General features: G+C 62.2%; 2 protein-coding genes across 8 annotated transcripts; one reads left to right on the forward strand and one right to left on the reverse strand.

The window, feature by feature from the left end:
- The first annotated feature begins 2582 nt into the window (after positions 1-2582).
- On the forward strand, positions 2583-18798 carry KIAA0513. 5 transcript variants are annotated; one of them, XM_080552198.1, is made up of 13 exons: positions 2583-2724; positions 9937-10377; positions 10764-10863; positions 10962-11035; positions 11166-11236; positions 11535-11742; positions 12158-12198; positions 12670-12748; positions 13037-13114; positions 13985-14014; positions 16233-16313; positions 16630-16724; positions 16816-18798. In XM_080552198.1, exons 2-13 carry the CDS (start codon positions 10049-10051, stop codon positions 16863-16865), a joined length of 1236 nt encoding a protein of 411 aa, XP_080408324.1. In that variant the 5' UTR covers positions 2583-2724; positions 9937-10048; the 3' UTR covers positions 16866-18798. The 5 variants fall into 5 exon arrangements, with proteins under 5 accessions (XP_080408324.1, XP_080408321.1, XP_080408322.1 ...); XM_080552195.1 differs by lacking the exon at positions 2583-2724 and adding an exon at positions 4066-4312; XM_080552197.1 differs by lacking the exon at positions 2583-2724 and adding an exon at positions 5723-5946.
- Positions 18799-22426: 3628 nt separating this feature from the next.
- Positions 22427-35593, reverse strand: LOC308176472 (uncharacterized protein). Of its 3 annotated transcripts, none has more exons than XM_080552216.1 (2): positions 32638-35593; positions 22427-32565 (listed from the first exon to the last, which is right to left on the reverse strand). In XM_080552216.1, the coding sequence occupies exon 2, from the start codon at positions 26787-26789 to the stop codon at positions 25617-25619; it is 1173 nt and encodes a 390-aa protein (XP_080408342.1). In that variant the 5' UTR covers positions 26790-32565; positions 32638-35593; the 3' UTR covers positions 22427-25616. The 3 variants fall into 2 exon arrangements, with proteins under 3 accessions (XP_080408343.1, XP_080408342.1, XP_080408344.1); XM_080552217.1 differs by having other exon boundaries at positions 22427-32619; positions 32656-35593.
- Positions 35594-55124: the final 19531 nt, after the last annotated feature.

A 55124-nucleotide genomic window follows, 5' to 3' on the forward strand; every position in this document is an offset into this window, starting at 1 on the left:
CAAATCCCTTCCTTTGCCTTGCCAGTGCCCTGCTGCGCTGCTGACAACACCAGGCTCTCAGCAGCTCCTCCGGAACGGCATTGAACTGAAACCAAATCGCGTTGCATGTTAGAGTGCGGATGCTCGGCTGCGTTTTCTTTTCCTAACGATGGAGGCGGTGGGAATTGCAGCACCTTTAATTCCCCCTTTTGCCTCCCGTGAACTGTCCCGGGCTCTCCCCTCGCCGCGTGCAGCGGGTCGGAGGCTGCTGCAGCCCCGTCCCCTTTTTGTACGGGCTCGGTGCTCGCAGCCAGGCTGGGAACGAGCCGGAGCAGCCCGTGACCAGGCTCTCAGGATGGGAAACTGCTGCTGAGCGGGCAATAAAGCTTATTAAATGTCAGGGAGATATAAAGCCGCCTTTTTTATTATTCTCCCCCCCCCCCCGAAATGGTTTGGAAGCGCTTTGTGCTGTAGAGGGAGATGAGGACCGGGGCGCCGCACGGCGATGAGGCAGAGACGCAGCAGAGCCGTGGGAGGGCTGGGGCGTCACGCCTGGGGCTGGTGGGGGGAAGGCAGCACCGTGGGGCCCGGCCATGACCCAGGGACCTGCAAACAGAGGGTGAAACAGTCGTGGTGCCCTCCAAGCGGGCAGCTGGCTTGGGGATGTGGCTGTGAGCTGCTGGAGGTCACCTCCTCGCTGGCACAGGGCTGGTTCCTGGCGTTAGCAGGGCGCAGGGGTGCTGGTGATGGCACGCAGCCCTTTTGGGAACTTCCAGCCGCGGCACACGGTGCCTTGCATTGGGGCTGGCACCTGCGGAGATGGAAAAGCGCCGACGGGGGCTTCGTCACCAGCTCACCTTGTTGGTTTTTTTCTTTTTCTGCTTTAACAGACGTAGCTTTAATCACTTGTTATGGCTGTAAATGCTTGCAATCCCGTCCCTGGGATGGGAGGTTTTGTCCGCCCCAGGAGCGAGCTGGGGTGCACGGGGCATGGCTTTTTGCCACCACGCAAGGGTTAAAGGTAAAAAGCAACCCCTTGGAGCAGCCCCGGGGTCCCACCGATCCTGCCTGCTGCTGGGAGAGAACATAGGGTGCCAACCTGTGCCTCACATGGTGAGAATGGGTGCAGGGTGATGAAAACGGGCTCATTTCTTCTGTTTTGGAGCTGCTCACCTCGCCGCTCGCTCTGTCACCTGCAGCGTTTGCCCTCCGTGCCACCACCTCGTTGCCTTCCTGCAGATACTCCCTTTTGCAGCAAGTACTGCGACATTCGGGATTGCCTCGTCTGTGCAGGGACAGCCACTTGGTCACTCCCTGGTTTTGGGGTGACACGGAGCTGCCCTGGGTGCCCTGCAGGGCGGCTTTGGAGCCTGCTGTCCCCCCTCCAAGACTGATCGCGGCACCGGAGGCCTCACCGCCGCGACGCTCTCCCCGTATTCCTCCCGTATCTTAACAGATGGCTCCGGCACCGATTGCTGCCTCCAAAGGCTGTGTTTATGAGTTCCTCGCTGGGCTGTTACCCGCCGTGTGACAGAGCTCCGCGCGAGCCGCCCGGCCGCTGCTGGCTGTTGTCACTGGAGCAGAGATGAGAGCCGCCAACGGGCTTCAGGAGCGCACCAGCCAGGCGGCTTTGGGGGCGCCGTGCAAAACGACATCGGTTTGCGTCAATTTGGTGCGTGTGAAGAAATCGTCACCCTGAAAGCTGGACACGGGGCTCGAAAGGTGGCTGCTGTCCCTGTCCCCATCCCGTCCCAATGCAGAGGGCTGCAGGAGCTCGAGGCGAAGCCTCCTTTCTTGGCTCCTGGAGTTAATTTAATTGCTGTTCTCTCTTCTTGGTTATAGTGCTCGTGAGTTTGGAAGCTCTTAATGCAGAACAATTAGGGATGCAGTTCCCTGCGGATGGAGCAATTTCCTGTTTTGCTTTTTTTTTTTTTTTTTTGTTCTGTATCCAAAACCAGAGGCCTGTCTGCATCTTGCGCCGAAGCCAGGGCCTCCTGAGCTCCTCTGAGACGGGAAACGCAGACGAAAAAGCGAGCACGTTTTCGCAGAAGCGGCGCATCAGAGATCCCACGCTCGTGGGTGCTTGCACTCAGAGCTCAGCTGAGCTTTGTTTGCTGGGAAATATCAAAGTGCGATAAAAAAAAAATAAGCCTGTCAGCAGCACTCTCCACTGCGCTGCTGGCATCGAACCGCCTTGGTCACCTTCCCCTCGGTGCTGCGGCTGCCAGTGGTGTCCAGAGGGACACGCGGTGCCCGTGGCGTGCCCAAACACCCCCGGGGCTTTGCAGCCAGCTCCCGGGGAGCCACCCTGCCTCCCGCCCAGCCCCGTGACGCCGCGGCTCGGGGAGCTGAGCTGGCGCTCGCCGCCGCCGCGACCTTTGCGCTCTGCGCTCCCGCGGGGAGCAAAAGGAGCAAAAGCTTTCGCCGGGCGCGAAAGCCGTGCTCCTGCGTTTCGTGTTGGAGGCGGCCGGGCTTTACGAATCGCTCTGGCTGCTCCCCCCTGCCGTGGGGCAACTTTTCGGCGCTCTGCAGGTGACGGGGAGGCTGTGGGGTGATTGCAACGCCTCCGCCCCGCCTCGCGTGCACCTGGCGTGGCGCTGAGCCCTTCCGACCCACGTGCTGCAGCAGGTGCTCGGGAGCTGAGCGGACCCCGGGGGGGGGGCTCGTGGGGGCTTTTTCCTCTGTAAAGAAGGCAGCGGTGAGGACGGCGTGTCGCTGGCAGCCCGCTGCCGGTTCCACGTGGAGGTAAGTGGCGATGCGGTCGTGCCCCTTGCAGCCTCCGGGAGGTCTCGGGGGGGCTGAGCACCCCCGAAGCAAGCAGCGTGGAGCTCCGCTGGCTGCTGCTTTGTGCTGAACTGCAGGGGCTGCAGGCACGTTGCTGTGTTTTTGGGCTTCTTCCATATCCAGAATCCCAGCTGTGATCACCGGGCAAGTGGGAGGTCAGCGCAGGCCTTGTCCCCTCCGTCTTTCGCGCTTTGTCTAGACGAGACGGAGAAAAACCCTGTGTTTAAACGCACACAAGTGCCAGCAGAGGAAAACATGCAGCGATGAAAGAAATAAGGTCTTCCGCCCGGCAGGGACCCGCAGCACCTTCCAGCTCTCTCAGAGTTGGTACCAACCGCTGATTTCCATCCCCACGCCGGGCAGGTTCAGCAGAGGAGCAGAGCGTGCCGAGGTACCTGCATTTCCCCAGCCCCGTGCGAGCAGCAGGAAGCTGCGGTGACCTCCCCACCGGTGATTCACCCAGGAATAAGGAAACGAGAGGGATTTCCCAAGCGCTGTGCAAACAGGGGCGTTCAGCACGGGAGGGTCCGGCTTACCGCCACCCGCAGAGATTGGATTAGGAGGGATTTGCAGAGGGCCAGCCTGGCAGGATGGCTTGCTTGGGTGTTCAGCAGCCGTGTCACAACCACGCGGCGGGTTATACGACGTCTGTTGGGTTTTGTGGTGCCGGGTTCGCAGGGACCCGCAGTGACAGCACCTCCTGGAGGTGCTCCTGGGCTGGGGACAGAGGGGACGGAGCCACCGCGGTGCGGCGGGGCCTTGGGAGGGTGCCGAGGGAAAGGACACGGGTGTGTTAGAGAAACCTGGCGGCCTCCTCGCCCTGCAAATCCGAAGCAAATCCCTTAGCCCATGAAGTCTTGGGAGGTGAGCTTAAAGCGGGGCTCGGGTGGCCGCGCAGTGCTGTGGGTCATTCTCCATGCAAGCTCGTTTCTTGCCGCGCTGCGCTGTCCCGCGCCACGAGCTTTTGATGTGCTCGGCTGCAGCTGGGCACAGGCACGGCCACGTATAAGGGGCTGCCCCTCTTCTATGGGGCTCGGCTCAGAGCCTGGGGGCAGCCCTGGCTCCATGGTGTTTGCGTGCAGGGCTTTTTGGGGTTTTTGTGGAGCCCGCTGGCAGCACAGATGCTGTCGGGGCCAGCACGCAGCCCGGGGCTCGCAGCGCTCCTCCCTGCGCTTGCTCCGTCCCCGTTGTTCCCTGCGGCAGGATTTTGCATCACATCCTCCTGCCCCCGAAACCTTGGCTCCTTTCCGGAGCTGTCACCGCCTTCCCCCTGCGTTTTGTGCCATTCGCTCGAGGCCAGGCAGCGGAGATTGCCCAACGGTCCCTTCCACCAAATAAAGAGGTGCTTCCCCTTCGCTCCGCTCCGGTTCCACCTCTCTGCCCTGCTGCAGGTGCCGGGGAGCCCTGGGGTGATGCGAGCGGGGCTCTTACGCCGCCCGCCTGCTGCCGGAGCCTTGCCGTGCCGTGATCCGCTGGGGAAGGAAACTAGGGCGCTTGTGTGCGGCAGACACAGCCGCCTCCGGAGCCTTATTCTGCGAAGAAAAAGGGGGTGAGGCGACGCGCCGCCGCCTAAACCCGTGGGCAGAGCGGTGCTGGGGGCGCCGGGCTGGGGGCTGGTGTGTCCCATGGGTGCTGAGGCTGGGAGTCAAGGGCAAGGCAAGCCGAGGGCGGCAGCAGCAGCACCAGGGCTCGAAGCTGTGCTTCAGGCACCGGGCACCCACGTGGAAACCGAACCGGCGCGAGGCCGGCTGCAAACCCGACCCCCGGCGTCCCGTTCTATAAAAATTGGGGAGCCGGGACGTGTTTTTACACGTCGCTTGCGATTTCCGAAGGCAGAGTTAATTATAATCATCGCCCTCAGCGGACCGCCAATTAGCGATGCTCTCGGCTCTCCGCTGAGCTCCGGATTTTGTCACGGCCGCGTGGTTTCCGCCGCGGGCGCGCTGATCCTTATTTTCCTGCCCACGGGGGATGCTCTGGGGCAGGAATAGGAGCAGGGGCTCTGCTTTGGGGTTGGGTGGATGTGATATAGGAGCGGGGGGGACAAGCAGGACCTGGATGCCCCCCTGGTACGGGGGGGGGGGGCTTCCAGCTGCCCCTCATTGCTTGTGGGTGGGCAGTGCTGGAGGAGCTGGGGGGCCGGAGCCCCCCCAAAGCAGGGGACACTTTAAGTCTGTTCAGGCTGGTGACAGGGTCCCTGTGGGAGGGCTGAGAAGGTTCAGGGGTGTGGGGGGTCACCCCAACCCCCCCCCACGGGGTTGTTCGCATCTCTTTGCATTGAGGACTCCCCCCCCCCCCCAGCTGTGAGCACCCCAAAATTGCCACCCGGGCACGTAACGCCCACCAGGGACACCCCTCCCAAGGGTCCCACGTCACCCGTTCCCCGTCCCCCGCCTCTCACCGGGGTTTTTCCTCGCACGGTGCTTGGGGCAGGTGCCAGGAGGGGTCGGGGGCAGCGGGGCTGGGTCACTGAACGCGGGCAAGGGCAGGCGGGGGGGGGACCCCAACCCCACAGGGCTCCAGCCTCGCTGTGCACGCTGCTCTCCCCTGGTTCCTCCCCCCTCCTTTTCTCCCCCTGACTCCAATTTTTAATTTTTATTTTTTTTTTCCCAGGAGCAGCTCCTCTGGGGAGGAGCAAAACAGGCAACTCACAGTCCTCAGGGGGGGCTCGAGCGACCGGGGGGGGGGCTTAAAAAACAGCTGAAGGCGATGGAAAGGGTTGGGAAATCCCTCTTCGATGGGGAGGAATTTGTATTTATACGCTCAACATTTCGGATAGCTGCACGCATGGACAGGCTGGGGAGGGGGGGAGCAGCGTTGGGGGGGGGGGGGAGGTCCTGTTCGTAGGGTGCCCACCGCAAGGCACGGGGAGGGGGCCGGGGCGGCTCTCGGGGAGCCGTGAACCGTGGCGAAATTGCACAATGGGCTCTTCCTCCCTTCCTTCCTTCCTCTTCCTCCCAGCCGGCGCCGCAGCAGCTGCTGCGCGCTGTGTGCGTGCCTGCGTGGGCGGCCGGGGGGGGTGGCAATGGGGACGGGGACGGGGACGGGGACGAGGCGTGCGTGAGCCACGCAGGGAGGGACCACTCGGCCCCCGCGCCGTCCCCGCGTCGTGCCTGCTGCCCAACGTGCCCACCACGCCGATGGTGCTGACCCCGGGCGATGTGACGCTGCTCCTGGGCGCAGGTAAAGCGATGGAGGGGGGGGGGGGAGGCTGAGAACTGGGGGGGCAGCTCTGCCGAGACCCCCCCCTGCAAAGACAGGCCTCGGCTGGGTGGCACAGCGGGGGTTTGATCCATCCTCTTCCTCCATCGCACGCTGGGAGGTGATGGACGGGTTTCTCGCGGCCTCGCTCCGAGCTCTGCCCATCGCTCGGGTGCTGGGGGGGGGGCAGCACCAATTCGCCCCCCCCGGCTCCGTCAGCACAAGGCTTTGGCCGTGCTGCCGTGCGTCCCGCACCAAAAACCCGACGTCTCCTCGGGAATAGGGGCAGAGCGTGCTCGAGGTTGGGGGGGGGGAAACCCTCCCCTGCCTTTTGGAGGGCTCCTGGCTAAAATAGACCCCGGCCCCCCTGGGGCTCTGGGGGGGGGGGATTGTGCCGGGTGAGCGGATGAAAATGGGGGTTGTGGGGTGGATGGCTCCGTTTCGGGGCTCCCTGGGGTGTGCGCACGGAGGGGAGGGGGCGCGCTGGGTGCCCCTTTCGCAGGGCTGCTCCAGAGACCTTTAATTCTCCTCCGAAGGATCAGCTCCCCGGGGAGCTGCCGCCTGGTGCCTGGAGGCAGCGGGGGTGAGCGGGGAATTTGGGGGGGGGGTGGGGGTCCTCGCTGGGCCCCGGTGCAGCTCGGGGTCCCAGGCTGAGCGAGGAGTCTTTGGGGAGCAACCCGCAGCAGGGACCCCAGCAAAGGGGCTGGGCAAAGAGCCCGGACAGCACAGGGCGCTGAGCGAGGACACGGCAGGATTAAACCCTGATAAAACCAGCCCGTGTCCTTGCTGCCGGCGCGGGGAGCCGAGCTCGGGGTGGGAGGGTTTGGGCTCCCGTCATGCCCAGGTTTGTTTAAGCGGGGGGGGTCTGCGTGTTGAAATATTCCCGGGGACGCTTTCGGAGGAGGTGCGGGTGCGAGACCCCCCCAGATTTACGGCATTGGCAGGGCATTTGCGGTGTGCTTGGGGCTGCGGGGTGGGGGTGAGCGGGGTTGAACAGGACCGACCAGTTCCCAGGAGGAAACGGGACGTTCCCTTGCAGCGCTGGGAGTTTTCCTTGGCAGGAGCGAAGCTTTTTGGCCACCGTACCTTTGCGCAGCCCAGCTGGGACACCCGGCTCCGGGACACCCTGTCCTGGGACACCCTGGTGCAGGACATCCCCCCTGGGACACCTCCCCCTGGGACACCCCGCTCCTGGACACCCCTTTCCAGCTGCCAGCCGGGTTTGGGATGTGCTGCAGCGGGCAGGCGGGACCGGCGCGGGTCCCCGATGGGCTGCAGCGTGGAAAAGTGCCAGGGCTGAGCACTGCCAAAAAAATTTCCTCGTGTCTTTCCTCTTCCCCGGGCAGCACCCCCGGTGCGGGGTGCAGGTGGGCTGGAGGTCCCCAGGGGCTTCCCGAGCCCGGTCACTGCGCTTTTGGGAGCAGAGGACCGCAGGAATATGCACCCCCTGTAGCTCCAAGAGGACAGGCAGAGGTTTTTCATTTTAATTACAGTATTTAACTGGAAGTTTCCCACTCGGAGCACAGGCTCTTGTCCACGGGAGAGCATCGCTCCCCTGGTGTGAGCGCCGGCAGCCCTGACAGATCTGCCCCAATGGGTAACAGCTGAGCATCGCTCGGTGAGGATTTGGGGTTGGTTTTCTCTCTCCTCGTGTGTCACTTCATCAAGCTTTGCGGGGGGGGTGAAGGAATTTGGCTGCAAACCTAGGCTGGGTGGTCCCGGCCAGGAAGGATGCGCTGGGACCAGGCTGTGCGGTGGGGAGCGGGGACCCGGTGCGGTGCGAAATGTCACAAAGCTTTCGAGAGGCGTGGGCGAGAAGTCACGAGCCTTTAACCTTTTTAAAATTCAGGACAAGTTCAGCGCAGCGATGAGTTTGTTAAAGCCTCGGTTAAAGTGCCAGCAGCCCGTTCCAGCTCCAGCACCGACGATTTTCGCTGCTGCCTCCCTCCCGTTCCAGAGCCACGCATTAACCTCCCCTGCTTAAATGCTCCAACGTTTGCTCGCACTGGCAAGCCCAGATCTCTCGGGAAAGCTCCTCCTTTTCCTTCTCCTCCAGAAATCTAGCTGAGCAGATAGCGCCTTGGGATGGCTCCTGGCACCCAGATACACGTTTCTCAGATGAAGGACAACTCGTGGAGCTGCCTTTCTGCGCGTGCCTCCGGCCGACTCTCTTGGTTGCGGCGTTCTCTGGCTGCTGTGCCCTGAGGGGGGGAGATGCAGATTAAACGTGTGCCAGCTGCCCCTGGGGAATAGAGATGTGCTGGAAGATGCTTTTTGGGAGGAAGGCTGCGGTCTAACCTTGTCTGCCTGGTCGAGCTTGGTGAGCAAAGAGCCCGGGGGCTGCAGGAGCTGGGTGATGCCGAAGCTCCTTGTGTGGTAGCAATGCTCCCGAGCAGCCCCAAGGCCCCTTTTTATCCCTTCTGCTCCCAGGATCAAAGCAGCAGTGGCTTTTTAGGAGGGTGAGGCCCCGGACTGTGTGCGGGCAGTGGTGGGAGCTGGGGATTTGGTCCCTATTTCGGCTGTTCTCCTCCTGGATCTGTTGTGCGGGGCAGTGGCAGCGCTGCGCAGAGGGTACGGGGCTGCCTTTGGGCTCCTTTGGCTTCTGGAGCTCCTCTGGGCTCTGTGCTGGGGGGGCTGGGAGAAGCGGGATGGGCACCCAGCACCTTAAAGCACCTTTTGCGCCCTACGTTCGGTGGCAGTGTTTAATCACGGGCTGCTGAGTGTGTGGTTAAACCCTTTTGGATGTCCTCAAGCAGAGAGCAGCTCCCGTCCTGGGCAGGTTTCTGCTGAGCTTGTAATGCTGCAGATACCCACTGTGAGTCCTGGGGTCCTGCTCAGACTGCACCCCAAATTCTGTCTGCTGGAGGGTCACGGTCTGTGCGTGATGAGGACGTGCAGGATGCCAGAAAAAAAAAAAAAAGTCAAGGTGTTTTAGAGGAAAAGCAAGCTCCTGGGAGCTGGCGCAGGGTCCGGGCGGTGGCAGCGATGCCACCCGCCTGCTGCACACCCCCGGCAGGGCTTGGGGACATCCCTCTGCCTCTCCTGGGCACCGGCACGGCCTGGGTGGTGCCTGGGGGAAGAGCAAGGTGCAGTGACGGAAGGAGGCACGCGCAGCACCGTGGTGTCCATCCTGGTGTGCTCCCAGCCGCACCACAGCCTGGGGAGGCTGGGGATGAGCTGGTGGCTGCCAGCGCTGTGGCTCGGCACCTCTGAGCCCCAAAAGAAGGCTCTGGACGACCTCTCGAGGAGGTCTCGGCTCCATCTGTGCAGAAAGGACTTTGCGGATGCCCTGGGAGGCCGGGCTGCGGGAGGATGGATGAAGCAGGCAAGCGGCCAGCTGGGCTCTTTTGGCAGTGCCTGCTGCACCGCAGCCTCCCGGATGCTCTGCTGCCCCGGACGGACGATGCTCCCGGTGGTTTGCTGGCTGCAGCAGTGTCCTTGCAGCTCGTCCTGGGTCCTGGGGCATGGGGACACCGGTGCCAATGTCAGGGAGGGCTGGAGAGCAGGGATTTGGGTTCTCCTGGCCCCAGGGGCCGGTAGCAGAGACTGTGCCCAGCATCTCCTCGACCCAAAGGGGCTGTGAAGAGGGGGACGTTTCTGCAGGGATGAGGCTGCGGGGATGATGATGAGTGTGTTTGCTGGCTGCTGGCTTGTGCCGGCCCGGTTTCACCCATCAGGCAGGGAGATGTCACATCCCAGAAGTGACACACAGAGCTCAGGCTCACATTGCCTCTTTTCTGGGCTAAAGGATGAAAAACGCTCTTGAAGGGTGCAGAGAGCACGTGAGCACCATGCGGCCTTGCTTATTTATATGGGATGGGGAGCAGCCCCCTCTGTGCACCTGGGGTGCCCCTGTCCTGTCCCTTGCAGCTGCCGATGGGCACCCTGGGGACTTGGGGTCTCCTCTCCCTGCTCCACGGTGGTGGTTCCCTGGGGTCACCCCCTCACTCCTGTCCTTCCCCTGTCTTTCAGATGCCCTGCGGTAACCTGTCCCCACCGGCGATGGCCTCCACAACCCGGTGAGGGCCAAGAGGACGAGCACCCATCCGATCCCCCGAGCACCACGTCCCCCCCCGCGATAGCCATGGACGCCCCCCTGGACGTGCCCGTAGGGAACCTCATCGACTTGGACACCGAAACGCCCGCCCGTGCCCCCTCGGAGCCGACCCCTCCGGATGTCCCCAGCGGCAACGGGCACGTGGGGGACGTGGCCGGGGAGGAGAGCGATGCCACCGAGTCTGCGGACAGCGACAACGACACGGGCGGCTCGCCCACGCGCTGGGGCGGCCGCCGCCGCTCGTCCTCCGCCGAGTCCTTCTCCTCCAGCCAGAGCACCGAGTCGGCCAGGGACGAGGCGACGGCCGAGCGCCGGGACTTCATGCGGCATTACGTGGAGAAAATCTTCTCCGGGGGGTGAGGGAGAGGGGGAAAAAGCCCCCGGGTCCCCTCGCCGCGGCTCGGCGCGTCGGGAGGGATGGAGCCAACCGAGCGTGACGAGCAGCAGTGGTGCTTGGCTTTGCTCGGGGGCTGAGCGCCTGTCTCTGTGGCTCAGTTTCTGCTCTGGCTGCCGTCGGTTTTCCCGTCTCCCTCCCCCTTTTGGCTTGCCTCCTGCCGGGGAGGAAGAAAAGAGCAGCGTGACCGCGAGGATGGCAAAACGGATGCGCCCCGCGCCATCCCCTTGTGTCAGGACGCTGCCGAGAGGGGTGCTGGGCGGGAGCTGAGCCATCAGCTGCCGTGCAGGGGACGCCAGGCACACCCTCAGCTTTAATGGCTTTTATCCCCCCCTTTTTCTGTTTCAGGGAGGATCTGGACCAGGAGGAGAAGGCCAGGTTTGGGGAGCTGTGCAGCGGCGAGAACGGGAAGGGCAGGGAATGGTTCGCCAGATACGTGAGCGCCCAGGTAAGGGGGAGGCTTTCTGCCCACCTCCCTGCGGCGGGGGCTCGGGGGGGGGGGGCTGAAGCTGCCCGTGCCAAACCCAACCCTGCTTGTGCCTGCAGCGCTGCAACTCCAAGTGCGTGTCGGAGCAGACCTTCTACCGCCTCATGCAGTCTTTCGCCCTCGTGCTCTTTGAGTAAGTCACGGGGGGGGGGTTGGCTTCATTGTGCTCCCCCCCCCCGCACCCCGAGATCAGAGCCAGCAAGCACGAGGCTACTTTGGGTGCCATCGCTGGGCATCGTCCTTAAACCCCCCCTTCATTTCAGGTGCCACCAGATGGATGACTTTAGCCCCGCCAAGAACCTCATGACCATGTGCTTCACCTACTTCTACATCGGTAAGGGGCACCCGCGCCCACGGGTGCTGCTTGTGCAGGTGGCCAAGTGCTTTGGGTGCGGGTGCCGGGCCTGCTGTCTGCGTGGGAAGGGTGGCGGGTGGGCTCCGCGGCTTGGTTGCCCCCTGGCTGGCTCCGATCCCGATCAGAAAAGCGCCCCCGTGGCCCCAGAGCCGTGCAGACCTCGCTGGGCTGGGTTCTCGTTGCTTCTCGCCGAGGGTATTCATTTTGGGGGGGGGTCTCCAGGTGCTCCCCAAGCCTGGGGGACGTGGAGGCTGAGCCCCGGTGGCGTTGCCCCCAGGGAAGACCCACGCGCTGCCCCTGGAGGCCAAGGAGAAGCCCACGGGCAGCATCGACTCATACCTGAGGTCGGCCAACAGCTGGCTGGCCGAGAAGAAGGACATCGCCGAGAGGCTGCTGAAGAACACCTCGGCCAGGACGGAGAATGTCAAGGGCTTCTTCGGGGGCCTGGAGACCAAGCTGAAGGGTCCCGCGGCCAGGAAGAGCGAGTGGGTACCGCGAGGGCGGGCAGGGGGCCGAGGCGTGCGCCCGTGGGGCGTGGGGACACCCGAGGTGGGGTTGTAGTGGCCACGGGGAGATGGTTCGCGGCCCGGTCCCGTCGATTTGTACGGTGGTCACTGGGCACCTCGTGGCCAGGGAGTCCTGTGTCCTCGTGGGGAAGGGGGTACGTGGGTCCTGGAGGCGGTGCCACTGCTTTTGGGGTCTCCTGCATTGCCTGGGTGCGGGGTCCAGCTGGGACGGACACCACAATCTCCCTTTTCTGGCCCCAGGGATGGTGGCAGGGGTGCAGGGGTCTTCCAAACCGGGGGGCTTCCGAACCGGGGGGCTTCCCCTGCCAAGGGTCTGGGGCTCTGCTCCTCCGGCTCCTTTTCTTGGGGGTTGACGCCGGTTTCTGTGCCGCAGCGAGGGGGAGGAGAGACCGAAGGAGAGGCTGAAGAAGACGGGTGAGTGGAGCCGGAGCTGCTGAATGGTAACGGCACCCCCGGGGAAGGAGCGGGGGTCGGAAGCTGTGGGGTGGGGAGAGGCAGCAGGGAGGACGGAGCTGCCTGTCCTAGAGGAGTGCTCCAAAGGGGCCGTCTCAGCTCGTGGGTTTGGAGCAAAGACAGCTCCCGTCCCACAGGGGCGTCTGGTGGCACCTTGTGGCACCAGGTCGTGGAGGTTTGGGCACCCCTGAGCTCGCTTCTGGTGCTGCGCGCCACCGAACGGGCGGTCCTGTCCCCCGAGCGTCCTCCTGGGACAGCCGTGCCCTGCATCAGAGCTAACGCCTGCCCCCAAAGCGCGGCCGAGGGCTGAGTGCTCGGCTCACAAACCTTGCCATCGGACACCGAGGGGGGGGGACACACGAGTGTGTTTTTTTGTGTGGTGGGAAGGGGGGCATCACCCGGGCCTCGGGGTGTGACTGCGTGTCCCCACAGTTTCCGTGCAGAGCCCGGAGGAGGAGAAGAAAGGGGAGAAGATCTACCTGTACATGCACCTCAAGCAGCAGCCCATCTGGTAAAGCTGGGGCCAGCTGGCTCGTACCTGGGTTTGCCCGCTTGCCCGCACGACGCAGGGGGTGGCAGCACGGGCGGGAGATGGGGCAGCACAGCTCCCGCCTTTTGCGGCAGCAAAACGTCCCCCCTGCACCCGACGGCTTGTGAAACAGCACGGGTTTCCCCCAAAACGGGCCAAATTCGCCAGACTCATTTCATCATCTCCCAGCCCCTGGCATGGGAAGGGGCGGGGGGGAAGTGGGGGGGAGATGGGGGGTGGCCCCCACTGACGCCTCGCCCCTCCCCGCAGGCACAACCTGCGCTTCTGGAACGCCGCCTTCTTCGACGCCGTGCACTGCGAGCGCAGGAAGCGCTCCCCCACCACCAGGTAGGACCCGGCCCCTCCCCAAAAAATCTCCTAAGGATGGGGAACGGGGAGGTTTTCCTGCTCGTTTTGCATCCTTTTTCCCCAAAGGAAGCCCTAGAGGTGTGCGCAGACAGCCCAGCCAGGATGGTTCAGCCTGCCGTGGCTTGGTCTGCCAGCAGATCCTGTGCCAGGGGAGGGGACGCCCCGGTCCCCAGTGTCCCCGGGGGGGCCGTGGACGTGCTGGTGGCTGTGCGGGGGGCAGGCGTCGAGCACCCGGCGTTTTGGCAGCCCCTTTCCGAGCAGTGAAGGCAGACCACGGAGCAGCCAGCCTCCCCCCCGCATCCTGCCCCCAGCCCCGACCATGAGAACCCCTCGGGATGCTCGGCCGGCTCCGTCTCCTCTCTCTCCTTTTATTGCTTTCCTTCTCCAAGCCGACCAGAAAGAAAAAAGAAGCTGCCGAGCAGCGACGCAGCCGTAACCGCGTTTGCTCTGATTAAAGCCCCAAATTAGCGGCAGCAAACGTCTCGCGAGGACACGCGCCGCCGGCAGGACCGGGGCTGGGGGCTGAGCCCCCGGGGGGCTGGCATCCCGCAGGCTGGGTTCGAAACGCCAGGTCTGGTGCTTGGCCACGGCACGGGACCGCAGGGCGCTCGGCGGTGGCTTCGTGGCCGTGTCCTCCCCTGCAGGAGGAGTTTTCTCCCCTCGGGAGGGAGGGCAGGGGACGGGGGGAAGGCGACAGCACTAAACTCCTCTTTTTTCTCTCTCTTTTCCCTCCCTCCGCCTCTAACGACCTCTCTTCGTCTGTTCTTCTCCCCTTTTCCCTCCGCCCATCTCTCTTGCATGATCTGTAACACGCGCCTTTTGTCGGCCCCGTTTCTGCTGCCGCTCCAGAGGGGACGCTGGGGAGGAAGAGGAGAAGAGGTGCGTGCCCGCCCGCATTTCTTCCTCGTTTTGCCTTCACCCCAAACCCCCCCCCCCCAGCCTGATTGCTTTCTCCTTAACGCCGCTTTTTAAAAAGAAACCCGGCCCAATTCGAGCTGTGCCGCCGCAGCCGGTCACGGTGGCAAGGGGGTGCTGAGCTGCTGGGGACCCGGGGAGCTGCCACGGGAAGGGAGCTGTGTCCCGGGCAGGTTTGGGGCATGAAGTGGGGAAAATCATCCCCCTGTGTGGGGAAATCACCCCCCTCAGCTGCCCTTGCTGCTTGCTGCTGCCTTGTGCAGTGCCTCCATCGGAGCTGCTGCTCTGGGGAGCGGAGGTGGTGCTGCCTCCGTGTCCTGCTCCTGGGGTAGGAAGAGCATTGGAGTGGGAAGATCTGGTCTTTTTTTTTTTTTTTTTAATGCACAATTATGCTGCCATCCCTCTATAAAAAGAAAACTACAAGCGGAGTCTGCACGTTGCTATCACAAGCGCATCCTCCCGGCTGCAAAGCTCGGAACCGGTCCATGGGTGCTGGGATCGGGGTGTCTGGAGCATCTGACCCCAAAGCAAACGGCTCCGAGCCATGGCAGCACCGGGAGGGTGAGGGCGGGGAATCGTCCACGTGCCTAAGGTGTGCACCAGGAGCTGGATAACTCCGATTTTGCTTGGATGAAGTGCGGGGTGCCGCGGTGCCGCTGGGGGTGAGCGAGGCCGAGCCGTGCCAGCCCCGCTGGGTGCGAGCCCAGGGCACATCCCGAGGGTCTCCTGGCCAGGAGCTGGGAGGGGGCAGCCCCTGAGGGTGCTGAGAGGCTTCCCTGGGCCAGCACAGCAAAAAACAAAAAAACAAAAAAACCAAAAAAAACCATAAAAAGGCAGGAAAAAAAGTTACAGACCTGCTTCTTCTGTAACTGGGCTAGTGAGATCTGTGAAGTTCCGCTGCCAGATCTCAAAGCCCCTTCATTTGATTCTCCCGCTTTCTTGTCAGCCTCCAGAGCTGGATTTTATTTTTTATTCTTTATTTGCTATTGTTAGCTTTATCTCGGAGAAATTACTTTAAAAAAAAAGTCCTTTAAAACATCTCATATACGCTTCCAGAGCCGTCCCAATACACGGCTCAGCCCCCGTGACCAAAGGCTCTGCTCAGCAGCTTTCTGAGGCCGGGGCTGGGCTGGCTTCGGCGGCAGGCTCCCCTCTGGGCTCAGCCCGGTGAAGCTCTCATCCTTTTCCAGTTTCAGCAAGAAAATTTCACTTGGTCTTACCTATCCCTCTCCCCGGGGCCATTCCCACCTGGCAGCACCTCGGTCCCGCTCGGCGTGCGCTCCTGCTCGGTCCACTCCTGCTCTTCTCCTCCTCTTCCTCCTCCTCCTCCTCCTCCTCCTCCTCCTCCACATACATATATATTTCTTCTGCCTGTCCCTGTTTCTCCTTGCCTTTCCTCTTTTCCCTGGCTGTGGCCTCGCCTGACATCTCGGAAGGGGGCTGGCTTCACCCTGGAGCTGGGCTTTCCCCAGCGCGCATGCACTGAGCTGTGCCTGGCACCACCTGAGCACCGCCGCGGTGCCGCTGCTGCCCTGCTCGGCATGACTTCCTTCCCAGAGCCCCGCCAGCAGGACACCTTCCTTAAAAAAAAAAAACCTTTTCTTTAAGGAGATGATGCTCCGGGTGCGTTTGCCAGGGGGTGCAGCGGAGCTGGGGCATCCTCGAGGGCGGTGCTGCGATTCGGGGACCTGGCTTCGGCTGCTGAACGGGGATGGGATGGGGAGGGGTACGAGGGGTATGGGAACCCTCCCGCACCGCTGGAGAGGGGGGGGTATGTTTGGGGAGCAGCTTGCTGGGGGCTCTGGGAGCTGGAAACCCCACGGCACTGGGGGGAGAGGTGCTGCAGGTGGGGATGCTCCAGCAGAGCCCCACTGGGATGGCGTCCCCGAGAGCTGCAAGCCCGCTGCTCACCCTCCCTCCCCAAAATGAAGGCACCAAGGGTGCGATGTGAGCTCGGTGCTGGAGAGGCCGTGGTATTTCCTGGCTGTCCCAGGGTGTCTCTCATTTTGCCCCAAATTAACAGGTTGGATGGAGGTGTGCGCACCTGAGCCCGTACAGCACGGGGCGTGCTCCGGCAGCCAGAGGGACCAGTGGTGTCCCCCCTGTCCCCGGTGGCCCGGGGAGGGGGATGCAGGGGGGTCCGGGGGGGGTCGGTGGTGCCAAACGGGCTCGTGCCTTGCAGGGAGAAGTGGTGCCACATGACGCAGGAGGAGCGGGACGACAGCCTGCGCTTCAACGAGAACATCACCTTCGGGCAGCTGGGGTGAGCGGGGCTCGGGGACTGCTGGTCCTGCGGTGCCGTGGGTCCTTGCCGAGGGTGGTGGGACACCGTCCCCCGCCAGGGACATCCCGTGTGGTGGGGAAATGGGCAGAGCATCCCCAGTGCTCCTTCCTGGGACCTGTTCCTACCCCTTACATTGTAAATCTGAGCATCGCAGCACCCCAGCGTGCTGCCCCGGGCAGGGGTCCCGCAGCCGAGCATCATCTGGCATCTGGCACCCGGGGAGGAAGAGGAGGGTGGGGGAGGGAGGAAGGGCAGCCTGGCCCTGCCCTTGCTGAGCATCTCTGCCCTTCCTCAGCACCTTCATCCACAACATGCTGGCGTTCGGCCTCAGCAAGAAGCTCTGCAGCGACTTCCTCAAGAAGCAGGCGACGATCGGCAACTTGGATGAAGGTAGGGGTGGGATGAGGGGGGGGGGGACAGCCTTCAGCCTCGCTGGGATGCTTCAGCACCGTCCCAGCACCGCTTTCCCTCTCCTCCCCAGAGCAATACAAGCTGCTCAGCGACCACATCGAGCAGATGGCCACCGAGTAGCCGCCCGGCCGGCACGGCACAGCGGCAGCGAGACGGTGGCTGGAGCAGCTGGGGAGAGAAACGTGCCCCGAACGAAGCCGGGCTGCTCGAGGCTCGCGCACGCGCACACAGAGCTGCCCCCAACCTGCATGACCATCCGCCAAAACCTTAGAGCTGCGCCGCGGGCAGCCCGTAGAAGTAGGAGCCAAACAGCCCCCGTCCCTCGCCGGAGCCTCCCGCGTCTGTTTTCAGAGCAGGCGGACCCAGAAGTGGGTTTTGTCGGGTGAAAACAAGCGAACGAACAGAGAAACAATCAAACGAAACCTAAAAAAAAAACACACACAAAAAAAAAAAACACAAGAGAGAAAGCAAGATGAAAAAGAGAGCAACTGCCGCAGCCCCGCTGTACCTGGGGGCTTTGGGGGGGCTGTGTTGCTGCGTCCTCAGCCCCCTGCGAAACGCTGCTTGGGGGCTTCAGTGCTCGTAACAGCGGGGTCTGGAGCAAAACGCTGTGGGGTGTGGAGCTGCTGAATGCATTTGCTGCTCGATGCCTTCACGAGGCTGGCGTGGATGGCGGAAAATCCGGAGGAAACAAGGCTGCGAGCCTCCTGCATCCCCCCGCAGCGAGGCACCAGGTTGGCAGCTCTTGGTTTCAGGGGCTGTTAAAGGAAATGGGGGAAGTTTGGGCACTTGAGGGGCTGTTGTCCAGGGATTTGGGGTGCAGGGCGCCGCAGGAGGGTCTGCTGCGGGTGGGCAGCAGGTCGTGCTGCCTTGTGCAGTGGGCTGGCACCGGTGGCTTCCCTTGCTGTGTAAGGCTCCATGGGAGACGTGGGGAAACTTTTCCTGGGGAAAACCGCCCCGCAATCCCTGTACGGCTTTGTGCGTGGAGAGGAAACAGCATTTGTGCCACGCCACCAGCCTCCATCCGCAGGACACCACCATGGCCTCGGGCGGGAGCGCAGGGCGAGGGGGCAGCGGTGCTCGGTGTCGGGCTGTTTGGGAGGACGCAAGCAGCAGCTGGGGGGGTTCCCTGTAGGGTTTTTCAGCACACATTTTCTGCGTTTGCTTTTCCCTTCACCCTGCTGTGACCTCCAACATGGGGCAGCCGAGGGCTTGTGGCGTCTCCCCAAGGGCTTGAGCCAACAGCCCTGCATCGGCCGTGCCTCGCTGCTCCCCCGGCCCCTTCCCTTCCCGATCACGCCCGGAATAGCCCTTGGGACCGCCGCACCCCAAACAGCCCCGTCCAAACACGTCTCCTGCTCTGCTCCGGTGACTGCAGCTGCCTGGTATGCAGCCCGTCAGGTTCTGCCCAGCGCCTCCTTGGCACGGCTGCTGCGGGCAGGCCGGGGACGCGGCGACAGCGCCGCTTCGCTCCGGGGGTCCGGCGCTTGGGGTCGCCCCCCAAAACTGTCCTCAAACTGGGGGGGGGGGAGTCCCATGGGAACGGGTTTCAAGGGGCTGTTGGCGCAGGTTTCCCCGTGATGTGTCCTGCAGGAGCAGGGTTTTTCCCCGTAGCCCTGTGTCTCCGGTGGCGTTTCCTTGCTCTCACCCGGGCTGCAGCGAGGGGGCTGCGGTTTGATTTTCTCTGCTGGGAGTTTGGAGCTCCGGCACCCGAAATTATGGGGCTGGGCTCTGCTCCGTGCTGGGTCTAAGGCAGGATCAGTCCCAGCACCGCTTTCCCTGGCTTGCTGGCCGTCCCCAGCCCCAGGACCTGGGCAGGGCTCCCCAGAAGGGTGTATATAGGGTGTTTGCACCCCAGGGTTTGCACTTTGCGTCTGATGGAGAGGAGAGGTGGGGGCGCGGCTCCACTCGGGTCTCCCCTCAGTCCCGCTGCGTTTATTTTTTTTTTTTCCGATGTAAAAAAAAAAAAAAACAGTTCAGCAGTGGAAAATATATTATTTGCATGTGTATTTTTCTAATAAATAAATAAATAAATGAAATATCCCCCCTCCCCCCACCAAGACCATAAACCTGTCAAGATCCCCTCGTTCCGGGACGCCTGCAGGCTCTGCGTTTATTGATTTAACCGAGACATTTCAAGGCTGGGTGCGGAGTGAGGTGACGTCCTTAAACCCATCCCGACTGGGACTGCGTGAAAAACAATGGGGTGAGAGGGAAACTGGGATAAATTGCCCCAAACGACCCTTGCTCAGCCGTGTGCTTTAATCCCCCGGCTCCTCTCCCCGCTGCTTGCGCATCTGCACGGTCCCGGCTGCCTTCCCCAGCTCGGCCCCCTCCGGCTTCTCCCTTTTGATGACCCAAAAGGTCATTTTCTCTTTTTTAATAGAGAAAAATTGACGCACCTTTTCAGGCACCGTTAGCGTTTGCCCCGCAGCCAGCTAGGCGCACGGAGGAGATTGGATTTTTATTTCCTTCTCCCCTTCGCGCTCAATCTCTGCCAGTCGCCGCTGATCTGGCGCAGGAGCTGGGATCCTGCTGGGGCCTCGGGGCGTTTGATTTCGCTGTATTTAAAAATCAATTACTCAGCATTATCTCATTAAAGAAAAAAGAAGATCCCTTTGATGAACGAGCTGGGGCACCCTCCAGCCTGAGCTAGGAGCCCACGTCCCCTCGGGTCTCCGTACGGCCACGCTGACCGCTCCCAGCCCCGCGGTGCTCTTTGCTCCCTCGGTGGCCACAGCAGGGTGTCACGGGCACGTTTCTCTCCTGGGAGCACTCGTGGGGGCTCGTTTGGCCCCAGACCCTGCGGAAATGGGGCGGTCGGGTGGGCACTGAATGCAGCCCCCAGGTCACCGCGGTGTGGGGTCCCATCGCTGCTGAGCACGTGGGTTTGGGAGCAAAAGGCACAAACCCGTCTGTGCAGCAGCAGGCAATAGTTAGAAGGGAAAGAACCACAAACAGCTTTTATTTTTTGTTAAATTACCCTCCCTGGACCGTGCCACGCAGAGAGGGGAAGCCCACCAGCTCTGCAGCCCTCTCTGAGTTGTTTTATTTGCGGTTTTCCTTGGGAAAACATGGGCGCGGGCTGATTCTGGGGAAAAGCCGAGGCCGTGGCGTGGCCTGTGACAGCTTCTGCTTCTGCTCTCCCCGAAATCGCTTATCGCCTTGCCACGGCATGGGAAAGGAGGGGTTTTTCCCCCAGCCCTTGCGCTGTTTGCTCAGTGTGGGTGCACCCCAGCACCTCCCGGCTGCTGTTTTTGCTGGCTGGGTGCTGGCCGCGCTTGCACGGCGCTGTAGGGAACCGATAGGGAAAACAAGGGGCAGCTGCTGCGGGTGGGTCCCTGTGCAGGATGGCTCTTGGTTGGGCTAAAACTGCCCTCGTTTGGAACCCCTGGAGGTGGGGAAGGTCAGCCGTGAGCGGGGGGCTGCCCGGGGGGAGCAGCAGCACGGCAGGAAGGTACCAGCACCATGAGCACTGCGCGCCTCTGCACCTCCGTCCCCTGCAGCAGGTTAACTTTGGCTTTTGGAAGCTGATGCACTTCTCGAATGACAACCCCCGTCTATCAAACCCCAGAGTTTGCAGTGGGCCGGTGGCCGCTCTGCTTTGGGCCCAGCAAAGGGGGGCTCAGCCCCATCTCCTTGCCTGCGGGGATAAAAATGATGCTTGCTTCCTGGGCCCTGGGGTTTTTAGCTTTTAAAGCTACGAAAAATCTTTCTGTGATAACACCGTCTGGGAGCGATAACTACTCGTAACAGAGGGGATCTGAGATGGGGTTGGCTACGAAAACACCCCGAAGCCGGCTGGATTTATGGCTGACAAATCCCCCCCTTTTCCCCCCCATCACAGCCCTTCCAGGCGCTCATCACCGAACAGCAGCGAAGCCGCAGCCGTGATTTGCGCCACAGCACGAGGAGCTGAGGGAGGGGACCCCCTTCTTCCTATAACCCCCCCCCCCCGGGGATTTACGGACCCCCTTTTGGCTCCGAGGGGCCTTGGGGGGGGCTGCCTCTGGCCCCCCCACCTGGCCGCCAGCTGCGGGGCTGCCCGGTTTCGGAGCCCCACCAAGTGTCTGCGGGGGGGAACTGCAGCGCCGGCTGGGCGCCCAGGGGTCCCGGTGCGGGGTACTTGGGCCAAGCAGAGGGCTGACAACACCCCCGGCCCCCCCCCCAAAAAAAAAAAATCCCCGGGGGGACGTGGCCCCGTGGGCTCTCACACGGGGGAAAGTCGCAGAGGTGGGCGCGGAGCAGGAGTCCTGCACCCACGCAGCTGCAAGGGGTCCCCATCCGGAGGCAGGGACCCTGCGGTGGCTGTGCCCTGGGGGGGTCCCTTTGCTTCCCCAGGCCGGGGGTCCTTGTAGATCCAAACAGAAAAGAAGGCATCTCCAGGAGGTGGAGGCCTCTCATCCCGTGGGAGGTGTCTAAGGGCGCGTGGCACACTCGCGTCCCACCACTGGTGCACTCCCAGCACTAAAGCATTTGATTTCATCCTTCTCGAAGGGTTCGCAACCGAAACTGGAAGATTCCCATAGAGGAAGATGACTTTTTATTATTGTATATAACAATATTATTATTTTTTATTATTATTTTTTCCTCCCAGGCCCGTTTTACAGCAGCACAGGGACGCAGCTGGGAAGCATCGCAGCTCCTGCTTCGAGGGGGGGGCTCTCGCTCCGCTCTTCCAACCCACTGCTTTTGGGCAAGGTCACTGCAGCTCCTTGGCTTGGCCGACTCATTTTCACCGGGCTTGCGCCTTGCCCATCTCCCCTGGCTTCCCAAAAGCTGCCAGGCTCAGCAGGGAGCAGTCCCTGGGCTCAGCCCAAGTCATCCCCCTGGGAGCAGGGCGGGATGTGCAGCTCCCCAGGGGCCGGATAAAAAGGACAGTCCCTGCCTTCTCCTGCCAGTGACTGCGTGCTTCCCTCCCCGGCTGGAGCCGGTCGAGTGCGATGCTCCAGGAGGCTTCCTCAGCCGGGGGGGTATATCCAGGGACACGCTGCAGGGCTCTGGGGGCTTTGTCTGCGGTGGTTGCAGCGCTAGCAGGGGATGAGCCCATGGGGCACCTTGCCTCTGGGAAGCTCTCGCAAAGCCCGAAAAACTGAGGGCATGTCCTAGCTGGGAGCACAAGTGGAGATCTCCAGGTGGCTTTCCTTTATAAATAGGGCAGGGCCGTGCTCCCTCTGCTGCTAGCCAGGATCCCCAGGGGCACGTTCATGAGCTTTTCCTACAGCTGCCCGATGAAACGGGACGTTTTCAGGTGTGACCGTGAGACAGAAGCCCCAGGGAGCTGCGTGGGACACGGGGCCTCTCGTGTCACCTCCGCACCAGGGCATCATCTCCATCCTTTGGCTAAACACAGGGAAACTGTTCCTCGTCCTCCTCCTGCCCAGGGCTGGGTGCTTGACGAGCCCTGCAAATAAACCCAGGGCTGTGGCACAAGCAGGAAAGGGATGGCTGTGGGGCTGGCAGCCAGCAAAGCCTCTCCTTCACCGAAGGGAGGCAAAATTGCGCAGCTTTCCTTGGCTGGCCTCTCCTCCAGCACGCTGGCAGGGCTGTCTGTGCTCTTCTTCTATGAGCCACAGGGCGCGAGGGAACTCGAGAGGATCCGGATCCTGACGCAGGCAAGGACAAGGATGCTCGGCTGCACTAGCAGGGAACTGAGTTTCCCAAGATGACACTGTGGGTTGTTTTTTTTTTGGTTGCTTTCTTTTTTTATTTTTTTTTCCCCCTGTCTGCTGGCAGTGACAGCATATAAAAGCACCCTGAGTAACGCGTGTCTGGTGCAAGCGCGCAGGGCAAAATATTTGACGTGCTGAATAAATGAGCAGGAGGGAGATGTCGGCCACGGGGGGGCTCTGAGTCACGGCTGTACGAGCGGCGCTGACACCTTCCCTGCAGGCAGCTGCCAAATGTCCCCGTCCCCAGCACAGTGCCCCCACCTCTGCAGGGATGCTTGCACCATCCTGACCCCAGGGACATGATTAATTCCCCAGCACAGGCAGCCAGCTGGGGTGGCCTTGTGGCTGATGGAGAGGAAGGAGATCTGCGAAAATGCTCCTGGGTTGCACCCTGTGGCTTGGCCCCCACCTCCCCTTCATTTCGTGGGGATGCTCAGCCCTGCTCCGGACATCTCCCAGGATGTGCTTATTGCCCAAACAGCCCGGAGGTGCCCTGCAAAGGGCTTCACCTCCCGGCTCTGACTCAGACTTCAAGTAAAAATACCGTGCAATTCCCCCCCCCCCCCCCGACACGCAGCTGAAGCTTGTGCCGTGTTTTTCTGGCCGGTTGCTCGCGGTCGCTCGGGTGGAAAGCTCGCTCAGGCAGCAGCAGCAGAGCATTTAAGCAGAGCGCCGTGGCTTTTCCTGCCCGTCCCTTTGCAGCTGTGAGGGAAAACCAGAAGCTCCCGGCCTTTGCTGCTCCAAAGCTCTCATTTCCCGCGGGGTGTGCGGGGGGGGGGAAGACCCCCAGCTCAGCCTCCGGCACGAAAAGCCCCCGCTTTGGGCACGGCACGGCACGTGTCCCCCTGCGGAGACCGGGCTGTGTTGGGGACAGGCTGTCCCAGCCTCCTGCTGGCTCTGGTGACACCCGCTGCCTGCGGGGACAGCTTGTGCCAACGAGGACAGAAAGTATTCTGCGATGCGCTTTGCTTTTGCAGCGCGCGCGTGACTGCGAAACCTTCCTCCCCCCCTCCGCAGCCGAATGCATCCTGAGGTTTGCGGCTACGAAAGCCAACGTGCCTCTTTCTTCTTTTTAATTGCTATAATTTGTCCGGCTCTCGTACCCAGGCGGGAGCGAGGCTCGGCTTTGAGCTCCCCCGGTGGATTTATTTCGGGTTCCGTGCTGCACGGAAAAAAAGAAGCGCCGCAGCCCCACGCTGCGCCCCGTCCGCGCGCCCCGCACGTGGCTCGTTTCGGAGCCATTGCCGTGCCCCCAGTGAGACTCCTCTGGTGAATAAAGCTGTGTGGGATCAGAGGCGAAAAGCCACAGCCTGGGAAATTTATGCAGAGGAGGGAAGGAGGGAGATTGCTGCTGGCAGGCGAGCGGCAGGGCTGATTGCTCTTCTCGTGCTGGGGCTCGTTAACGGGTGGCTGGATGGAGGGCAGGGTGCGGCGGCACACGAATGGCCTTGGAGCAGGGGCTGCTGCCTCCTGCCCGGGGAGGATGCTTGGGGCTTTTGGGATGCTTGCTTGGGGCTCCTGCCCGGCCCCAGCACCCTCCCGTGGCAGCCAGGCCCTGCGATGCTTTTCTCTCTCCTGGGGAGGAAGAGGAGCGCGGCCGTGCTCCGCGTGCCGCAGGGGGATGGGGTGAGGCTGCTGCGTAGGCACGGCCTGGAGCAACGAGGTGCAAGGTCAGAGGAAGGAATAGCTGAGGAAAACACCTCTCTTTTCCGTGGGAGAGCCTGAAATCTGAAAGTGCGCAGGGCAGGAAATGCTAAAGGCTGGTCCTTGGCTCGGTACGGGGCTGGGAGCAGAGGGCACGAAGCAGCACGGATCCTGGGGTGGGATGGGGTGGGATGGGATGGGATGGGATGGGGTGGGACACATTCCCCATCCTGTTCCCCTGCTGCAAGCAATTCCCCAGCTGGGGGAATGTCCCAGGACCTGCCCCGTGTCCAGGCTCCCCACACCCACCCCGGGGTGCCCTGGGGTCCCCACAGCTCTCCAGCACAGGGGACCCCCTCTGGAGCCCCTTGGCTGTTTCTGTGGCACCCCCAAGCTGCGGCTCGCAGCTCGCTGTGTGTGTGCATCCCCGCCATCCCCGTCCCCGGGGTCCTGCCAGCAAACCCCCCCCAGGTGGCCTTGTTTTGCTCGGCAAAGGCGGATGGGAGCCACCATCTTCCGAGCGCCGAGCGTTTTTAATCTCCTGCTCCCGCTCCGTGCAATTAACTCGATTCCCTCCCCTCGTTTCCTGCAGAGGTTTAATTAAAATGCATTGTTCGCCTCGCCAATTATTTGCTCTGTCCCCCGGATAACCTCTGTGCAGCGGCTGGGTTGCTGGTGGGGTTTTTTTTTTTCCACCCCCCCTTGTTGCCAGCGAGCTTTCTCCCCGCTCCCCCCTGCAGCCTTTACCTGCCCGCGGCCGCCCCGCTCCTGCTGCGGGTGCTGAGCGGGTGCTGGGCACCCCCTCGGCACTGAAGGGGGGGTGAGGAGCAGCGTGCCCCCGAGCAGCTGAAACAACAAGCCCTTGTTGACTTTCCTTTGAGCTCCCCGGCCCTCGGCAGCTGCTGCTCCAGCAGGTGATAATTGAAACCGGGCGCCGACCTGGATGGCGGCGGGGCTGCAGATTTCGCTCGGATTTCGTCCCCCCCCCCCCCCCCCGTGATGTAAAAAAGGCACCGGGGCTCCGCTGCACCCCTTTAGCTCCGAGCCCAAAACGTGGCCGGATCGGGACCAGCAGGGTGCAGCCCCCCCGAGGTGCTGCGAGGTCACCGAGGAAAGGCAAATTATTTCCTCGAGCCCTGCCTTTTGGGGAAGGGGCGCTCAGCTTCCTAAAAACAGTGGGGCCGAAACACCGAGCCGTTCCCGGCCGCGCAGTGCTTCAATATCCAGGCCGAAACACCGAGCTGTTCCCGGCCACGCAGTGCTTGAAGCGGGGCCAAGGCAGCTGCTGCCGGGCGTCCCCCCCCGGCATGGCGCGCAGGTGGCCCCGGCGCTGGGGCTGCAGCCGAGGTTTCCAGGTTTGGGTGAATTTCCTCCTGCTCCGTGTTCCCCCCCCCCCTCCCGGGGGCTTCCTGAGCCGGGGGGCACCCGGAGCTGCCACAGGGTGAAATCCCAGGGGATGTGGTTTGCTGAGTCCCGGCAGCAATGGGGTCCTCCCCAGCCGGGAAGGGTGCGCGCACCCCTCTGCCCACAGCCCTCTCTGGCTCCCTGCGCCGTGTTATTTCTTGGCATCAGCTCCAGGCGTGAGATTAACGGGGAAAACTCTCACTGTGGGTGTCCGTCTGTCTGTCTGCCACCTGTGATCTGAAAGCCGTGCTGCTGCTGTGCCGTTTGGAGCCTTTTGGGGTCTGTCCTTTCGCTCTGCCCAGAACCACCCTCTTACACCCACTTTATTTTGTCCAAAATGATTTGCAGAGTGGCTCTGCACCACCCTGAGCTCCGCCTTGTTCCCGTCACGTCCTGGGGAGGGAAGGGCCCGGCTCCAGGTCACGGGAGGGACGTGAAGCCCCACGGTTCTCCTTGTGCTGCTCTCAGACCAAGCACGCAGGCGGTCCCCATGGCCCCACAAAACCCAGAGGGGACTCGGATGGTCCTGCTCCAGCCTGCTCCCCTGTAGGGAATTTCTCACGTGTTTCTGAGAGCCCCTGGTTTTGTTTTTTTCCAGGCTTGAGACCCACACGCCCGGTTGTTCCCGTGTCCGTGTGTGCGCTTTATAATTGGAAGCTCTCGGCTGCGCGCCTCTCCCATGCAAAGCAAAGGCTTGGACGCAGCAGGTGGAGATTGAGCCGCGGTCGCTGCTGCCAGAGTGAGAATTTGAATGAAAATTTAATTTTCCCCCCGCAAAGCGAGGAAGCGGCTTCCCGGGGACATGGCCACGAGGCCACTGTGACCTGGCCTTGCAGGGGTCAGGGGCAGAGCTGGGGGGGGCTGCAACCCCCCCCCTCCGCTCCCCGAGCCCCCTCCTGCAGCACCCGAGCCCCCTGGGGAGGATAACGGGTGGGTGCAAGGCGGGAGCCCCTGGTGCTGAGAGATGCTCTGTGCTCAGAGCCACGAACCCTGGAGGGGAAAAATTTCCAAGGAGGAGCTGTGCTGCTGGGTGTGCAGAGGGGCACTGAGCCCCAGAAGGGGCTGGGGGCTTTCGGGGACGTGTGGCCCCGTGGTGGGGGGTTCTCTCTTGCAGAGACTTCCCCCATTGGGATTGATTTTGCAGCCCGTGGATTTCTTTCTGCTGAGCGAAGCCCGCTTGGCTGCGGAGACATCGGGGTGAAGGAGCGGCACGGCTGCAGGAACCGCGTTCCTCTGGTGGATTGTTTTGGTTTGATTTTAATTGAAAGACAAAAGGTTGTGTGACGGAGGGAGCCCAGCTTCCCTGGAGCTGCGGTGCCCTCATGGGAAGCAGAGAAAGTCAGCGGGGCAGCGGCAGATCCCGACGGCCTCCTGGGCCAGCGTGCGGAGCCCTGGCATGGAGCAGAGCCCATGGACGGGCCCTGATCCTCACCACCATCCCAGCACTCTTAACCCTAATCCCAAACCTAATCCTAACCCTAAACCTAACCCCAGTCCTAACCCTAAACCCAACCCAACCCCAAACCTAACCCTAACCCTAAACCAAACCCTAACACTAACCTGAACATTAATCCTAATCCCAACCCCAAGCCCAACCCCAACCCTAACCCTAACCCCAACCCTAACCCCAACCCTAACCCTAAACCCAACCCCAACTGCAACCCCAACCGCAACCCCAACCCCAACCCCAACCCCAACCCCAACCCTAACCCTAACCCTAATCCCAACCCTTTCCTGGGGAACCCGGGGCAAATCAGGAGCTGCCCTATTTTTGTGCCCCAGCAGGGACCGCTGGCAGACTTTGGGGCGATCCCTGCCCCGTCCCATTGCGGGTTGGGTTGCTGCCCCCACGGGGACGGTTTTCCTGAGCGGCCGCCAAGCCCAGGGAGCCGGCCCACCCCGGAGCAGGGGGGCGTCTATTTATGGGCTGAAAAAGGAAAATCGTCCAACTGCCGAAATTGGCAGCGCATCCCCTGACTATAATAAACAGCTTCCCTTCCAAGGTCCCTGGCTATTTTCTCTCTGTTTTGGCTTGGATAGGAAGATTTATTTTGTTTGCTGCTGGGATTTTTTTTTTTCTTCCTTCTTTGGAGGCATTTAAAGAAGACAAAACCCCCAATCCCATGCTAGGTTTGTGTCCCCGAGTCGGTGGAGGCACCAGTGCCACCCACGCTTGCTGCACCCCTTGAAATCGGGCATTTTCAGGTGGATTCAAAGCCCACCGCAGACCTGCAGGACTCACGGTGCTGCTCAGGGCTCAGAGGACGTGTACCTCCAGGGGAGCCTCGATATTTTATAGACAATAAATCCCAAACAAAGAGAAAAAAAAACAAACAGGCCTCTGCAAAGAGTTTTTCTGGCTGTGAGGAAGGAGGGCGCGTGCTCCAGGCAGCCCTTTTCCTTCCCCACCTCCCTTGGGCAGGTACGGGCTGCAGAAACCCGTTTGGGGAGCCCCCCCCTTATGGGTACCCCTTTCCCCACCCTGAGGAAGCCCCCCCGGGAGCCCTTGTATTTTGTTCCCGTGGGACGCAAAGGGCATCAAGGCGAAGGACCGATGGCGAGGTGATGGTGCCCTCGGTGTAACCCAGGCAGGAGCGATGTGCTCGCTGGCATCAGTGCGAGCCGAAGCGGGGTTAATCTCTCCCGTCCCCTGCGTTACGTTGCAATTACCCTGCCATAAAACCAGTGACCACAGATGCCTGGGAAACGAACGGCCGATTTAATTGCAGCGTACAGCTTTACCGCCTGGATATTGGACTCGAAAGGGGCCCGTGGGGGTTGGCTGGGTGGGAAACGCTCTCAAACCCACCCTCGCATCGCCAGGTGCTGCACCGAGGGGGGCAGCGAGGTTTTGGGGTGAGCTGGGTGCCGTGGGGGCCCCCGGCCAGGCCACGGGCTGAGCAGCTGCACGAGGCAGGGTGCGATGCTGAGGCCGTGTTAATGCCCCGGGCTCCTTTGGTGTTTGCATTCCTGGTTCCAAAATAGCTGGGCGAGGAGGAGGGGGGGTGGATAAATCCGTACGGGCACTTGTTTTGGAGACCGATTTAGACACAGCCTCACCGAACGGCCTGGAAAGCCCGTGTCCTGCCTGGTCCCCCAAACCCCCACTTGCTTAAATCACAATGAGCAGCTCAGATGTTTGGGAGTGGAGCTGGGCTTTGGAGGTAGCCCCTGCACCTTAAAATCAGATGGGAGACCCCAATCCCCAGACCCCCGTGACCCCGCTTCCCAGCGCTGGCTCCACAGTGGGGTTCAGGTGCTGGAAGCTGGTTCCCCCCCTCACCGCCTTTACAAACCCACCCAAAATCCGAGTCGTCCCAGATGTGCTGCCAACGCGGCGAGCCAAGGCCCCCTCGGGCTGATCTCGCCGGGTTTCCTCCTCCCTTGGCCGCTCTCAGCATTTATTCCATTTATCTCTGGCCCAGGCGCTGCTGGCGGTGCCAGGGCCATCCATCAACCCCCCCCCTTCCCCGGTGCGCGGTGCGTGCGCCCCCAGGGCCAGCACGGAGCCTGCTGGAGGCATCGAGCCCCCTGCTCCAGGGCTGTGCGGGGCAGCAGGGCCGTCTGAGCTGGCGCATCCCCAAATTACCGGGGGCTGGCGGTGCCCCTTGGGGGGGGGGGGGGTGGCACCTCCCCACGGCACCCCAGGGCTCCGTGCGCGACCCCAAATGCTCAGCTGCAACCCCAGTTTCTGAAAGCATTAAGAAGTGGGCTGATCCTGGGGGGTGGCTAAGCCGGGACCTCCCAAAGGTCCTGCTTTGAGCCCCCACTGCCTCTCCCTCAGGACAGGGGGTGCAGCCCCATCCCGACCCCCCACGCCTGCACCCAGCACGGGGGCCGTGCACCTGCGCCGCGCACGCTGCGGGGAGCAGGATCAGCCCTTCCTCGCCCCCAGCCCCGGGGATGCACGGCCCCGGCGGAGGGCTTGGATGTGTCCCCCAGCGAGCTGCGGCCCCGGGAGCTGGCGCAGCCCCGAGCCAGGTTTGGGAGCAGGGCGCAGGAGGCTGGCGAGGGCTCGCCTTGGCAGAGCCGCGTGGGGAACAGCTTGCGGCACCGCGCTCCCCCCGCGGGCGCCTGCTGGGGTGCGTTCCCTAACCTTTCCTGCCTCCGTTCCACTCCTGCCTTTCTCTCTCTCTCCTCTTTTTTTTTTTTTTTCCCTCTTCCCCTAACTGTAAATGCGCCATAAAAATGGATCAAATTGCTTAAATCACTGTCATTAAATCAGTGTGAGTCCCCCCTCCGCCCCTGTGCTCGAAGCCTGGCAGAGAACATTTGTTCCAAAGGCTGAACAGCCGTCTTATTGCTCTGAAAGCATATTTGCTGCTTGATGGAAGGAGGAGAGGGGGAGAAAAACAGCCTGCAAGGGGAGAGGCAGGGGGGGAGAAATCACCGGGGCCTGCTTCTCCTTGGACACGCGTGCTGGAGGGGGGGAGCGGGGGCCGTATCCTGCGGGCTGGCTCCCGGGGAGGTGGTGTGGCAACGTGGGGACAGGGGATGGGGACAGCCAGGGGCTGGCTATGGCTCGGTTTTGGTGCTGGAGGGGGTGCTGCAGTGGGACCAAGCGGGGAGTGGGATGCAGCTCCTATTGCCACGGGTCTGGGGAGGTGATGTGTCCCGTGTCTGCCACCTGGGTGCCACCGGTGACCCGTGGTGTGCTGGTTATTGGGCTCACCAGCACTAAAACCCCCCCAAGCCTTGGGAATTTAATGAGGTTGGAGACGCTGCTGTGCGGCTCAGCCACCCGTGTGGAGCAGAGGCGAGGCCGAGCGCAGGAGCTGCTGCGTGCTCCCACGCCGGGATCGAGCTGCGTGGGGGAACGCAGAAACGCAGAAATGTTCCACCCAGGTGGTCCGGGAAATCCCCGCGGAGAGAAAGCAGGGCAGAAAACCCCGAGGAGAGCCGAGAGCTGGAGGCGGATCAAAGGCCGGGATGGGGAAGGGCGAGCAGCTCCGAAAGGCACCACCAAGCCCGCCTCGAAGGCATGGGAACGCCGAGCCCGAACGTGGCTCCCTCCCCATCCACCCCACCGGGACGGGATGGAGGGGTGGGAGCAGCCTCAGGGCCATCGCAGTAAGGGTGCTTTGCCTCCAGCACCACGATCTGACCCCAAGGATGCTGTGCAATGGGCCACAGTGGGGTGGGCAATGGTGGAGCACAGCAGCCGTCAATCCTGGCACCCCGGTGCTGCTCAGATCCTGGCTCAAAAGCCCTAAAAAAAAAACCCACAAAGCTCGGAGGTGATGGCACAGGGACAGAGCCGGTGGGGACGGGGAGCCTTGCTCCTGCCTCTGCCCTGGATGCGGTAGCTAAAAGCCAACAAAGCCTAAATGCAAAACAGCTCCGAGGGCTGGAGAGCTGCCCGGTTTGTGCGCCGCCAGATTAAAAAGCACCAGCTTGCAAAGGCTGCCTGCGGGGAGCTCAGCCTGCCCGAGGCACGGCTCCGCTCGGCTTCGGGAGGAGCTTCTGGGGCCAGGGGGCACGGAGCCCTGCGGGGATCAGGAGGGAGGGGAAGCCTCGAGTCTGCTCCCATTTGCCCCGTGGGGACCTCCGTGGGGCAGAGCCTGGCCGGGGGGGCTCTCCCAGCTGGATGCTCTCCAGCTTCTCGTGCTGGGGGTGGTCAAGGTGTCCTGCGGGTCTTGGCAGGGTGAGGGGTGTGCTCCATGGCTTGGCACCCAGCACCTCATCACAGGGGGGCAAGGCGGCCCTCCCTGCGTCCTTGAAGCCCCCCCTTGGTGCTCCCCCTCACTATGCAGCCCCACACTCACCGGCCCTGGGGGTCCCTGCTATGGGACGGGGGCTTCCTTGGAAATGGGAGCGTGGGGAGGGCGAGGGGGCTGCTGCCTCCTCCAGGGACTTGCGTTCCCTGGTGCTTGGCACATTAATTAATCCCAGGGTGTGGAGCTGCTTAATGAGTCCCCCTCCCCTCCTTCCCATGGGAAAGCCAAGCAGCTTCTGCTCGTCCCCCAAGGGAGATGCATGTGGAGGTGATCCCTGAGCATCGCGCTGCTTGCTGGGGACACCGGGGACAGATCCCTGGCCCTGGTGTAAATCAGGAATACCTCCCCTAAAGGCGGGTTAGCCTCTCCTGGTTCTGTGACACTTGCATGTGGGAAAGCAGCGCTGGCAGGGCTAATCAGTATTTATTTGAACCCATTGAACGCTGGGGAGATGGACAGCTCACCCATTCACACCTTTGCTCTGCTTTCTGAACTGCCTGCGGGCAGCCGAAATGTCTCGCCAAATGCACTGATGGGAAAAAAAAAATGGATGTTAATTCAGAGGAAGCAATTTCAGACCAGGGCTCATCTCCGTAGCCACTGCCAAGGTAAGGAAGTTGTTCACCTGAAGCCAGGAGCAGCAATTTTTTTTCCTTCTGGACCCTCCTGGAGCAAAGCTTGGCTCACCCCGTGCCCAGCTCGGGGGTCCCAGTCCCACCCGTGCCCTCCCAGCTTTGCAGCACTTGGAGCTGGGTCCCGGCCACAGGAGCCCTGCCTTGGGTCGGTGAGTGTCGTGTTAGGGGCTTGGCCACCTCCATCTAGCAGGGAAGGGGATGTCTGCCCAGGAGGAAGGCACTGCAGGCATAAATAGGACCGGGCAGCATGTTGGGACCAGGCCAGAGCTCGAGCTCCCAGCTGAGCACCTAAAAGACCCGCTCAGCTCCAGGTACCACGTGCCACGAGATGCTACGGCTGGGATCTCCTCCCGTTCCACCCCAAAACGTGCCGAAAAGCAGAGATGCGTTGCCAGCTCGGGCAAAATCCATCTGCCCTTGGCTTGAAGGATGCGGGCAGGCATCACAGAGATGTTTCTGCCCCGGGACGGGGAGAGCAGCAGGGCGCACGTCCCTCCCGCTGCAGGCAGTCGCTACCGCGGCGCAGCCCCAGCGGAGTGCTTGCAGCTCCCTTTATTGCGACTGCGTGTTTATTGCTTCCTGATGGGAAGGCCCACATCTGGGACGGATTTGCTTAGGACCTTGTTAGGGGGTTGTGGTCTCGACCGCTCTTTACCTCGGCCTGCCTGTAATCCTGCACTTTGGCTAACTCCTCGGCGAGGAGGCTCCGCGTGGCGCTTCGCGGCTCGGGGCGCTGCGCATCCTGCACCTCCTGCACCTCCTGCATCTCCTGCACCTCCTGCACCTCCTGCACGTCCTGCACCTACTGCACGTCCTGCACCTCCTGCATCTCCTGCACCTCCTGCACCTCCTGCATGTCCTGCATCTCCTGCACCGCCTGCACCTCCTGCATCTCCTGCACTTCCTGCATGTCCTGCACTTCCTGCACCTCCTGCACCTCCTGCATCTCCTGCACGTCCTGCACCTCCTGCACCGCCTGCACCTCCTGCATCTCCTGCACGTCCTGCACCTCCTGCACCGCCTGCACCTCCTGCATCTCCTGCACGTCCTGCATCTCCTGCACGTCCTGCATCTCCTGCACCTCCTGCATGTCCTGCATCTCCTGCACCTCCTGCATTTCCTGCACCTCCTGCATGTCCTGCACCTCCTGCATTTCCTGCACCACCTGCATCTTCTGCACTTCCTGCACCTCCCGCGTGCAGGAGGCCATCAGAGTGCAGACCCACCGAGGTTTTTACCTCTCCACAATAGCCACCAGCCTCCCCGTGAGCTTCACCGTGGGGGAGACAAACTGGAGAGAGGCAGCAGGGCTTGCTAGCACTGCTGGTTCCAGTCTGGGCTGGAAACCCTGCTGGTGCGCAGATCGGAGGTGCATGGGAGGAAGACATGGGGGAGGAAGGAGGCTGCAGCTCGGCTCTAGCTGCCTGGGAACCTCTCGGGCTCCGGGCTTTTTCCTGCTGAGGCCCAGCGGCTCCCGCAGTGCGAGCTTGGCTCGAGTTGCACGGCGCAACGTATGGATCCAATACGGCGCCGGCGGAGCAGCCCCACAGCTCCAGCAGATGCAAAGTTTCGAGGAAATTGTGGCTTTTTTTGCATGTGTCTTTAAGCTCTGAGGCCAAACAGGATCTTTCCCCTCCACCTCCCACTCTTGCTGGGAGGTAACGGGGTAGCAGGCTGCTCGGCTCTCCTCGGGGGGCTCTGCTGCCACTCATTGTGCCAGCGGGAGAAAAACCCCGCTCGGGTTTTTGTACCGGGTGTGGGAGAGAGGCTGCGGGACCGCCAGCTAGCATCTCCCAGGTAGCCAGGGGCAGGCGTGATGGCCGTGCTCATTTCCAATTAAAAGCTCATTTGCTTCAGCCCTCTCCCGACCTTCAGCCTGGCAGACTCGTGTTCTCCCAGGGAAAGCAGCCCTGCTCGCTGCCTCCCTCCCGTGCAGCTCTCGTTTCCTTCCACTGTGCCCGAGATAACGCTCTGTCTTGCTCTGTCATCATGTCTTTATCTTAACCCTACAGATTTTTCCCTTCCCTAGCGAGCTGGATGCTTTCTTAATGCTTATTGACAGGGTTTTGCCAGCACAATACAGGAGCCGGGTGCAGGAACCCAGCCGGCTGTGCCTGCCCCCAGCACCCCGCAGCTGATGCCACCGCCACATAACCGGGGTCCCAAGGGGTTCCCCCACCCCACAGATCCCAAAGCATCACCCCTGCCCACCAGAGCATCCCTCCTCCGCGTGTGTTTTAGAGATTTCCAGGCCAGCGGCCAAGAATTGCAGCCCGGGACCTGCAGGTTGCTGGTTTCTGGCTGAGATGGGCAAATCCTAGGACAGAGGGAGGGCTCCCCGTGCTGCGACTGCAATTACAGCTTCAGATTTAGCAAGCTGCGGACTTTGCCTTTTGGTTTGCAGCCTCCGAGCGCTCCGTATCGATTTGTTTGTGAGAGGGAAAATATTGAGCTCGGAGCAGGGGCTGGATGAGAGAGGCACCTGTCGGGACGGAGAGCTGCTGCCGGGGGCAGAAGATGGATGTTGTCATCCCTTGGAGGGGGGGGGATTTGATTTATTTCCCGTGCAGGATCTGTCCCCCAGCTTGGCCGAGGGTCTGAAGGCTCAGAGAAGCAGCTGCACGTGGGAGATGGGGCGTGCTGGGGGATCAGAGGGGTACTGAACACGAGGAGCGTCCGGCACTGCCTGCAGGTGCTGGCAGCCCGGCTGAGCACCAGCGCACTCAGTGCACGTGTCCTGCACGTCACGGGGACACGGATTTTCATCCCCATGCCATGACGTTTGCCACGCCACCCCCTCCCCACACCCCCTCCGGGCTGCACGCTCTCCCTTTCCCCGTTTTTCCTTTTTTTTTCCCCCCAGGAAAAGCAGGGGGGTCCCGCCGCGCGCCCCTCCCCTCCTGCCCGCTGGGGACCCCGCGGGGTCCCTGCCCCAGCCCCGGGGGTCGCAGCCGGGCTGTCCCCGCTGTCCCCGTCCCCGGGCCACCAGAGGGCAACAGTGACCTTTGCAACCGGCTGTCCCCAAGGTCTGGGGCCGAGAGGGGGCTGTGGGGGTCCCTTGGGGGCGAGTGGGTGCCTGGGTCCTTCCCCACGAGCCAGGGGCTCTCCTCGTCCTCTGCGGGGAGCTGTGGGGGGGGTCTGGGAGGGTTGTGCTTGATCCTATCCATGGCATCCCAGGTGGGCATCACTGTCCCAGACTATAGGGTCCAAGGTGGGCATCGTTATCCCAGACAATGGGGTCCAAGGTGGGCATCGTCACCCATCAGCAGGACCCCAGGTGGGCCCCGTTACCCCACCGCAGGTTATATGGCCGGGAGAGGGGCCCTGTCCTGGCTCTGCTCCTGGATGTTGGGGGGTCTTGCTGATAATTTGTCCTTCATCGTGCATCCTCCAGCCCTGCGGGCATGGCTTCAGGTGAGGACCCCCAGGCTGCTCCTGGCGGAAGGATGGGCGCACAATTTATTCTTGTGATGCCCTGGGGAGGGCTGGGCAGTGCGAGGTGGGTGCAGTTGCACCCAGCTCAGCTCTATTTTGGGGACCGCAGCAGCATTAGTGCCCAGGAGCCTGAACCCTAGCCTGGCTTTCACCCAGCCCCCCAAATTTCATGCTGCAAGCCACTCTGCAATTAGCCTCCCGGAGCAGCCAGCAGGCTGATGCTGCAGTTTTTTTTTAACGAACCAGCTCGGAGCTTTGGCCCTCCTGAAGGTCAAAGCCAGCGCGGTCATTAGCGATTGCATCGACTTCCCATTAATGCCACTGTGCTGCTGCGTGTGTGTGGGGGGGGCTGGCGGCCCTTGTCCTACCACCCCAACTTGGGGGGGGGAGGGTCCCTTCGATCTGCCCGCAGCCGGGGGAGCCTGATCCATTTTCTGCAATGGATGGGAAATGGTTGAAAGGCTGAGCCTCAAATTAGCTATCGACTGGCTGCCGAGCTGGGCAGCGCTACCTGCTGCAAGCGGGGTCGTGCTCTCCATCGCCGTGCACACGCGTGTGTGTGTGTGTGTGTGTGAGTGTGCTGGGGGGGTGCTGGCTGTGCCGGGGGGGTGCTGGCACCCCTGGTCCTGCACCTCGGAGGAGGCGGTTTTGGTGGCTGGGCTTGGCGTCGGGTTTTCCCTGGGGAGCTGGAGCCGTGCATGGGGCTGTGCGCTCCTGCCGGAGGCGAGGCGGCTTGGGCTGAAATCCTGCCATCGCGCCCCGGTTAATATTACCCCATTAACTGTGCTCGGCTCCTAATAGGGGGGCTGCTCCCAGCCTTAACCCTGCGCCTGCTGGTGGCACCTAATCCTCCACCGAGGGGCAGCACCCCCTCTGTGTGTCCTCGCTGCCGGGGCCGTGCTCGCTCCGCTCCTTTTTCCCCTTCCAAATATTTTCTTGCCTCTTTTTTTTTTTCCTGCCTCCTTCCCCGGTCACAAATTCAGGGCCACCCTGCGAAATATATATATTTTTTTGAAAGTCTATTCATCCGAAATCCCGTGGTACCCTACCAAAACGGTGTTTGAACAAACTCTAAATTGTGCTTTAAAGAAAACACAGCTGTTTAATTACAGCCCGAGTGCGAGGCAGCCTCTGTCATGTGAGTGGTAGGAGCTGGGTGCTGACTGTGTGTTTGGCCTCTGATCCCCTTTAATCTCTGCAGTCAAAGGATTTGGGTTTGATTTTCTTTTTATTTCCCCACCCGGCCTGGAATCTGCAACCAATTTGTTGTTGTTGTTTGGGAAATAAACCCTGGGGAGTGGGGCTGGATCCGGCACAGCCCGAGCCGGGCTCACACCGGCTCTGCCTCCGCCACGGCTCCGCCGCCTCCTGCCTACCCCTGTGCCAAAAATCTGGTTTCCCTTCGCCCCGTCCCGCCCGGCTCTTTTTTGGCTGCTCTTCCCCCCCCTCCCGACCCGCGAGGAGCCGATGACTTTCGCATCTGCTGCCACATCTGTTTTACCCATCGGGGCCGGGCTTCAGCTGGGAATGGGAGCCCGGAGGCGAGCCGGGGCTTGGCGAGGCTTCCTCCGAGAGCCCCCCTCTCTCTGGGAGGAATTAAGTGCGAAGAAATGTGCGCCAGCAGCTGGGCGCCCCGCCGGGGGGCTCGGAGCCCTTCGGAGGTGATAAATCTTTTGGGGCGGGGGGGGGAAACGATGCTCGGAGCGAGCCGAGCCCGTGGGGTGCTGCCGGCGCCCACCCGGGGCTGGAAATGCGCCTGGGGCAGGATGAGGCCGGGCTGCTTCCAGCATAGCAATTTTCTTTGGCTCAGGACCATTTGGTGAGGCCTCCTCGGTGGTTGCCTCGTGGGGAAGTGGCGATGTTTTTGCAGATGAAAGCCTCAGGTTCATCCCCGCTACGAGTCCACCGCCTCCAGCCCTGGGTTAAGCATCCGCGGTGGCTTTTTGGCGGAGGGGGATCCAGCAGCAGCTAGCAAAAAGGCAAATAAATCCCCAGCCCTGGAAGGAAGAACAAAGCTCGTGGGCCATCCCGGGGCTGCCCCGATGCTGGGGGGCTGCTGGGGCTGTCCCCAAGCCGCGGTGGCAGGGGCTGGTGCCCGGTAGGATGGCAGCAGGGTGAGCTCCTTGGGCTCCAGCAGCTCGCTGCCCACCCAAACGTGACTTGGGGTGGCCCCATGCCTCTGGGACACCAGCCAGGAGGACAGCGGCTCAGCAGGGCATGCCCCAAATGGCTGCTTGGGTCCCCCAGGACTTGTCCCCTTCTGGTTTCCCCCCGGGGGCTGCGCCAGCTCTGCATTTCGCTCCCCTCCGCCGCTCGCAGCGCCCGCGCCATAAGCTCTCCAGTCAAACATTAAATCCTTTGTCTGGTTGGGAGCGCGGAGCAGGCCATTTAGGAGGAATTAGTGGTTACATTGAAAGGGGAAAATAAGGGCTCCTGGGTTAAATGCACTTTAAATGTCTTAATAATTGCAATTGGCCAACTTGTTCCTCCCTGGAGCCAAAAGCCTGTAATATGGGAAGCTTTTCTCTAATCAAGAGCAGCACTGATACCTTATGTAGGAAGCCACATAGGATGGAGAGAATTATTTCCCCAAGCTCAGCCCCCCGAGCTGCCTGTCTGTCATCCCGCTGCCGCCGGCCGAACCCACGGGTCGCCACCACGGGGCTCGGCATGGCTCTGTGACACCTGCGTCCCCACGGACCCCTCTGCTGCGAGCCGGGGGGGGGCTTTTCCCTCGTGGAGCGGGGCCCTCGGGTTGTCCCCAGGCCTGGCCACGTGCCGGTGCCATCCAGGTGGCCGAGCCGTGCTCAGCCGCAGCCCGGCGCTGGCTCCAGCCACGCCGTCCATCACCGGTGACAAGCTCCTGCTGCAAGGAGCCTTTGTTGGCACCCCTCGGGGAGGGAGGGGGGGCTCTGCGGCAGACCTTTGGGGCGAGGAGCAGCCCCCCCACGCCTGCCAGGGGAGGGAGGTGAAAAGGTGCGGCTCGGGGAGGGTTGAAAGCGAAGCGGCTTTTAATTTATAACGTGGCCGAAGGAGCAGTTGTAGCCAAAAAAGATAAAGATGCCGGAATAGCTGGAATTCTCCAGCCGCTGTGACTCCGAAGGGAATGTGTGTGTGTGTGTGTGTCCTGGGGGTGGCTGCTCCCCCCCTGCTGCCGGGGGGGCCTGTGCCGGACCCCCAGCATCTCCCCTGCTCCAAAATGGGGAGGCTGCGGGGGTGCTGGGGGTGGTGATACCCCCTTGCGCCTGCACTGCTGCAGCCTTCAGGATCCGGCCACGGGGGTGCAAGGCTGTATCTGCCCTCATCCCCCCCCCCGCCTCAGCGCCCTGCTGGGTTCGGTGCCCTGCGGCTGGGTGAGGGCAGGCTCGGAGGCGCTGGTGGCGAGGAACGGGTGCCAGAACGGCTCCGTGTTTGGGCTCGGGGTTTCTGTGAAGCACAGGAGGAATTGAACGGCTGCCCGAGGAGGGCGGTTCGGGCTGTTCCTGCCCTGGAAAGCAGAAAGCACGGGGGGGGGGGGGGGGGGGTGCTGCTCCTGGGGAGCCAGCAGAACGGGAGCAAGCAGCAGCCCCTCGTCGTGCAAACCGAAGGGGGGGCTGCTCACGGCGGAGACCCCTCGGTGCTGGGGGTAGCGAGGGGCTGTAAGAACAGAGCTGTAAGGGTGGGTTCTGCCCTTCTGCGAGGCCTTCTGCCTCTCGTGTTTCTCGGCTCTGGGTAACCTTCAAGCCAGGCTGGCCTTTAGCACCTGGCCGCATCGCTCAGCGCGCGGGGCTGCTGCGCCCAGGGCGAGCGCGCTCCCATCTGCTCCCTTCCTTCTCCCCGCTCCTGTTACAATAGCCCATTCACAAAACCAGCCCGGGTCATAAACCAGGGGCCACGGGGCAGGGGAGGAGGGAAAGAGCTCTGAAAACCCGCTGTAGTTAGGGAAAACGCCAGCAAAACCTGGTGGCTGCCCTCAGTGCTAGCGGGGAGGGTGGGGGAAAAACGCATCCGTGCCCACGGAGCTGCTCAGGGGTGCAGCGATGCCTCCAGTGGGGAGGTTGGAGGTGGAGCCGGTGCCGTCTGCGCTGCTCCTGCAGCCATCTGCTCTTCGTGGAGTCAGCAGGAGACAGCAGGGATCAGGCTGCGGAGGAAGGGGCCACGGGTTTGGGCTGGGGGAAGGGGTCCCGAGGACGGCACGAATCGCCTTCGTCCCCCGAGGAGGTCCCAGCAGGGGTACCCAAAGAGGATGGGTATTTCGTGGAAGTGCTGCCCCGAGGGTGCTTGGTGGGAGCTGTTTGTGTCCTGGCTCCATGCTGGTATCCCTGGGGGTCTGCCTGGAGCCAGCGGGGGGGCTCAGCAGCAGCGCACGTGGGTTGAGAAGGGAGGTGCTGAAGCCAAGGGAGGTGCTGAAGCCGGGTGTCTGCGGGCAGAGGCGGTGATTTACCTCCCGGCAGAACAAGGAGTCCCTGTCTGGTGCTGGCAGAGGAGCTGGGGCAGGCGGCTTGCCTTCGGTTTCCACAGGGGGGCTGGAGCAGGATCGGTGCTGCAGAGCCAGCATCCCCTGCCCCGGGCCTGGATACGCGGAGCTGCCCCCTGTTCCTGCTGAGGGAATGCTGGGTGGGAGGAAAATGGGATCTGTGGGGCCCTCCTGGGTGGGGAAGGGGTGAGAAAAGCATTAAAGCGAGGGATGAAAAGCTGCCAAGACGAATCCCAGGGGACGAGAGAGCTGTGCTGGAGCAGGATGCGGCTGTGCGTGCCGGCAGCCGGCACCGCTGCGGGTGCTGGGACTTGTGCCTGGGCGAGGTGTGGGCACGGGGTGATGCTGGGGTCTCCCGGAGCCAGCTGATCCCCTGCGCAACTGAACTTTCCAGGGCCTTTTAGAGGCAGAAATCCTCCTGTTGTCCACGTGAGCACAAAGGCGCGGTGGCTGTGGGGTGCTGCGCCCTTCGAGCCACCCTGGTCCCCTGGCACAGCCAGCCTGGTGGCGGCAGAACACCTCCGTGGTGGTGCTGAGCCCTCTGGATGGGGGGCTGGCATCGCAAAATGCTGCTGTAGGGGACCAGGGATGTCAGGCAGATGGGAACGGGGCTCGGTGTGCGTGTTAGGGGGACCAAGGCAGCCCCCTGCGGTGCAGCTGTGCTGGGCAGGATGATGCTCAGCACCTGCAGGGAGATGCTCAGCACCTGCAGCCCCGCCTCATTGCAGATCCAGGATGGGGCAGGGCCTGCAGGCGGGCAGCCTACAGAAATATTGGTGTCTGAATTAAGGCAGGGGCTTGACCCCATGGCAAAGTGCTCGGGGTACGTGCGCCGGGAGCGGGGAAGCTGCTGGCATCGGGGCTTGCTTCCCTCGCTGCACTTCTTTATTTTGAATTATTTAGGGGAAAAAGGAAAGGAGTGAACCACAGGCTGAGCTCACAGCTCACCCCCCCCCCCCCCCCCCCCCGTATAATTAGAGCAGAGCCGCAGCAGCGCTAATATAATCGCTGGAACAGGAACTCTTCCAGCCGCTTGCCTGCAAGACAAAAGGGTTTGTGATTTTTTTCCCCCCCCATGGCTTTATTGTTCTGGGAATACCCGGCGCCCCGGCTCAGGGCCCTGTCAGACAGATGTCAGCGTCCTGGCCTCCCCAAATCCCAGCCCCTGGCTCCCAGGCCTCCCTCGCTGTCCCTTTCTGTCCCCACGGGGGATCTTTGCCCCATGGCAGAGGCTCGTCCGCTGTGAGCGTGCACCGGAGGGCATCTCGGTGGATGCACCGAGGAAGGTGATGGATGGAGCTGTTTTCCCTGCTAGAGGCTTGTTTTGCTGCTGCAAAAGCTCTGCGTTATTTTACCCGGGGTGAGTAAAACCACAGAGCTTTCCTGCAGCAAAATCCTCCGGCGAGGCTCTGCAGCTGCGCTGCGCTCAGCTCCTCCAGCCCCGGGAGGGTGCCCGTGGCCTGTCTCGGGGAATTATCTCCCGGTGCCATTGAAGTGACTCATCCCTGCTCTGTTTTCGCCCCCAGACAGCTCGCAGGCACTGCTGAGCCTTTTTTCCTGCTTTTTAAGCTCGAGCCTCAGCTCGAGCCTTTGAAACGGCAGCGCCGTCCCTGAGCTGGGACCGCAGGTAAAAATAACGCCGGGGAGAGGAAAGGGGACTTTCCATTTTTAGTTCGGCTTCTGAAAGTTCTGCTTTTTGCTACGTCCTCAGAGCGCCGCAGGGGAGGACGGTTCCCGTTGTTCCCCCTCTCCCCGGGCCCTCGGTTTCAGCAAGGTGGAGGCCGTGGGGAGCAGCGCGCCGCTCGCTGCCTGAGAGAGAGCGAGCGAGCGGCTTTGCCAGATGGGCAGCGTGTCGTTTTGCAGCCCGCGTTAAATAATTTCTACTCGGTAATCTGTTAACAAACGAGAGCTCCGTGCCGTATGTAACGTGATGCTGGGGGTGTCGCGTCCGGGGCCACCTGGGCACCGCGCTGCTGAGCACCGCTCGCGCGCTGCGGCAAGGAACCTGCCCCGCTGCTGCTGTTCCTCCTGAATTGAGCAAATCCACTTTTTTTTTATTTTTTTGCCAGCATTTGTGCATCAGCACGGCGGTAGGGAAAATTTACCCTCAAAATTTGTCATGATTGTGGTTTTACAGCCTGAGATTTCCTCTTTTTTCCCATGCTTTTATCAGAGTAAATGCACCCACTGATGCTCTTAATGCTCTTGGAACTGCTCAGTGGGTATTTGTTTGCTGGGAAAGGACCCAGTCCATGCTTTTAATCCTGGTGAGCTCCTAGCTTTGATGCTATGCAGCAACAAGGAGTTCCCCAGGTTAGCACCGAGCTGTGCCTGGGGGTTGGGGGGGAACCAAAGTGAAATATTTGCTGTCCTTGCGCCCCCGCGGGCTGTCCCCTTTGGGAACGCGCTGTGCGGTCTCTCCCCCTCCCTAATTCTTCATGCTCCCGCAGTTCCTTGCTCAGGACCCCCAAGGGTTTCTCCTCCTTTCCCTGCCTGCTGTCGCGTTCCTGCGCTGGGCTCTGCAGCTCTGCTCAGCCCCAGCCCCCCCCTCCTCCCATCGCCTTCGCTTCCCTTTTGGTTTCTCCCCTCCCCGGCGGCGCGCAGCGAGCGGAGCGCTTTGCATCGACCCGCCTGCCGCCACGCTTGGCTCTCCTTCCCCGGGGATTGCGGCTCATTTAGAAGAGGAATCGGGGGAGGAATCGTTCACAACCACGTTTCGCGTGCAACCACCTTCTGTGTGCTGCCTTCTCTGCTGAGAAGAGCTCCGCTCGCCGCGGGGCTTGGTGCATCCAGGCCCCCGTGCTGTGGGGACACGGCTGTCACCCCCCGGGCACCTCCCCGGTGGTGGCCTCTGCCCCCGTGCAAGCACCTCCGGCACCTCTCCGTGCCCGCATCCTGCTCCAGGAGCCCTTAGTGGGGATGCTCAGCTTTAACCAGGGGTCCTGTTGGGTTTGCCCATGTCGGTGCCCTGTGCCGGGTCCGGGCTGCCGCCTGGGTGGCGGGGAGCAGCTTCAGGTAGTTTCCCTTTATGGAGGGGAAAAAAGCTTTCCTGGGGATTTTCTGGCTGTGAAGCTGCTATTCCTTTTCCAGGGGTTCTGTGTCACCGCAGCAGTGAGAGATGAGGGGGGAGAGGGGTTTGGGCTGAACACCCCGAAGGATCCCCACTCTTTTAGGGCATGGCGAGATGCTGAGCACACCCAAAGGGTGGTGGGGCCACCTGAACACCATCCCCCAGCTGGCGATGGTGGCCTGAGGTCCCCAGACTGCTGGGCTGACTTGAGTTTTGGAAATGCCCAGATTTTGAGAGTTTTCCTTGCTGCCCCTGCATCATCCTCCCTGCTCCTCCAGGAAACCTAAGCAGCCGGGGAGATGCCGCCCATTCCCTGCACCCCTAAAAAATAGCAAGGGGGGTTGGGTTGGGGTCTGGGGGCTTTGTCCATGGCTGGGGTGAGGTTGGGGGGGGGTCCCTGGGTTGACTTCTCTAGGCGCTGGCTGTCCCCGTGCTGGGGCACAGCACCACTTTGAAAATCCCCACGCAGCGCCGGGCTGGATCCGAGCGCTCTGGGACTTTCCCTTCTGCATTTGTCAGTGTCAGCAGGAGTAATTTCATAAATATGCTCAGAGCAGGGGTGGGGACTTCACCCAGACTTTACGTCAATGTAAACAGCCCTAATTGGTGCTGGAGCCTCATAATTCCAGGATTTCCCCCCCTCCTTGCCCGCGTGCATCGAGGAAATTCGCGGTGCCAAGGCAGAGCGTGTTTTCATTCATAAATCGCGGCAGGCGGGGGGCCGGGCGCGGGGCTTTGCTCTCCTTCCTAGCCTGTGGGTGCTTTTTATTCCCCGCCGCCCTTCTTTTTCCCTTCCCTCCCTTCCACCCCCGAAAAAAAAAAATCTGACTTATCACTTTCTTAAAGCGGCGGCGGAAACCCATGCATGTTTAATGATCCGACTGCTGGGAAAGGGGGGCTGGCTGGGGAGAACACAGCCATTTACTGCTCGAAGGCCACGCCGGGGCTGCCTTCGAGGCCCCCCCGGGAGCCTTCCTGGCTTCTCGCAGGCAGTCATCTTATGGCGCACGAGCTGGTTGTGTTCCTGGAACCAGCTGGGCTTTGGTTCGGGGCAGGAGCGCGTGCCCGCACCCACCCTGAGGCTTGGGGGGCGGCTGTGGGTCCTGAAGGTGGGGTTCCCGAAAGAACGGGGAGAGGAGGGATGGGGGAGAGGTTTTGGGGGGGGTCCCTGCGCCTGGGAGCACCCAGCTCCAAACCCCGCTGCCCCCGGCGCAGAGGTGAGGCCGCCCGGGGCCTTGGGGTGGGGGCCGCGCACGCCCGGCTGGGTGCCCTTGGTCCGGGCACGACGCTGCGTGTAGGGGTGCCGGAGGAGGTGCTGAGCGCCCCGAGATATCGCCGATATCACGAGATATCGAGCAGGCAGCCCGCTCCTCCGCTGCGCCCAGGGTGGAGCAGGGATGGGATCTGCCTCTGCGATTCCTGTGGGCTCCGGCTTTTTCCATCCATGTGTGGTTTCTTTTTTTTTTCCTCTTTTTATTTTTTTTTTGGTCTTTTAAGGGCTTGGAGGAGGATCTGTTTGCCTGGGCAGCCTCCCCGTTTGCATTTCCTGGCCTCCACCGGGCAGGGTTTGCAACCTCGCTGAGCTGGCCGTGGCTGGATGCGGGGCTGGGGGGGGGGGCAAGGAGGAGCCCCCCCCAAGCTTGGCTGCCCTGGGGAGGTCCCTGCTGGGTGGGGGGGATTCACAGCACGGGGGGGGTCCCAGAGCTGCTTGTGGAGTTTGGGGGCTGGTGTGGAGACCCATGCGTCCCCCGACCCGCAGCTAGGGGAGTGAGGGGTGTCCCTCCCCCCAAAAAAAACCTGCATGTGGGGTATCAGGAAAGCTGCGTGGGCTGGAGAAAACCCCTGGGGTCGCTCAGCCTCGCCCAATTAATTAACGAGCGGTGGCACAGCAGGCGCAGCACGGTGCTCGGGGGGTGCTGGGGTCCTTCCTCTACGCTGCCGTTTCGCTTCCGGAGCCCAGAAATAGGTGTAAATCCACCGCCACGAAGCTGAAGTGACATCCAGGATGAATCCCGGCTCTGCCAAGGAGCTCCTAAGCAGGACAAAGCGTTAATGCCAAACGTGCGGGGCCCCGATGGGCGCAGGGCGAAGCGCTCAGGTCCCACCCGGCCTTGCACGAGGTGCTCACCCCCCTCTCCGTGCCAAGGCGCTGGCGGGTTCACGTGAGCGACGGTCAGACCCAACGTGGGACGCGGCATCTTTGGCCCTTCTGGCCATAACCAGGGCTTGAAGAGGCAAAATCCCGTTTCTGCGGGGTTTGCTGCCCAGCCTGCAGCTCGGACGCTGCCGTGCGGCGCTGCCCCTTGGGAGCAGCACCCCAGTCAATCCCAGGGGACCGTGAGAGCTGGAAAAGCCGCATTCCCCCCCTACCACCACCAACCCCAAATGCAGCAGGATGCTCCCCTGGCACAGGGGTCCCAGCACAGCCCTTATCCCTCTGCTCCCCCCAAGAGGAAAGCCCCCGGGCAGCTCCAGCAGCCCTGCAGGGACGTGGTGCCCTTGGTGTCTCCCCTCCCGCGGGTGCACGCGTGCCCCTCCGCCGTTGACGTCTGGCAGATGTTTTCGGTGGGGCTGGTCAGTGGGAGAGGAGCGGGTTCGTATCCATCGGAAGCGCCGTAAATCACGGCGATGGCTTTCTCAGAAGGGCTTCCAGCCAGGGCCATAAACATCTTGCCTTCGGCCAACACGACATCCGCGCAGCTCCCCGGCTGGCCGGCGCGAGCTCAGCGGCTCGCTCGCATCCAGCTAGCACTCAGCAGCTGATAACTTTTTTTTTTTTGGTTTGTTTCCCCCTTTTCTTCCAAGAGTGGAGCTGTGCTTCGATCTTAAAAAGCCCGAAAGGGCCCTGGGCCAGCAGCTCACAATCCGAGGCATAGGTTTTGCTAGTGGGGTGGTTACAAAACCAACGCGGGGGTGCTTGCATCGCTCCGGTGCCCCCGGTGCTGCTGCGGGGACACGGCCCCTTCCCAGCAAACGGAGGGCCCGTTGCCTCTGGAAATAAAACAATTTATTTCTACTTGCCAGAATGGCTCCTGCTTCTTGGGGAAAAAGGTAAAAAAAACAAAACTTGAGCACAATTGGATTTTTTTAAAGCGTAGTCATCCCCCCTCCATCCTTCGTGACGTTTTCCCACCAGCGGGATGAGGAAATCGCATTTTGCATCATTTTGGCTGCCACCCCTCGTGAGAGATGCTGGGTTTTAGACAAAAGAGCTGGAAAGGGGGCTTCTGAGCTCACCTCGGCCCCGGGGCAGGAGGAGTCATTTCATAAGCGGTTTTAATAAGTGGCTTGGTCGAAAGAAAATGGCATGGAAAAAATTGACGGGTGCCCCGGCCGCGCTGCGGAACATGAGCCCTGCTGGCAGGGAGGAGCCGCTGCCCTGCTGGGCTCTGATTTAGGGCTGCTGGGTGCTTTGGGGCCCTTCTGAAAAGCCTGCAGATGACGTGGTCGGATGGGGAAAAAGCAGATTGGGGGGGTTAATTGGGAGTTGGCAGAGCCTAATTACTGAAAAGCTCGTCTTGGCATCTCCAGGTCAGCAGGATGGCCGGGGGCATCGCAGCCGCGCCTGGTGAGCAAAGCTCTCGTAGCAGGAGGTCTCTCCAGCGCCCCTTTTGGGTGTTTCTGAGCCTTCCCGGTGTCCTCAGCAGCATCCAGCTGGGGTTTCATCCTCGCAGAGCTCCTGGCTCCCCGGCGGCTCTTTCCATCTGTGCGGCTGCCTGGCACGAGGCCCCGCTGCGCGGCTGAGCCGCCCGCCCTCGGGACGCTTGGCACCCAGACAGGTCCTCGCCGCCTTTCAGAGGCGGGCCACTTGCTCGGATGCTCGTCCAGAGCCGGATTTGGGGCCCCCCCTCCGCATCCAGGGGGACACACAGCGAGCAGCTGGCTCGTTACCCCGAGCATCGTTAGCGTCGCCGCCGGCAGCGCGGACCACCGCTGGCGCAGGTGAGCCGCTGGCTGCGGAGCAAGCAGGAGCTGCTCTCCCCCCCCCTTTTCCTTCCCCCGCGGAGTGCTTGGACAAATAAAGTTCGGAAAAAATCCGCGCTGGAGCTGCTGACTCCTTGTGCAAGCGGTTTAAAATAGGCCACGCTGTTCCAGCCCGGCGGCAGCCAGCTGGCCCCGACGCCTCCCCGCTGGAAAACAACCGGCACCGAGGACACGGGAGCCCCGCGCCCAGCCTGGCACCCCGGGACGTGCCCTGCCACCCCCCTGCCAAAAAAAGGGGGGGGCTATGGGGTCAGCAGAAGCACACGGGGCTGCTTCTAGGTTGGGGGCGCGTGGTGACATTCGTGGAGGAAAGGTGCTGGTATCATGGGGTGGGCGCACGCAGAGGAGCATCCCCTGAGATAACAACACCGTGGCTTTTCCCTTCCTGTGCACCCATCTCTCTGCCCCCAGGGAGGACAAGGGACACCCAGCCCATGCTCCCATCGTATTTCTGCATATTTTTCCTACAAACCCTGGCTGCTGGCCCGGAGGGAAGCGGGCCCCAGGTGGGCTGGCTGGCGAGGTGCTGCGGGGTTAGGAGCGCGTCCCCCCCCCTTGGGGCTGCCCGGTGCCGTCAGCCCCGCGCTGCCTTTCCCGTGCTCCGTGGTCCTTCGGGGACAGGAAGCGCTGCATTGTAAGGCGGCCTTCCAGGATTTCCTGCAGCGGCCCTCGGAGCAGGATGCGGCCATGCACCGGCCTTCCAGGGGAACCTGCGGCCCTCGGGGGTGCTGGGGTGGTCTGGGGACCCCCCCCTCCACTGCTCCTTTCCAAGCCAGCCCCGGGGTGAGCACCGGTGCTACCCTGGGGGCTCTGCAGAGGGTGAGACAGTTCCCATGGCACTAGGGAGGGCTGAGAGCTGGCATAGAGGTGGGAGCCCCCTCAGCCCCTGCTCCCCGGCCTGATCCTGCACCTCCAGCAGGCTCACTCATCCCCCGAGCCCAGAAGTGTTGTGCAAAGGAGGCAGTGGGGTGGCTTGGCTCATGTGCTCCTAAAGGAGCTCCTCGAGCATCCTTTGCAGGGACTCCCAGGGGAGTGGGGACATCGCCCTGTCCCCAGCGTGCATTCAAATCCTGGTGGCACCCCATCACCCCCCCGGCTCCTGCAGCTGTCCCCAGCTTGCCCGGCCACCGCCAGCAGCTGCTTTACTTCCCCTGGCTGCTGAGCTTGGGTCGCTTCTGATCTTCCTTCAAACGTGGCTTGGGAAAGCAAAAATAGCCCTCCAGAGGGACGGAGCCGCCGGGGCCATCTGCTCCTGCAGCACAGCATCAGCCCAGAGCCGGGGCATCGCCCGAAACCTGCGGGGTTGCAGCGTCCACCCCCGGCCCCCCGTGACTTTGGCTGCTCGTCCCCTGCGCCTGCAACGAGGCAGCGATCGCCCGTGGCGAGGATTAATGGCCGCACGCAAGTCTCCTCGAAGAGCTCAGCACCCTGGCTGGGGGGAGGAGGAGGATTTGGCAGCTGGGAGCAGGGGGATTAGCAGCGATTTGTTGGATCTCGAGGAGAGAGGTGCCAAGTTCTCTTTGCTGGGGTTGCGGTCCTGCGGCAGGAGACCCCCCGAGAGGATGCCGCGTGTCCCTATCAGCTCACTGCAGCGCCCGGGTGCCCAAATTTAGGTATCCGCACTGCTCTGCGTAGAGGGGCCCGTGCGCACAGCAAGCGTCGGCGGTGCAGGGCCATGGCAGCGCGCACGGCGCCCGCAGCAGGAGCGCGGCTCCCTGGCGCAGCAAACAATAAACAGCGCTCCGCGCTCGGCACAGCCGTGCTGGGAGAGCCTGCTGCACGCCGCCAGCAAACACCGCGCTTCTACTATTTATAAACACGGCGCTGCGGCGGGGCTGGGGCCCTGGCTCCGGAGAAGCAGCTGCAATTGTCTTGGTTTTTTGCCCCGCTTCGTTGTCACTTCGCAGCCTGCGGGGATGCTCGCGGAGGAGCCGCGGGCGCAAGCGACCTCCTCGCCATCCAGCTAGCTCTGAGGACGGTCCCCATCGCGCCCAGAGGCTGCTCACGGCACAAAATGCTGTATTTTGCCTTGGTTTGAAAAAAAGAAATGGCCCTGTGCTGCTGCAGGAGCACGTCGGGTGTCCGTGTGCCTGCAGCAGAGGAGGGAGCTGCGTGGGGATGCGTGCCGTGGAGCAAACGCAACGGGACGGTGCAGGGGCTAAATAAACCCCCCTGGGTGTGAGCCGAGCCCGCACGGCACCAAGCGCAGACCAAAGCAAGAGGAGTGCACCCCAGAGATGTTCCAGCACAAGGCATGGGGCCAGGCAGAGCCGTGCGGGGCCGTGATGCCCCAAACACCCTCGCCGTGCCGGGGTGGCCGTGCCACCAGCATCCCCCCTGCCCCTCGGCGCTCGGCAGCAGAGCCTGCAACATCTTGTGTAACAAGGAGCGAGCATCAAAGGGAAATGCCTGAGCGCAGCAATAACCAAGGCTAACAACAGAAAAAAAAAAAAAGAAAAAAACTCCTCTCCCCTTTCATTTCCCTCCCTCCCCTCTTGACCTTGAAGAATGCTGGAAGGTGTCATGTCATCAGCATTTCCCAGCCGCTCGGAGCTGGGGGGGGGGGGATTTTTCTTCCTTCGGGGCACCCTGCCAAGAATAACAGCAGACTCCAGCAGGTCGGCACAGGAAGGGAACGGCTGGAACCTGATTTGCAGTCAGACGCTCGGAGAGCCAGAACGCGTTTTATTGAAGAGGTCTCTGGGGAGGCATAAACCTTTCCAAAAAAAAGAAGAAAAAAAAAAAAAAAAAAAGCCTTTCCGATGAAGCTGTATTTTTTTTATATATTAAAAAAAAAAAAAAAAAGGCTTTAAGATAAACTTGCCTTTAGTTCACGCTGCTGGTGGTGATTTACTGGGGGGGGGTGGGAGCGGGGAGGAATGCGGAGAGCTCGGGGACGGGGCCCCTGCGGGACCCCAGCCCAGGGCCCTGATTTTGGGACAGGCGTGCGCGGATCCTGCTGGGTCGGAGGAGCGTTGTCCTGATGGGGGTCAGGATCCAGCCCTGTGGACTCCAGCAGGGCGAGCACATCCCTCGGGACCGCCGCATTTAGCAGCAAAGGGGGGACGGCAGGCGAGCCTCGTCCCCGGGAAGGTGACGTTGTTTGATCGCTGTGTGGCTCAACGCGCAGGTTCCCGGTGTCCCCCCGAGGCACAGCGCGCTGTCTCGGGGACTTGAGGTGCGGGCAGGTCCCCAGGGCGTGGACTACTTGGTGCTGAGGGCATCTGCGTGGCTGGAGGAGGCAAATCCCTGCTGGAAAGGGCTGGGGAACGACCAGCGGGGCACAGGCAGGCTGCAGGGATGCCCTCTAAGCAGGCAGACGGAGCAGCAAAGGGGAAGGCGCCCGGCCCACGTGGGTGCTGCAGGAGGGCCCTGCTGCCGCGGCGGTACCCGCGGAGCTGGGGAGGGCGCACGGGGCGCTGGCGATGCCCTCGGCAGGTGGGAGAAGGGCTCCGAAAAGGGCAGGGATGAGCTGGTGGTGGGAGGTTGGGTGGCTTGGGCTCACCGCCCCGTGCCTCAGTTTCCCCGGGGGATGGGATGCAGCTGGTGGGAGTCAGCCCTGGGAATTAGGACCACGGGCTTCTGCCCCGTTATTCCCCCTAAAAACCTCTCCAGCTCCCGAGTTCCCTTTCTCACCTGCTTCACGCCAGCCTGCGCTTACCGGGCTGCCTTAAAAAGCCAAACAAACAACAACAAAAGGAACAAAACAAACACCCTCCATCGCTCGGCCAACCGCAGGCAAAGGAGAGCCTCCGAAACGAGCACTTCCACCAATTCTTACAGCTCAGACACCGGCTGCAGACCTTGAGCTCCGGCCCCGGCAGGGAACCTGCTGAGCTCCCAGCCCCTGGCCTGCTAATCTCCTCCCGCAGCTCGCTAAATCCCGCAAGATGTTCCCAATAACAGGCGCCTCGTGCGCAGCGCTTCATCCTTGGGGACATCTGGTGCCCTCCCGAGCTCCGGATCAGCGCGGGCGGCCGCGGCGGGCTCGGGGGGTTTTTGGGGGGGTCCCCGGGGTCCCCAAGCACCGGACCCCATTTTGCCACGGGGCCGTGGTGCAGCTCTCGGCTCCCTTTTAATTCCTTTCCCAGCTGCGTTGCCTCAGCGCCATGACCAGGCTGTAACCGGAGCGGCTCGGCGTTTTGCTGATGGAATGTTTTTCCACGGGGAAATACCGATTTCTGTGGGAACGTCGCAATTTTTGAACCGAAATTTTCTTTTTCTTGGGGGCGGGCGCGCGTGTGAACGCATCCGAGCCGGGCTTTTCGGGGAGGTTTGAACTCCTCCTCGCATTTCTTTTGAGGTGAACACAAAAGGGTCAGCTGTGAGAGGCGGGGGGGTGCGTGCTGATAGAGGAGGAAAAGGAGCGCTAAGGAAAGCCGAGGTGCGCTTTGAAAATGGCAAGCTAGAAAAAAGTAAAAAATGAATAAACTGCCGTATTAACCCCAAATATTCTTTTGATATGAGTTTCAGAGCCTTTTTTATCCCTCATGCTGCCTCTTCCCATGCTGCTCGGGCTTCCTGGGCATTGCTTTGCCCAGCTGGGCACGAGCACCAGCTCTCCGCAGACTTTCAGAGGGATTTTCAGCTGGGCAGCAGCCGCGATCTCCGCCGGCTTTCGGGGCACCCAAGGCCCTGGGGCTCTGCTGGTGCCCCCAGCCGACGAGGATGGAAACCAGCTGGGGCGCGGGCAGCAGACAATAGGGGCTGCTGAGGCCGCACTGCAGCGAGCTGCAGAGAAAGGGCTGCCCGAAATGCTCAGCGCCTCCCGGGAAAACGCGGGCTCGGAGTCAGCAGGGCCGAATGGTGAGGACACGGTGCACGGGACGAGCCCTGTCCTGGTGAGAACTGGTGGCCGATCCGTCCCCACCCCTGTCCCCGTCCCCGTCCCCGTGGGTGCTGGGGAGGCGCGGGCAGATGGCATCTCCCGCCGGTGATCAACGGGCCGGGAATAGAAAGCTGAAACCGGAGCCCGCGTCTTCCCGTTGCATCTTCAGCATCATGTGAGAGGTCGCCTGCCCCCCGTCCCATCCAGGCTTTGCCTAGAAATAGCCCCGGAGCTCTCGGGGCCGCGCTGCCAGCCCCGCATGGCCCCGGCCTCGCAGCTGGTGGCCCCGTGGGGACAGTGCCAGGGCTCCGGGTGGGCGCCTGTGGCTGGACCCCCTGAGGCACAAGCCCCCGAGGATGCAGCAGGGCCCTGGATGGTGCTCCCGAATATTTATGTTACTATTTGCACTGACAAACTGCTTCTTCCTTTTTTTCTTTTCTTTTTTTTTTTTCTTTCCCCCCTCCCTTCTCTCTCTCCTCCACCCTTTTTTAATAGCAGCCTCTAACAGCCACGCTCATTCTTCTTTGTTGACACGGCCCTTTGGCATCGGCGCTTGGCATTTGCAGAGCAGCTCGTTCTGGAAAGTTAAAAAAAAAAAAAAAGAGCTTTTTTTTTTTTTTAATTAAAAAAAAAAAAAAGCAGCAGCCCAGCCCTCGTGCCATGCTGGGGGAAGAGGCTCTCCGGTGCCTCGCAGGGAGCGGTGCCGCGGGGCGAAGCATCCCACGGGGCTAAGAGGGGTGATGCTGGTGGGGGCCTTGCAGCGCTGGCTGGGGGTCCTGGAGCTCTGCTTTGCTTCCACGCACGCCCAGGCACACACACACGCACGCTCGCCTGCTCCCCCAGCCCCCAAACCCCTGCTCGGATGGGGACAAGTCCCCGGTGTCCCCACCGTGAAGCAGCAATTTCCTCGCCGCTGCGTCTCCAGCCCAGGCTCGGCAGCAGCAGCAGTGGGGCCGCAGTGGTTTTGCTGCACCGGGGCTCAGGATGGACCCGGGGGCTTTTTTTTTTATTTTTTTTTCCCCCCCACCTTTCTATTTCTGGCTCCAAGAAGCACAGAGGCAGCAGATGTTCCTGCTCGCGCCAGCCGTGGTCTTGGCTGAGAGCATCCTTGACTCACCTGCGCGGCTGCGTGAAGGACCCGGGAACAGTTTATAAGCAGGGGAGAACCTGGCGGGGCTTCTCCAGCAAAAGGATTAATTAAAATAATCATTTAGGAAAGTCAAAAACAAAACAAAACAAAACAAAAAAACACCACAGAGCATTTAAAGCAGCAGATAAAGGACATACCCTGAATAGTTCTGTAAAGCAGCTCCATCTTTTCCACCTGAAAATAAGCACCAACCGAGCGCATAGGCCGGCCTTTCAAAAAAAAATAAAAAAATAAAGTTTGCAGAGGAAAACACAGCTGTTGAGTGCAGAGTTCAAGGTCGCTGAACCTCAGGCCACTGGCCCCGCGTCCCGCGGTGGCCACGCCGCTGGCTTCATCCCGGGCAGGTGACACAGTGACACTCGGGCTGGCCACCTGGGAGAGCCGCGTGCCTCAGTTTCCCCGGGTGGCACAGAGGGGATCGCCACCCCCGCCTGCGTCTGGTTGCGTTTGTGTGTCCCTGACGGCTTTTGAATGGGGATGATGGGGGGTTTTCCAAGCGAAAGCAGCTGTGCCAGGCAGCCCCTCTGAGGGCCTGGGACTGCAGCAATTCCCCGGGTGATTTTAGCGCCCGGTGCTCGCTGCCCCCCTGCCCCACAGCCTGGCATGGGGCGATTTCCCCCGACCCCTTCCCCTGCGTTTGCTCCACGGTGGGAAGCCACGGCAGAGGTGGGAGCCCAGGGGCTGCTCTTCTGCCTCCCCGAGCCACGCGAGGCTGGGAATCGCCTCCTGGCAGAAATCTTCCCTTTACCACCAGCAGACCCCGCGGAGGATTATCCGGAGGGGGGGGTGGCAGGGGGAGGGAGCAGTCACGCTGTCTCGAAGGCACTGTGTTGTTTGAAATGCTCTTTAAGGCACTCGATGACTCACAGCAACAGCTGGAAGGAATAAGCAGTTGGTAATTTCCATATTAACCTCCGGGTCCTGGGGACGGGGATCTGCAGCACGTGCCTCCCCGCGAGGGCACCGTGGCCGCCGGCCACCGGGCCACCGAGTGGGCACCGCCGGGCACGGATGGGGACGGGGATGGGGTCATGGCTGGCCCCGGCAGCGTGCAGGCTGCTGGCACGGCCAAAACTCTCCTGATGCGAGCCAGGGGGGGGCTGGCAGGGCCGCCCGGCCCCCGGGGGCTGTTTGCTCAGCACCTTGCACAACCAGCGCCCGCTCCCCGGCCCTGGCGCAACGCGGCCACGCGGAGGCCGCCCGGCCCCGCCTCGCTTGGCTTTGCCTCCGTGCCAGGGGACACGACGGTGCCGGAGGTGGGACGGGGCTGCAGACCCCATCCCCAGCCCCGGGGTGGCTTGAAAACTCTGGATCCAACGGGGACCCTCCCCGGCACCGGGGCGCGGAGGGAGCCGCGGTGGAAAATCCTGCGCGAGGCTCGCCTCCATCGCCGCGCGCCCCGGGGGACGGCTTTGCCGCCAGGGCATATGTTTTCAGTTCTTGCCGGGGCCGACTTGAGAAATTCTCTCTCCCTCCCAGCTTCTCTGTTGCAAAAAAAAAAAAAAAAAAAAATCAAAAAAAAAAAACAAAACAGCGACCGCAGGGCCGGGGCGGCGGTGGATGATAAATGAGCTGCTCTGTCCCTGCGCAGCCAAGGCCCGGGGAGCTGCTCCCAGGCAGGCTGCGTCCCGCCGGGACGTGGGGCCGCGGGGGGAGCCGGGGGCTCGGAGCCCCCCTGGAGAGGCTTGGGGTGGGGGTGGGGGGCAGAAAGTTGTATGGAGGGGGTTTTGGGGCAGGATGAGGAAGGGGGGGCTCCGGCCTCGGGTCCGTGAATGCAGCGCGTTGTTTCCTCGCCCATCTGCGGCGCAGGCGGGAGAGCATCTGTCGGCCCCGGCGAGGGGGTGGGCTGAGCCCACCGGGGGGGGCAGCGGGGCTCCGGCTGGGCAAGGGGGGGCAGCCCGGGGCCTTGCTCCCTGGGGAAAAACCAGCAGGGAGCAGAAGTGGAGGCTGCAGGGATGGCTGAAGCCTTCCCCTACCCGCTGCTGCTGCTGCTGCCCGGGGGCTTTTCCCGGGCGGGGGTCCCATCCTGCTGGGTCTCAAAACGCGCGCCGTAGCGAAACCCCTGCAGGGAGGGAGCCCACGGTGCTGGCCGTGGGGCGTCAGGGGGAAGGGGCGATGCTGGGAGACCTTTAAAGAGCACTCCCAGCACGCGCCGCGCTCCCGCCGCCCTCGCCGCATAGAGCAGCCGCAACATCAGGCCTATAAATAAATAAAACGCAACGAGGCCCCCGCTGCCTTCTGGAGCACCCTGAAAAAAAAAAAAAAAAGCCCCGCGGAGCCCGTTCTCCCGGGGTATCGTGTTCCCCGCCTCGTGTGTCGCCTCCCCGCTCCCCCCACGTCTTTATTGCCGGAGCCATCTGCGGGGAAACTGGATCCCCGTCCCC

This window comes from Anser brachyrhynchus, assembly GCF_964034855.1.
Source record: "Anser brachyrhynchus genome assembly, chromosome: 12".
Taxonomy (NCBI): domain Eukaryota; kingdom Metazoa; phylum Chordata; class Aves; order Anseriformes; family Anatidae; genus Anser; species Anser brachyrhynchus.

Excerpts from the sequence above, each read along its gene's own strand:
- KIAA0513 (XM_080552195.1), top strand. The coding sequence starts at position 4,176 with ATGCGAGCGGGGCTCTTACGCCGCCCGCCTGCTGCCGGAGCCTTGCCG. Across the intron at positions 14,015-16,232 it reads GGGGAGGAAGAGGAGAAGAG|GGAGAAGTGGTGCCACATGA; the intron begins GTGCGTGCCCGC and ends CGTGCCTTGCAG. Across the intron at positions 16,314-16,629 it reads ATCACCTTCGGGCAGCTGGG|CACCTTCATCCACAACATGC; the intron begins GTGAGCGGGGCT and ends GCCCTTCCTCAG.
- LOC308176472 (XM_080552216.1), bottom strand. The coding sequence starts at position 26,789 with ATGAGGGCACCGCAGCTCCAGGGAAGCTGGGCTCCCTCCGTCACACAA.